We start from the raw sequence: 72089 nt of genomic DNA on the forward strand, positions 1-72089 counted from the left end.
GAGATTCTTCGAGAACATCACACAGACATGCCTATTACATAAAGATTCAAAAATTCAATCAAAATGTACTAGCCTCTGCAATCATACTAATTTTGAAGATGGTCAGTTCCCCAAACATGGCATGCATCAACATGGGAAACAGCAATCAGCATATCCATCAAAAGACACAGATATCTTTCAAGTACCAGAAGAGAAGGAATTGCTAAAATCCTTTACGGCACTATCTTATCAGACTCAGGATATAATAATCAATAGAATATCGGTATTGAAAGATACTCTCATTCACCTCCAAGGTTCTGATAATGACATGTCAATGATGGATGGATCTTTGCAGGGTAGAAACAGCCAAGGAACAGTAGAGAAGCAGAAAAAGGAAAAGATCTGCCCCCTTTTAAATAAAGGAAGCAGTTCAGTCTACAACAATTCACCTTCTAAGAATTGCCAGTCCAACACAACTACCAAACAACCCACTTTGGATGTTCCACCGGGTAATGTACATTCAAATGATCTTAACCAAGTTCAACAAACCATCAAATACTGTACACCTGCAAGTATGTCACTTAAACCACAACAGGATTTAATTTTACAAGAATGCCCAGACCTAACCAGTGGGGACAAAATAATATCTACTGACAAAGCCATGGCCAAAGCTAGCTCTCCTAGCCTCTCACAATTGGAAGTGACTGAGATAATCCATGTACCTATGCCTGAGTTTATATTCAATAGCAATATAGAAGTACCCCATGAGAGTTTAAATGCACCTTCAACAGTATCTAATACACTCTCAACAACCTGCATTGTTTCAAGACCGAAGATGTTTGGGACTTTTAAAACTATTGAAGCAAATAATGATGCAGAAAAAGCAGCTAGGCCAGTTATCCAAAAAAATAAATGAGGACTGGCTAGGCCTACAGGTCTTACAACCTCATGAATTTGGTTCACCTCCTACTTATAAAACATCCTCTAGGGCCCAAAACATCTGTCCTGCCACAATAAAAAATGGCAGCATCTTTCTGGACCAAGAGGGTATACTAGAAAAACTTAAAATCATAAAATGTCCATTTTTCCCATCCACCAAAACATCTATTTTGGAACATAGCAGGCTGGACAAAGGCAAATCAGGGAGGACGTCCAGATAGAGAGAGAGTTCCACTAATCCCCCTCTTGGTAAGAAAATGCCTATTACTGACTGGGCATCAATTCTTCAACAAAATTCTTAGTTGACACATTTCTTGGAACATCGTGGGTTGGCAAGGCAAGCTCCTGGACCCCTTTTTTCAACACTTCATTAGGGGATATGATATAGTATGCCTCCAAGAGACTTGGGAGACAAAAGACCTAGAGCTAGATGGTTTTACAAATTATACATTGAAATCCTAGCCATGTTCCAGGGGAGGTCGAGCCAAAGGAGGCCTTGGGATGTTAGTTTCTACAAGCTTCAAGCCACCAAAAGTAGCTTAGCCTCATTACCTAATATGGCAATGTCTCTGGTTATTAAGCTTCAATATTTTACCCTGTTCTTAAGTAATGTGTATCTTCCTCCACTCCAGCATAAACAACAAAATAAGGATAGATGGGCAGACCAGCAAACTTTATTAGCAGACATGTTTACACCCCAAGGCATCTGTAATACTGACAGGAGACTTTAATGCCGGAATTGGTCTAAATGATGAAGTCCTTTACCATCATGGTTGTTGTGTGTTTTTCGGGCTCTTTGGCCATGTTCTGAAGTCCTTTACCATCACTTTGGTGAACACACTCCTGAAATGGAGATGGGACATCCAGTCCCTGTTAGACAGTCCAAAGATCGGATTTGTAACTATTCTGGTCTATGTCTTTTACGGATGATAAACAGCTTGCTATTAAATGGAGGAATGGAAGGGGATAAATCTGGGGACTATACCTTCCTGAGAGGATGTGGTGCTTCAGTTATTGATTACTCTATCATTTCCTATGACCTGTTAAATCTGGTACTCAGTTTCAAAGTTGGTACACACAGAGAGAGTGACCATCCCCCTGATTATAATACTATCTGGTGAGAACCAGAATGTTCGTGCAGATTACGAACCACAACTCAGTACAGAGGCAGAAACTGAAGTATGTTGAGTGAGATGATTAGCCAAGGCAGAGTATGTTACAACTGCATTCCTGCATTCAGAAAGCTGTCTCAGAGTGTGGGCGTCCCTTTTGAAAGCAGGTTACCCTAAAAAGGCTCTTAATCTATATCAAGAAATATTCACAGCACTACAAGAATGTTTGATTCATAAAAAATCCATAAGATAGGACGTCTGTTTTTGTAGAACCCATAGATCCAAACCATGGTTCAATCAGGAATGTCTGGAAATGAAGTATCTACTATTATCTACTATTAGAAATTTGTAAGAGATATAGGGAATCAAACCTGCCATCCCTACCACTTGATTGGTTTTGGTTAAAGAAAAAAAACCAAAAAGCTAATCAAGGACAAAAAGAATTTGGCATTGAGGATGAGTTGACAGAAATTAATTGTACAAGGGGGTGCTGATAAATATTGAGCCTTTCCCAGAAAAAAAAGAGCTAGGAAGCTGTAACTGCCACACTATTCTACATATTCCCCCAGGCCGTCAATGCACTTGCAACATCTGTCCTGCACCTTCTTAAGTCCCTGCAAATAAAATTCTTCCGACTGCTGGTGTAACCACTCATTTGCAGCATTAGTTGCCTCCAGAACATTCCCAGATCATTGTCCCTTTAGGTGTTTCTTAAGTTTGGGGAACAGATAATAGTCAGAAGGAGCCAGGTCGGGAGAATAGGGTGGATGGGGCATCACTTGAAAGCCTAAGGAGGTCAGTTTTGTCATTGTTTCACTTGCAGTGTGTGACGAGGCATTGTCATGCAACAGGATGACACCTTTGGAGAGCTTTCCTCAACATTTTTCCTTGATGTTTTGCCTCAGCTTTGTCAATAAAGCACAGCAATATTTTGCATTGATGGTTGAACCCTGTTGGAGGTAGTCCACCAGCAAAACTCCCTTCTTATCGCAAAAAAACTGTTGCCATTTGCTTCTGCACCGACCTTTGTACTTGGAACTTCTTTGGCCTGGGGCAACTATGGTGCCTCCATTCCTTAGACTGTTCCTTTGTCTCAGGATCATAACAGTAGATCCATGTCTCATCACCAGTTACCAGTTTGCCCCAGGAAATCTGACTCATTTCTTGCAAAATGTTCCAAAACAACCACCAATGACTCCACACATTTCCTCTTTTGTTCTGTTGTCAAAAGTTTGGGGATCCACTTTGCTGCCAGCTTTCTCATTTCCAAGTCAATGTGGATAATGGCACCAACTCTCTCACGTGATATTCTCAGCTATATAGCAATACTTTTGCCTGATATTTGGCGGTATCCATGATCATATCATGGATGGCTTTCACATTTGCAGGCACAGAGACAGAAACAGGCCTTCCACTGGGTTTCTCACTTTCCACACCGAAATGCCATTTTAAAAATTGACAATCCAAAGTTTAACTGTTGCATATGAAGGACCACTGCCACCCATGGTTTGTGACATTTCATCATGAATCTGCTCTGCACCTTTTCTTTGGAGAAACAAGAACTTGGTTATGGTCCTATGCTCTTCCACATTGAACTTTTCTGGAGATCCTGCCATGTTCAATTTTGAGCTGAAAATGAAAGATAAATTAAAATCATAGGTAGTTGATTTTTGCAGCTTTGAATATAGGCAAATTGGCCAACACACCCTGCAATTTATAGCTTCCTAGCTCAATTTTTTTCTGGGAAAGGCTCAATATTCATCAGCACCCCTTCGTAGCATCAAGGTCACATGACTCTGTTACTTTCTAGGAGATAGTCTCGAGAGGGTTAGATAGTCAAGCAGGTTCAGCAAATTCATACATACCTGTTAAGACCTGGGAACTATATTTTACTAGTCTATATGCTGCAAAACAATCCAGACACTTGACTCCACAAACCGCATCCCATGATCTCCCTGACTGGCCCCCAGTTTCAGTCTCTGAAATTACCAGACGTATTGCTAAGCTTAAAGTAGCCAAAGCACCTGGGAGTGGTAACATTCCTCCTGAGATTCTTAAAGCCAATATTAATTGGTGGGCCCCAGTATTAGCAACACTATTTACATGCATTTACATGTATACCAGAGGACTGGGGACTTGCTATTATCATTCCAATTTATAAAAAGGGGGAAAGATCTGACCCTGCAAATTATAGGCCAATCAGTTTGCTAAGTGTTATCAGTAAACTGTATGCCCACTATGTTCTTGAGAATTACATAGTTGGATGAAAGAGGAAAATCTTCTAGATGATGAGCAAGCAGGATTCATATCAGGACATTCTACAGGAGATCATGGTATAGTTTTACAACATCTGGTGGATAAATATTCATTTAAGACCAAAGGAACACTATATACAGCCTTTATTGATTTCAAGTCTGCATTTGATATGATCCCACAAGACAGGCTTTGGCAGAAGTTGAAAACAATCAACATTGATAGATGGCTGCTGTTCCTGATTCGCTGCCTCTATGCAAAAACCAGGTTGAAAGTGAGATGTAACAGGGTAGGTCACCTCACCAAGGCCATTCCCATATATACTGGTGTCAAACAAGGCTGTGTATTGGCTCCCACTTTGTTCAATATCTATATTAACTCTTTGGTTAGGAATTTATCTGGAATCAACTTTCATCCCCCCAATCTAGCAGACAGACCGCTATCTACTATCTTATATGCAGATGATGTTGTACTTCTCTCATTAACCTGTGTTGGCTTATGGAAGTTATTAAGAGCCCTGGGCAACTATTGTAAAACTGAGGAATTAGTAATTAATTATGTTCAATGAAAAGTCTTTGTGTTTACCAGGAAATGGATCACATATATATGGCAAATAAATGACCACCCAATTGAGCAAGTCAAATCTTATAAATATCTGGGTGTGATCTTTCAGTCCTTAAGTTCTTGGAAGGCTCAATTATCAAACACTATTGCAAATGCTCAGAGAAGTATTAAGTCACTCATACATTTTTTTTCTTTGCAAAAGGAGGTCAGCATATGCCATCAGCCATACAGGTCTTCAATGCCAAGGTGTTAGCACAGATGTTATATGGTGCACAGTGGTGTAGATACAGAACTTTTACTGCAATTGAGTCAACTCAAATGAAATTTCTGAGAACTATTCTTGGACTCCTGAGTTGTGTGCCAAATGTACTTTTATGATTAGAAACAGGCCAGATGTTGATAGAGTCTTGGGCATGGATACTTAAGTTAAATTTTTGGTTTAAAATGTTCTTCATCCCTGTAAGGTTGGCTCCCTTAGTGCTAACTGATAAGTTTCAGTCCAGATGGGGAAGCTCTATGGATGCGAAATTAAATAATCTGGGCCTCTCAAGAAGTGCTATTTTGTTAATGGGCTATACAAAAGCAAAACAGGAACTACACCAGCGCATCACAGACAATGAGCTGCAACACCATGTCCGCATAGCTATGGTCCATCCTTGCTTTAGAGATTATGGTCAGGCATTTTTACCTGCAAGCTATTTGAATATTCTGACCCTTCCAAAATATAGAAAAGCTTTTACTTAGCAAAGCTTAATGTACTTCCTTCCGTCCTGCTGGAAGACAGATTCAAGAATATTCCCTATGAAGGGCGCTTATGTCTGCATGAGGCTGGTGTGGTGGAGATGGTTGGCCATGTTCTGTTGTATTGCTGTTTCTACACTGGTTTCTGTGACACTTTTATTCATCCAATTTTGCAAATCAGTAATGATTAAAGTGGCCAGTTTTTGTGCAGCAGCACTAGTCTGCAGGCGAGAAATGGTGCTTTAATCCTCTAGATATATACATGTATGGATGCATATATGAATAAGTATGCATTGGGGGTGGGGTTATGCTCCTAACAATTCTTTATGGAATTTGTCTCCCTAAGAGTCTGCCACACATAATGTATATTATAGTTGTATTGATTCTGTTTATTCTTATGCAGTTGTTCTGTGTTATTCACATCTGATCTGTTGATCGCACAAATAAAATTTAATTTAATGATTTGTCCCACCCACTTTTTTAAAAAAACAATCCAGGTTACAGAGGTGAAATAGTCATCCTCAAGAACACATTTTTCAAAAGACAAATACAACCAGTTTGTGGTAAGCCTGAGCAGGTGTGTAACAGGCTTACTGGCAAGAGTATTGTAAAACAGATAGATTGTTGTAGCTTCATGGACCAGGAAAAGAGATGTTTTGAGGGCAATGAAAAAAGAGGCTTACTTTAAAGAAAATAATGGAGTGACAGTACTCCAGAAAGGCACATTTTGCCATGTACCTCTAGGGAAATACCATACAATTTTGTAAGCCATATTCAAAGTATTTTTGCCTTACAAAAGCACAGATCAGTAATGTTTGTCCCAGCCCTGCTTGCTTTCAGTAAACATTCTCTCAGACTTTCTACAAGGACTCAATTAGCTGATTCTCAGTTTTAATTCCTTCCTGGCCAAACAGACAGACAATTACCATTTTACAAGTACGAACAATATTCTTTCCCCAGTGCTGAGAGATCCAGCAACATAGATACCTATCCAGTTCCTGACATAGGTTATCTACCAAGGTGACCAAAGCTGCCTCAGTCCTATAACCAGGCTTGAAGCCAAATTGAAATGGATGTAAATAATCTGACTCACTCAGAAACCTCTGGAGCTGAGAGGCCATAACCCGCTCTAGCATCTTCCTCAAGAAATATAAGATACTGATCAGTAATTATTCAGTATTATGGGGTCCAAAGAAGGCTTATTTAACAATGGTCTTACTATCGCCTCCTTTAAGCATGATGGGATCCTACCTTGATGAAGGGAGGCATTCACCACTCCTATTGACCTGTCCCTTTCTGGCAGCTTTTATGAGCCAGGAAGGGCAAGGATACAGCAGACACATGTTAGCCCTCAGCTCCCCAAGGGTCCTGACCACATCATCAGGCTGTAGAAAATGAAATTCATCTATTAACATAGGGCAAGCGGGGACCAGAGTTTCATTCACAGGACCTGAAATAACTACAGCATCCAAGTCAGAGTGGATCTGAGCAATTTTGCCTGCGAAGTGTTGCATAAATTCTTCACAGTGAGCTACCGTGTGTCTGTATTTTCTTCCTAGGGACTAGAATCCAATAGGCCCTTGACCATTTGACAAAACTCTACTGAGTGATCCCATGCAGATGCAATGGTAGCAGAGAAGAATTACTTTTTTTGCCACTTCCACTGCCATGGAATAGGCCTTCTAATGGCCCTTGCTGGTTTTTGATCAGATTCACTCTGAGTTTTCTGCCATCATTGCTCAAATCTACTGCCCACTTGTTTCACCTTCACAAGTTCCCCAGTAAACCACTCTACTTTAAGGGAAGAGATGCTAAGGAGCCATCATGTCAATGGCATTTGCCATTTCTACATTCCAGAGATCAACCAGGGATTCAACAGAATCACCTGTCCAGGTGACAGGAAACTCCCCAAGGGCAGCCTTGAAACAACTCTGCTGAGTGGACAGCTGAAGATGAAATAGTGTAGGCAGAATAGGATAATTTTTTTGCCCTTCCGGACTCCAGTATAGGGGGAAAAAAAAAACCTTAGGAAGGATTTTAAATGCCTTTCTCTCACCTGGTACATTGAACCCCCAGCATCATACTTCCCTTTCCCCAACACAGCACTAAATACTACTCCTTTTCCCAACCCCTGCTGATTTCCACATTGACCAATGCACACCAGAGGGATAATGTCTAGTAAGGCCAATGGCAAGGTGTAAAGTATAGCAGAACAGAATAAAAATATTCCTCAAAGGGATAATATTGAGTCATTGAAATCTCTGAAATGCTTATGTGCTACAGCAAGAAGAGTCTGACTGCACTAAGTAACCAGCACTTAGGGGTGCTATTTTGAAGGATATTCAACCAATCTCACCCTTTTCAATCTGTGCTCACCTCCCATGATTTCCCCCTCTGAATCCTGCCTCTCAGCCAGGGACTCTGAAGCAATTTCCAAGAAACAGAACCCACACTCCTCCTTTCAGGAACTTGTTTCTTACATATGATCTGTGTCTCTAGTTGCTTCACCATAAATGAAGGAAGTAGAACTCATACCTTTGTGGTTCCCGAAAAGAGATGATCCCCTTTAATTTGGCCAATGGTATGTTGTATGCTTAATATCAGTGGTGTCCAATCTTGGCCCTCCAGATGTTCTTGGATATATGCTCAACCACCAAAAAAAAAGTAAATATGATGGGATTGGTTGGAAGAACAGCTAGTCCGTACCTGTGATGTTTCAAAGCAGCCAGCTTGGCCTCAATTCAGTGGGGAAGTAAAAAATCTCCATGGGATTAGAGGCAAGGTAGGAAGAAAATGTCTTTCCCCTCTAATTGTCCTAACTGTCAGCATGTACTCAACCTAGAAATAATGGCATGACATATAGGCTATGGAGTACCGGAAGAAGACAGAGTTTACACCAAAGAATAGACTCAGCAAATGAATATTATGGGGCAAGGAGGCTGTGTGGCATAGTTCAAAGGGATTACAAATACTGTGGAAAGCTTAGTAGCACTACAAAAGAGATAGTTAAGTTCAGGGTGGATGTGCCAGAGGGGTGCCTGCAAGCACCTGGGAAGTGTGCAACTCATCACTCAAGTGGTAGCGAGAAGGGACACCTCCCTGAGTATATTGCACTCCCCTCCTGCTTCAACTGATAGAACTAGTTCTGCCAGTGGAACAATGCTGTTTGATACAATCAAGTGTCATCTTTATGAAAAACTTCAGTCAATCCCAAAAGCAGTCCCAAGTGTCTTGCTTAACAGTATTAAATGTTTTTTAATTCAATCCAATTACCCAATGATCACTCTGTGTGGGTGATGAACCGTTTAAAGGGCTCTTAGTGACTAAACAGAGTTGGTGGCTGAAGCCTTCAGAAGAGTTTCTGGAGAAAAAGAAAAAGGTGAGGCATGAAGATAGGCATTGGGTGGCAATGGCAAAGGGGATGCCAGGGCAATGTCAGTGTTACCTTGGAACTGGGGTTGAATCTTTTTCTCCTTTTCTTTCATTTGAGATGGTGCATAACACTATTACAACACTACTTATAATGTTTCTAATACTTCCATCAGTGGTTTCATATCAGGGCATTTTTGGTACAGAAATGGGTCAGGAGAGGTAGTTCTGGCTCCTCTCCACTTGTAAATGTGGAATTTTAAATTGTACCCCCTTTCTCACGTGCAAATTTTCTAAACAACCAGTGCAAATTCTTGGAGGTGCTACATAGAAACAGGTAGCTTAATAATAGCTGTGTACTGTCAGATCAATTCTGACTTATGGAGACCCCGTTCAGGGTTTTCTAGGGAGAGAGCACTCAAAAATGGTTTACCATTCCATGTATTTGCAAAGGCTTTTACGGCCGGGATCTAATGGTTGTTGTGGGTATAACAACTGTTTTTTATCCTCCTTTCCCCCCCCCCCCTATCTGTTTTGGCTCTGTATCAGTGTCTAGTATCAGTAATGGACTGGATGAGGCTGAATGAACTGAAACTTAATGCAGACAAGACAGAGATGCTCCTGGTCTGTTGAAAGGCAGTTCAAGGAACAGGGATGTAGCCAGTGCTGGATGGGGTTATAATCGTTCTGAAACCTCAGGTGCACAATTTGGGGATGCTCCTGGAGTCATATCTGAGTTTGGATGCCCAGGTCTTGATGGTGGCCAGTACTGCATCTTCACAATTAAAACTAGTTCACCAGTTGTGCATGTGCTTGGAGAAATCTGTTTGGGTCACAGTGCAACACCTGGTTTAGTTACACCCTGGCTGGATTACTGTAATGCACTCTAAGTGGGGCTGCCTACGGAGTGTGTAAGGAAACTTCAGCAGGTCCAAAACACAGCAGTCAGATTGATAATGGGGCCTAGTTACAGGAAGCACATTACTCTCCTTTTACAGCAGATCTTTTTACAGCAGATCCTTTTCCAAGGTGAATTCAAGGTGTTGGTGCTAACCAATAAAGCCTTAAATGGCTTGGGTCCAAAGCTCTCTAAAGAACCATCTCACGCTTTATTAGCCCACCTAGGTGTTAAGATCTTCAGGAGAGGCCTTTTTCAGTTCAACTACCCTTACAGGTATGTTCAATGGGGACACAGGAGAGAGCTTACTCCATAGCTGGCCCCAGACTTTGGAACTTCCTCTGACAAGAGGCTAAACTGGCCCCATCTTTACTATCCTTCCACAAGACAGTGGCTCTCTCGCTGGGCATTTTTAAGAGCAAACTTAAGACCTGGCTCTTCAGGCAGGTGTTTACTCCTGTCATTACCTAATTTAATTTTGCCATCTTGAATCATACTATGTTGTTGTTTTATTTTATACTGTTATTGTTTTATAATGTGTTGTTAGCCACCTAGAGTAGACATTGCTCTAGATGGGTAGGGTATAAATAAATAAATAAATAAATAAATAAATAAATAAATAAATAAATAAATAAATAAATAAATAAATGTATATGCAAAGGGAATGCTGCTTGCTCAACTTGATAAATTATGTATTTTGTTTTTCCAGATTAAAAGTGGATGGAAATAAAGAAGAAACCATGGCCTGGTCTACTCATGTGCCGATAACCTGGATTGGTTTTATATACAGGGACGAGCATCTGAATTATATGAATATATTTTTGCTATTGTTTCTTCTGTTTCTGATCTCGTCCTATTTAGGGATAATGATTCTGACATTTCTATCCTATGTAATTGTCGTTGTTGTCTACATATACAAGAAAATGCATGATGTACCAGAAGATATACTAAGCAATTCATGGCATGAACTAAGGCACTTTATTGCAACTTATTTGGTTAAATTGGGAAATATGATGCATGGTAAGGAAATGTTTTCTTCCTAATTATGTACAAAGCCCTCAGCATCTAGAATCGTAATGCTTATGGGAAGGTACTTGGAATGATGCCTTAGGACTGGAATTCCTGATGAACAACTAGATCTGCTAAGATTAGGGGAAACAGTGTCTCTCTTTGCCATTTTCTCTTTTGTAAAGGTAAGGGCTTAAACCCTCTGTTTTCTGTAGAACAAGGTCTGCAAGCACAGTAATGATTCCCAAGCTTCCAATGCTACTTTTGTTTCTCCAATGTACACACTGTGCTACTAATATAGCATGAGACTGAACAATAAGACAACATTGGAATGCTCAATTGCTCTCAGAAAGAAGGAGATCGGTTTGTCATCTGAATCTGTCTGGCACAGAACAGCCTCTAGAAGTAGGTAAGTTTGAACCTGATCAATAGGGAGTTCATGAGGTATGCCATCTAGAGATGGGGTTATTCGTATTCTTATATGAATACAAATATCACCCCACAGGTGGAAATAATGAGACTTATTTCCCCATTGCTACTCCTGGTAGGAGGAGGGATGACAAGCCTCTCTGCCAGGTCACAGATGGCTAATCCATTGTAGACAATGGCACAATAGGAAGGCTCCATCGAGCTCACGTCAGCAGCAGAATGGTGGGTGGACAGTCTAACCTCATGGGGCCGGACCCTTGTTATTTCCACCTGTGGAGGGATATTTGTATTCGTATATGAATACCACCATCTCTGATTTCATCATATATGTCCCCCTGTAATGCCTTCCTAGTCACTGCTGAGACCTCCATATTTCTGCTTCCTTAGCCTAAAAAGAACAGAAGTGGGCTCTCTTTTTTAATATTTATTAAAAAGAATTTTAAAATTAATTTCAATATTTCTGTTAGCAGGAGGCAGACATCAGTATCCTTAGGAGTCAGAAGTTTCTTAGGAGTAAACAAACATTTGAAGACCAGGAAATATTTAGATTTGGTTCAAATACTTGCTTTGGGTGGGACAGGAAGAGCCATGTATTTAAATCTTTGGGCTTTTTTAACTCACAAAACCCAGTTTGGTGTAACTCAGCTGCCTGGTGCATCTTGCCTTATTGAATGAATGTTTCACTTTCTCAGGTGTGGGATTGCTGAAGGAGCATCCTTAGGAATAAAAAGAAGTATTTCACTACAAAAATCCATAGACAGAAGGCAAAACATGTAGTTCTTATTCCACTCAATTGTTTTGCAGGAAAAAAAAGCTTCCTGCTGTTTTATGTATATTTAGGCAGTGCCTGAAGTCTTAGCTGAAAAATTATTAAAATGTGGTGTCATATTTTGGGGACTTATAGATCTAAAGATGTAGAGTGACCCATCTATTTCAGCATTGTGGAATATATACACCATATGCAGCCATACTAAATGGAACTATTACTACCTGTAAGAGTGTCAGGCCACAACCATCAATGTTATATATGTCCAGACTAGAGATGGGGATATTTGTATACAAATATGAATATCTCTGTACAGATGGTGTTAATGAGGCTCCAGCCCCATGGGGCCGATTGGTCCACTCACCGATCTGCTGTGGATGCAGATGACACGATTCTACCAATGGCTAGGCAGTGCACGATCCAATAGCCACTCCCGGCAGGAGGTGAGAGGACAAGTCTCATTGCAAGGTCGAAGAGTGGCAAGTGGATTGTGTGCCGCAGAGCCATTGGCAGAATTGTACCATCCACGTCCATGTCAGATTGGTCAGTGGACCATCTGGTCCCATGGGGCTGGACCCTCATTAACGCCACCTGTGTGGGGATATTCGTATTCGTATACGAATACCCCCATCTCTAATCCATACCTATGTTGTTTAACATCAAGCTGATTTTTTTTAATTGAGGGGACCTAGTGGCCATTAAAGAATACTGTGTCCATCTTCATACATTAATACAACAAATACATTTAAGATTCCCGAGGAAAAAGTGTCAACCTCTACAGATACCTATATACAATCAAAATAAAGGTCAGTGTTAGAGCACTAACTTTACACAATGAAACTGGACTACACTTTCCAGTGTCACAGATAGGAGGGCCATCAGCCCTGTATTTTATAACTGCCCCTTGCATTTTACCTTCATTGAATGTGACAAGTTAAAGACATTATCTTCCCTCCCCGCCCATGCATGTGCTGAGAGAGGAGAGAGAGAGAGAGAGAGAGAGAGAGAGAGAGATGAGACCAAAGGGCTCTTTAAAAGTTCTTTCAGGTAAAATTCCACCCATTTTTTCTTTACATAGAAGTAAAATTTTGGATTCAATGGACAGAATCCTCTTCCAGAGCTCTGTATGCACAATGGTGATGATGGCGCCAGTAGCAGCTAACTGCCATTGGAGGTTTCAGGATGTACATGATTTTGTCAATTTATGTAGGAGTCATTCATACCTGAGAATCACCTTGATTAACAGCAATTGACCACTGACAATAACATAATCATATGGAGACACACAACAGGATTATAGCCAATGAAATTTAAACTTATATATGTGTATGTGTTTCTATAGTTAAGAGAATTAAAATGAAAGCATCTTAATGTCAAACATGGGAACTTGTCTCTACACGTTCAGAAACAATTAATTCTCAGGTCCATATGTGAAAACAGAAGTATTGTTCCTTCTGTATTAGTAAAATAACCTAGAGAGACATTTTTGATTTTCTGACATCTTCATTATAATATAGAACTTTTTCTACTAATAATGTGGGTAGTAGTGCTAGAAGTTGTTTTCTTAGTGAAAATTTCTTGTATTAGCTCATTTATCCTTACCACAGATATAGGCAACATGCAGGGATTGGGAGAGCACACAACCATCCTGCTGATGGTATCTGGTAAAAAAAAAGAGCTTCTAGGATTTTTTATTATTATTCTTTTAGTTCACAGATGATAAAACAGAAAACAACAGAGAAATGGGGAGAGATCAGCCCAGTCTCATCAAGACCCTCCCCGTTTTTCCACACAAACACATACAAAAATATCTAAATTAAATTTAATTATTTTTGTACAGAAGCAGATTTGGTTCATGAAGCAGCCAGTCTCTGTTGACATCCGCTCGAACACCACAGAGGAATCTCTCAAGGACTCTTTCAAGTTACCAAATCCACAGTTCTTATGTATCGATCCATAGTTTGATTGGCTTTTCTTTACATGCAAAAGGCCATGAAAGACTTCGAGAATACAAAAGACTTACATTTTCTTTGTGCCATGGCTTGACTCAAGTGTCACTGAAGGAAGTAATAAGGATTTTAAGAACATTTTTAGTAGCTTGATTGCACTTCTAGTTAGCAGAGTATATGGCAGAGAAACACAGAAACATTGAATGCTCCATCCAGTCTCACCAAACCCTCCCTGGTCTGCACACAAAACTAACCATTGATTATACATGTTTCCACAAGTATAGCTGTCAGAGGAAGCTCTTCCATAATCCAAAACTACCACAAATATTGATCTGCTCCTACTATATTGTGATGGGACCTTGATCAGGGCTTTGTTTTTTGACCTTAGCTCCCCCAATTAATAAACACATCCTGCTTAACTAACTTTTGAATATTTATGACCTGTCTGATGGACTTTTTATATTTTCTAGATCATGAGATTATAGGGATGGAACATCTACCAGAAGGACCAGGGATTATTGTTTTTTATCATGGAACTTTTGATGTTGACTATTTAATGTTGTTCTGTAAATTGTATGTACAACAAAGAAGAATTTGCATTACAGTAACAGAAAAGGGACTGTTCTACGTACCAGGTATTGCATTTTAAATGCAACATTTGCAATTAGAATAATAGAGCATTGCTTTAACCTTATGATGCCATAAAAAGTAGCATTCAGCTAGCTTTGAAACAACAACTTCTGGTTTATCAAATTGTCCACAAGCATGTTCCAACCCAGTATGACAATGTCAAGACAGTGAGACCAGAAAACAGACGTAAGACCAGCTCTGGACAACTGGTATTCTCCAGGTATAAAGACGGACAGGTCAGTTGGCCAAATATGGCCTGGACAGTTTTCCAATCCAGTCTGCACTCCTGTTGTTTTCCATGGGTGAGGGACAAGGAGGAAGTGGGCAATGAAAAAGATTACATTTTAAATGTTTCTTACTGAATTCAGCAGTTGTTTACAAGTGGAAAATTCTTGTTCAGGTGGGAAGACCAGAAATCTGAAAAAGAGCATTTAATAAATTCCACAAAGGCCAGGATCCTGCATTTTCCCTCTGCCCCACACACTCTTGCAAAACCCTGGGAAGTAAGTGAATGAGGTTTCGTGTTACTGCTGCAGGATCAGAGGGTTGGAGCAGTTGCAAAAAAAAAAACACTGCTGCCTCTTCCACTTCTCTTATTCCCAAAGACACATCCTTAGGTATATTCCAAAGCTCTCTGGGGAAAAGGACTTCCAAATGTATCTTTGTCTTTCTATTTTGTGACCACTTCCTCTTGCACTGCCCATCTTGCCAATGGCTGGAAATAGGCTATCTAAAAGTTCTATACAATGGGGTCTTGACTTGAGAACTTAATCCATATTGGAAGGCGGTTCTCAAGTCAAAAAGTCTGTAAGTCAAGTCTCCATTGACCTACAGTGCATTGAAAACCGATTAATCCCGTAACAGGCCGTTTTTGTTCCATATTGGTTTTTTTCTGGTCTGTAAGTCAATTCTCAGGCTGCAAGTCAAACCTAAATTTTGCGGCCAGAGAAGTCTGTAACTCAAAAAGTCTGTAAGTCAAGCCGTCTGTAAGTCACGGGTCCACTGTACAATGTTATCTGCAAAGTATAAGAGGGTGGCACACCACTTGCCAAGGCTGTTATTTGCAAATTTAAAAAAAGATATCCCTGCTTGCAACATGTCTTTATAACAGGAATGAAGTATCTTTTTCAACTGGGTGCTTGCATACCTGGTAGCAAAGCTGAATGTGTAGAAATGCTGAAGAAAGGCTGTTTACTTGGGATTGCACCTGGTGGATCAAGAGAAGCATTATTCAGCGATGAATACTACAATCTCCTCTGGTGTAAACGCAAAGGTTTTGCTCAAGTAGCCTTGGAAGCCAAAGTGGTGAGTGGTCACTATGTCTTACTTTTTTTCCCTATAGGTCTATGCAAGACATCATGCCATGCATGTGCATACAAACGCTCTTAGGTTGTGACTACACTGTAAAATACTTCAAAGTGTGTGTCGTAGCTGGCAAGGTTGAAATTGGTTCATTTCTTGGCAACTATACAACATAAAGCTTTTCATGTGGAAGCCAGCACTTTTTTTAGTGCCATTCGTGTGTTTTTCTTCAGACTTCAGGTGGTTGGTTATTTAGTATGGATTTGTTTTCTTCCTAATTATGTACAAAGCCCTCAGCATCTAGAATCGTAATGCTTATGGGAAGGTACTTGGAATGATGCATTAGGACTGGAATTCCTGATGAACAACTAGATCTGCTAAGATTAGGGGAAACAGTGTCTCTCTTTGCCATTTTCCCTTTTGTAAAGGTAAGGGCTTAAGCCCTCTGTTTTCTGTAGAACAAGGTCTGCAAGCACAGTAATGATTCCCAAGCTTCCAATGCTACTTTTGTTTCTCCAATGTACACACTGTGCTACTAATATAGCATGAGACTGGACAATAAGACAGCACTGGAAAAGTCAAATGCAGCAATCCCCGCTTCCCCCCTCTCTGTTTTACATTTTCTAGCATGTGTGATCACCTAGCTTAGTCCAGAGATGAATGTGGGCATATCCCATGGTGATGCTGTTAAAGGTGTCTCCAGTGGGGCACACTATGCCATTAACATAGGATAATCCCCATCAAGGAAACATCAGTTTTCTCTCTTCCAAATTAATTTCTGTTCTTTTAATAGGCCTGTCAAGTGTAGCCCTGTGCCATACAAGGACTGCGTGGCCATATTTTATCTGTGTCAGAGAAGTGCTGTAGTGCTGATTTTACTGACTGTAGTAGTCATACCTGGTCTTTCATTGGGAGAATTGGTCCAGTTACAATAGTTACCTTTTAGTGCCACAGCCTGCACTCTACACTAGACTGAAAAGCTTTAGTGCTATGTTACTGACAAGAAGAAGTGGGGGGAAACAGCCCAAACTGCAAGGATACAATTGTTATCTCTGTGTCCATGAGCCACTGCTCGGATGTATAACTACTCATCTATCTGTCTATCTATCTATCTATCTATCTATCTATCTATCTATCTATCTATCTATCTATCTATCTATCTATCTATCTATCTATCTATCTATCTATCTATCTATCTATCTATCTATCTATCTATCTATCTATCTATCTATCTATCTATCTATCTATCTATCTATCTATCTGTCTGTCTGTCTGTCTGTCTGTCTGTCTGTCTGTCTGTCCGTCTATCTGCCTGCCTGCCTGCCTGCCTCTTACATTTATATTCTGCCCCATTAGTACAATGCACTACTCAGGATTGTTAGAGGAAGACATGGAGGCGAAGTGCTCTTGCTGTTTCTTGCTGTGCTTGCCCCATGCATGATTTTTCAGTCAGAATCCCAGTCTCAGGTCAGCTCACTTTTCTGTACCCATTCCTCCCCCTGCCCATGCTTCTAGACAACCAGGGAGTTGCCAAATATTCTTCAAGTCCCCCTCCATGCCCCTTCTCTTTGCTTCTCAACCTTAAGGGTGGAAGAGAGGTGCAGCAAAGGTAGGCTGAACATGGAAAAAGTCTGATTTGGTTAGTCTCTAAGGCAGGTGGGGGCAGAAAGAAATAAATACATCTTCCTTCCTTATTTCATTCCTCTCTCTCTCTCTCTCTCTCTCTCTCTCTCTCTCTCTCTCTCTCCCTCTCTCTCTCCCTCTCTCTCTCTCCCTCCCTCCCTCCCTCTTTCTCTCTCTCCCTCTCTCTGTCTCTCTCAACTGCCCTCAACCCTTCCTCCCTTCCATAGTTAAGGCAAACAAAGAACTAGAAAGTGCTCATGTGACTTGCAGGTAAAGTCTCATGCCTTTGATTTACCACTGCTTTGCTGGGCATCACAGCTGGCAAGCTACTGGGAATGGCCAATAGCATGAGAATGGCCAAATAATTTTCTGTCTAGGGAGTTTCCTGGCAGGAGATGCATGCTCCTTGCCTCCATCGTTCACCAGCTGACCATGTGTGTTTGTTGACTGTGTGATTTTGAGTTACTTTTCATTACTGTTAATTCTGATTCTAAATTTCCCTACAGCTTGTGCAGCTGCTTCAGCAAGTTTCCTAACTAGAGCAAGAGACGCAGTCAGAACTGCCAGAATGTCACTTCAAAAACGGAAGGAGAAAACTGTCCAAACTAAGGGAATGCGAGTGTTATGCTTCCACATAAAGGGGAAGGATGAAGGGAAGAAGTGGGGAAGAGTATAGTATTAATAGGATGAGGTTGTGACCACAATGAAAATTGTGGTGATTTGGTGTGGTCTTTATAACCAAGGTAATTAATCATATCCATCTGGATACTATTTTCAGCAGTGGAAACTACACTCGGAAGTCCCTGATCAGTTTAGAAAACTTTGAGACCAATGGTATTTTGCAGCGTAGTCACATCTTTTGATTAGAAAAAAGGATAGTTAAATTTAAAGAGAATAAACTGAAATGCATTCCAGGACTATTAGCTATTGGTTCATTAAGGATGAATATGAACATAATTCAGTTTTAAATAAGAGGAAAAATACTGTAATATAAAATTGTCATTTTTTAAATCTTCAAATCTGTTAGAAATGTAATTTCTTTCTTTTTTTTATTACGTGATCATAGATCCAAGTTAAAATGATACACCAACAGGATAGCAAATAATTATAAAAACATGCACATATGTAGAAAAAGTAGTCAGTTAGATTAATAAGGCCTTTTTATGAGATGTTACAGCAGAAAACAAGAACTTAACTACTGACTCTGTGACTATTTGGTTTATATCTGCCGTTAAAAACTCCAAATACCACATGAATGGCCTTCCAGGACATTTCCTCATAATAGGACAGAGAAGTCATCTCTGTGGAGGCTACATTCAAACAAGACATGGGTCAAAGTTTCAACTACTCCATCTCCACAGGAACACAATTGATCCTCATATGGGGTGCTGCAGTAGTGCCCTTCCAATATTGCTGAATGGAGACAGTTGAATGTGATTTCAGTTCTAGTATAATCTAAAAATTAAAGTATCCTAAGAAAGACATGGTCACGATTAGACATGGGGATGAATAAAAAAATGGATTGCAATATTCATTTAAAAATCACTGATTCGTTAAATATTCATCCCTTCATATTTGTCAGTTCTAGAGACCCCAACAAATACGAAAGATTAATATTGCCCCGTTTTTATTCATCCCCCCATAGGAAGAGAGGGAAGGCTAGCCTTCCCTTTCTTCCTATGGCATTCCCATTCTGCCTATGGGCCTGCCAATCAGCTGATCAGTGGGCCGATAGGCAGCCACCCACCCCCACAGCCTATCCCCATCCCCTTCCTCTCCCTACCTTAGCCACTGCCACCATCCGGCGGCACCGTAATCCATCACCGCTCACTGCAGTGCCTCCGCCACTATAGCCTGCAATAAGGGACACTGGTTGCCCTTTGCAAAGATGGCGGCTGTGGCTTCATTAGGTTAGGGAAGTTGCAGCTGCCATCTTTTCAAAGGGCAGCCTGGATTCCCTTACTGCAGGCCATAGTGGTGGAGACCAGCTGAAGACCACCACTGTGGGGGTGCTGGAAGTGGCGGCGATGGCAGCAACAGCAGTAAGGAGGCAGGGTTGTGGGTGATTATGGAGATGGCAGTGGTGCGGTGGGGTGGCAGGAGGGGGCATGGGCAGGGACAGCAGGAGCAGTGGGGCAGTGGCGGGTCATCAAGGTTTTTTTAGACAGCCTCTGGCCAGCCTCTGGCTGTCTAACCTCTCCCCCAATCAAAACTGCTTTGTCAGTTCATGGGGGGTAGCTTTGGACTTCATCATTTGTCAACTTTGATGGATCACAAAGCAGGATGAATCACCAAAATGGCTATTTGTCCCCATCTCTAGTCATGATCAACAAATGTAACTTGGCTGAAAGGACCAAGAAGCCCATTTGTCCTTTCTTTAAAATCTCTGTAGTTGTCTGGATAGAATACATGTCTTAAACTAGGGTCCTTTAATTTGCTGTTGAGTTCCAAATACTTGAGTCATTGGTGTAAGGTCATTGGTGTAAGGACTATTTGTGACTATTTGAATACTTCTCAGTTCTCTCTCTCTTTCCTATTAGCCCATTATCCCCATGTTTACACAAAATATTCAAGAAGTATGCAGAGGAGCTGGAAGAAAAGGTAAGTGGTATTTTGTTGTTGTTTTTAAGCAAATTCGTTCCTGTTTTTAACAAATGGGTTCCGTGATGTTGCACTGTCGTTGATGGTTTGCTTTGTAGGCAAGGGTCCCCCAGACCAATTTACAAGGGTTCTGTTTGCAGCAGGGCAATCCAGAGTCAGGGCAGCAACATGCCATTGTCTTCTGTGCATGTCAGTCATCTCTCCTGGGCTGTGGGAGCTTTCAGCTTGCTTCAGGCAAAACAAGGTGGATTGGGTGCACAAAGGGAGAAGCCAAGCCTGACAGACCCAAGTGCTTCAATTTTCACTTCATTATGCCACCCGCGTACTTAAAGGCTTCACCAGCTCTTATTTTATAGTTAGAGAAATGAACCAATTTTGCACACAGGAGCAAATCCACCATGAGGGGAACCAGAGATCCAGACCCCTAACACCGGCAGGGATACCCTTGGGGGTCTTGAAGTCTGAACCTGTGGTGGTGAGCCTGGCTAGGAAGACCTGCCTCAGTCCTATATATCAAATGGAAATGGCTGCCCTTAGTGAATGTCAGCCAATTTCCTTTGACATCCTCAGGCTTCCCAGCAGTCACCTGGATTGGCAGGTGGGACACCTAATATCCACTCCTCATGCTACACCACTGGTATTCTCCTATAACTTTGTTCTCAATTAATAAACTTTTTCATAAACAGTCAAGTAGTGTGTTTCGCAATGACCAGATAGGCGGGGTATAAATGGAATTATTATTATTATTATTATTATTATTATTATTATTATTATTATTATTATTATTATTATTATTATTATTATTATTATTATTATTATTATTATTATTATTATTATTATTATTATTATTATTATTATTATTTCTGAGTTATGGAGGATGAGGGCAGCACACCTGGCTGGCCAGTCTGCATCCACAATTCTCCTGAGTTGGCAGTGTATCTTTTCATGTGCATACAAAGTGTCTACAAATTTATTGCCTGTTTGTTGAACAGAGCATTCATCTGTGGTTGAGGCTGACCATGAAATATGATTCAGGTCTGAAGTCTGCCCTGGATGTTACTTATTCCAGAGCTCACCACAAAAATCCTTTGTGAATCAAAGTGCACAGTGGCTAAGCTACGGTTTCTGTGTGGGGAACAATTAGGAAATCGATTGAGTTTCTATGGAGGTGTTGTTTTCCTGGTTGTATCTCTCCAGATATAATAAATGTTCTGCTTAACTAAAAGAATGGAAAAACAGCAGAAAGCTGCAGTGTTGGTGGACATAAACATCAGAAAGCCAACAAGACGCAGCTATTGTGTAACTCAATTGATGTTTATGGTACACCCAGAGTAGACTTCGGTCTAGATGGGCGGGGTATAAATTTCATAAATAAAATAAATTCTGTTTCACAACGAGGCTTGGAAGGTGTCAAACTGTACTCTTGTAAGGAATGTTAATTCCAAGTTTACCCAATTAAAAGGACATGATATTTGTAATTATATGCTGGATACATAATCCTATTGCTAGTACTCATTGTCTTCACTGGATTGTTGCAATCAGGAACATTCATATCCACAATTTTTTTCAGTTTGTATTAGGCTGCATTATCTAAAATAGAAATATTATTTCATTTTCTATATAGGGCTATTGAGATGGTTATATGAGAAAACTCGATTTACATGTATTCCGATCTATGGATATTTTCCTGTTAAATTACGCACATATCTTGGAGAACCCATCCCATATGATCCAAATATTACTGCTGAGAAACTAGCTGAAAAAGTAAGTTAGTTCTTTTAATGGTAATATAAACTGGAATTAATGTTTACTTTTTTAAAAATTAAGCATTTCATTCTTTGCTCTTTTTTGGATACTTATCTCTTCATTTAATTGTCAGACCAAGATAGATGAGCAGATGAAAAAAAGGACAGGCTTTAGTATCTTTCAAAGATCTGTGGAGGTGGAAATTGAAACAGGTACAGGTTCTATTAAAACCAGCCCCTGCCAAAATATCTTCTTTTAAGTAACTATTAAAAGTGCAGGAACCTGCTGTTCTTTTCATTTGGTTTCCTGAAGATAAAACAGTCATTTTGTAGAAATTCATATAAGTACTTATAACAGGAGAGAAAATCCATACATTTGTCCTTCCTTCCTTCCTAAAATATACTAAAACTAAAATATACAGGTAAAGGTAAAGGTTCCCCTTGACAATTTTTGTCCAGTCATGTTCGACTTTAGGGGGCAGTGCTCATCCCCGTTTCCAAGCCATAGAGCCAGTGTTTTGTCCGAAAACAATCTTTCGTGGTCACATAGCCAGTGCGACTTAGACACGGAACGCTGTTACCTTCCCACCGAGGTGGTCCCTATTTATCTACTTGCATTTGCATGCTTTCGAACCGCTAGGTTGGTGGGAAAAAATATACAACTTGTCCCTTAAAATGGCCAAAGTGCCAGAGGATCGGAGGATAGCACATGCCACACCGATGTCTAAAAAAGGGAAGGAGGGGGGACCCAGGAAACTACAGGCTAGTTAGCTTAACGTCTGTTCAAGGGAAGATGGTGGAAAACCTCATCCAAAATAAAATCTTAAAACACATAGAAGAACAAGCCTTGCTGTTCCTGTTGTACATTTGAACTTATTAAAAGGCAGGGATGGGGTAATACAATTGTAACCCAGTAGTGGGGAAACTCCACAATCAACATTTGGAAGCTGTTCTACACACATAAGACATTTGGGGGTGAACTGAGAAATCAACTGTAATCACTCCTTCTACATAAGGATTAATGGCCTCATGACTTTGTGTAAGACTGCTCTCCACTTTTGATTTGTTTTTATTCTTTATTTTTGTTTTGGTTTTGCTTTTAAATAAATAACTCTAAGATGTGCTTTCCCCCACTTTTTTGTTTTGACAGACGAAGGTTGCAATTGAAAATCTTCGTGATCAATACCAAAAAATACCAGGAAATGTATTAAGAGCTTTATCAGAACGATTTAATAAACATCATAAGGATGACTAGTCTTTTTCTATCATACTATTAATCTTCCATCCTATTGATAGGTCTAGTTAAAATGTTCATAACTTTATAATTAATACAGGCTTAAAACATTGACTAATGTACCCTTATCTTATATTTGGAGTTTAACAAAAATTTACACCAAATAATGACACATTATTTTCTTTAATTTGTTGTCTGTTCAAAATTGAAAACTCTAATAATAAAATTATGACTCATTTTCTTTGTCATTGTGATGACCCTCTTTAATTGATGTGATGCTGTAAATGAAGCAAAGTATTGTTATTTTTGTTTTTGTTTTTGTTGTTGCTGCTGTTGAAAGGGAAATAGCTTGCAGTATGATCTTTCCTACTTTAAAATCTTGGCCACCTGGCAGTTTTTTGAACTGTCTGTGACATCTCCATGTTCTCCATTGCTTTAGGGTTGGTGTGATAATTGCAGGTGGAATGTTGCTAATTACTGCTGGCAGGACCTCCCGTAATCCACAGCAGGTCCATATGCACTGGACATACAAGCAGTCCTTACTGCCCTGGAGAGCACTGGGGAAGACTCATCAGCTAGGAAGAGTCTGGTAAAGTAGGTGTAGACCATAGAACTGTTGGCCCCTACTTGCTCATTCATAGTTGCCAGTCCATTCCGCAGTTCCACTCTCCCCTTCTTAAGCCTCCATTGAATACTCTTTCTCTACTTCTTTCCTCGCCTCTCTCTCTTTGCCAGGTTATGTCTCCATGTTCCTCACAGTGTTCCCCTGCTGTACAGTAAATTCCTTGTTCATAATCTCGCTGGGTGGGGAGCTTCTTCTGTGGGAATTTTTCTACCCTTTCCATTCTTCTGCCTTCCTGTGCTCTTTGTTTGAACAGCTGGGTGAAATGTCACTCCTGAGGAAGGAAACCATTCATAGCCTTCCATTTGCCTTCAGCTGGGACCCTCAAGTGGCAGGGAAGATGGTGAGGTTGATTCCTGCCGTAGGCTAGTATATATGCATACACAGGGCTCCTCTGCAGAAAGGATCTCCTCATCATCATATTCCATGGACCAGGATCTCTGATGAAAAAAAAATCAACATTAACATGACACAAATATATCTGGAGTGTACAGGTTTGCAGAGGTACCATTGAGTTAACCTAGTGTTGATATCTTTCGTTTGAGTTAACCACTTTAAATGGGATACTGCTCTTGTTCTGTACCAGGTTTTGGGTTTGTTTGTTTTTTTTGACAAAGAGTTTTCAAGTCGTGATTTTTTTAAATGCTGAATTTTTTATCTGCTTCCCTCATTTAGAATGCTTGCTTGCTTTCTGCATATCGTAATATTTCACAATTTAAATTATGGACGTATATCAAATATAGATAATGTTCAAACAAATTCAAAATGTTAAAATGATCAAGTTATTTTTGAGCTGATGTGGCCTACTTCAATAACATAATCTCAGCCATTTACTAGAATTTTGGTGGTGCTGAAATTGCATGCACATAAATGCTGCATTAATTGAATTTGTCCACAGTAGAAGAAAATTTATCCTGTATTCAAGTAGCCCCATTTGATTTGATTTGACATCTATTAAATTATTTCCAGATGCTCCAGCCAGAATCCCGGCCTGGTTGGAGATATTCTTCAGCATTCATCCATTCAGCAAGGTGTGTTGTTTTTGCTCTGCCTAGATTTAGCCTATCCCTTTCAGGTTTAATATTTAGAGCTTAAGAGTGTGCAGAGAACATTCCCTCAACTGTAGCTGTCATCTAAGGGATTTCTGCCCACAAACTGGATGGATTTGTTGCTGTGTTACCTTATTTCACTCTTTACTTGCAACTTTTCATCAGACTCCTAGAGAGGCAATGACAACCAAATATTAGCCATTTTGAGTAGATAGTAGATCTCATAAAGCCAATAATACCCCTGAATGATTCATTAAGATCTACATGTTTGCCATGTGCTGATTTACATCACATGGCACTAGCATTTTCTCAGACAGCACTTATGCTTCCAAGTTCTTGCTTTTATACACATTTTGTTGGTGGGTATTCACCCCGGTCTGACCCAGTTTCCAAAGTAACTTATTTCTTGCAACAACTTCTGTTTGATGTTTAGACAATTTTAGACAATGAACCCAATTAAAAATAGCTCATATAAAAGAACAAAATTGCTTACTTCGTAAGAGAATTGCTGGCTCCAGCCAGTTTTTTATTATTTGGAAGGAATCCAATCTGTAGGGGCTAAATATAGTTCCTTAGAAAAGATATTTCAAATTGGATAAACAATGTTCTTGTTCTGATACTGGGCAAGCATGGAATAAGCTTGCTAGGAAGAGGTTCACAAAACACACAATGTATTGTTGCAAAGAACTATAGGACAACAAAAGATCACATCTGTTATGAAAGGAGGAAAAAAAGATTTCCTTTAAAGAAAATAATGGAGTGATAGTCCTCTAGAAAGGGGAAGATTTTGATAAGTATCTGTAGAAAATTAGCATTTTGTCAATCATGATCCAATTAGCTGATTGGATTCTTAGCTAACTTTTTAACTCCTTCCTGGCCAAACTGGATTAAGGGATTCATGCTTGGCTGTTTTTTGTTTGTTTGTTTGTTTGTTTGTTTTTCTATCTGGTTGTAAAAATGCAGATACAAAAAGAGTATTAAAATTTTAAAACATGGCACAAATTAAAAATATTTATAAAATATATTTTAAAAGAATATAGAGCAAATATTCAGAAGTGTACCTGTTTGAGCTGTGAAACTACTATATTTTTCTTTGTGGCTGGGCATATTCTTACTTGATGTTAGTAGAGCTCTAGTGCCCATATCCTGGTACAGTAGTCTCCATTCCACCCATCTTGTCACTATACAATTGTGTGGTACTTAGAAAAGAAAAACTCCAAAGACGTTATGTGTTGGCTACATGAATTATTGACCTCCAGAATGTTATATCATTAACAGCTTTGGTCAAATCTAACAAATTAAAAGTATCTCATATCTGGTTGGTTTCTCTTTCTGGGATCCTATGGCATGTAGCATGTAATTATACATGATGGCTGTCAGAAATTGTTGATGGAGTTTGTATACTGAAACCTCCATTTCTAAAATGCTGGAAATTCAATTTATGAATATGCGATATTGTGCTTCTCTATCAACAATTGAAAACACCAAGAAATGACCAGATTCTGCTGCAGGAAAAAGGATACCAAACTTTACATAGCAAAGGGCAGCTTGAATGTTGATGACACCAATGCCAGCAATAGATATAAGCACTTCATATTCATATCCCTGGGGACATGAATATGTAGCACAGCAGCACAGGAGCCACAGAAGTCTGTTCCCACCCCACCCCAAACCAGCCAGTCCACTCAACGGTCACTGTGAGACAAGTGTGTCCATCATCATTGACATTGCACCAATTGAGCTGACCACTCAATAGCTCAGCAGGAAGACTCCTCACCCCACCTCCTTGCTGGAGTGGTTGGCTGTGTGGGGAAAAGAAGCACCAACTGGGCTACTTCCATGATTGGTATGTTGCCAGTGGTATGTCTATCAATGATGATGGACACATGCACCACACAGTGACCAGCTGGTTCCGAGGGGAGGGAACAGATCTCCGTGGCACCTCTGGTGCTGCACCTTGTATTTGTATCCCCAGGGGTACAAATACAAAGCGGCCAAGTCAAGTCAGGATTCAAGATGGTCAAAAGATACCCTCTGCTACTCACTACCATTCACAAAGTGATTCCAAGTTGGGGGGGGGGATCCCAGGAATTGAGTCTTTTTTAATGTTAACCACTTCACCAGTTCTGCTATTGAAAACAAGCAGGCAGAACACAGAGCAGCACAGGGGCAAAACACAGACCAGTAGATCATAGACTCTTCATAGATTTAAACAGGCAAATGGTAATAAACCTAATAAATTTCTCATGTGTCTGGATATGCCAAAGGCAATAATCAATTGTTCAAAGTTATAGTGCTTAAAGTGGCAACTTTATTAAATATAATTTTAATCTCTGCTTTTTGTTATTTTATAATTATACCTTTAAGGCTATATGCCCCTGTATTTTTCGACTGTAATATGATTTATGTTCTAGTTTGTAACTTTTATACCAAGAATCATAAAACTGGATTGGTTTTTCTGAGTAAAATATTTGCCTGCAATTTAAGTTTAATCTTCCTATATATTAAGCATTTCTACCCTCAACTTTTTTTCTCTATGATGATATCAAAATACTGTGAAATATTCTGCTGCAGGTTCTAGTTCTCAGAGCCATAAACTCAGAAGCCAAGTAGGGGTGCAAGGGAGAGAGACAGGACATGCTCGCCACTGGCATCTGGTGTCAAAGGCGAGGTATGTGAAATGGTAATTTTGAAACAAAAATTACATCCTGTCAAGAGGTAAAGAAACAACTCCCCAGTGAGCACTGAGGTGGCTTAGTGGTTTCCAGGAGCCAGGGAAGATTTGGTGTCATTTGCAAAGGAAAAGTGAAGAATAGGAAAAGGAATCATGTATGATCTGTTTGAGCTGCTTTCCAAGAGAAGGATGTGGCTGGCAAGCAGGAGCTATGTTTAAGAGCACTCGATGATGATGATGATGATGGTGGTGGTGTGTGGAAGAGTTCGTTGCAGGTTCTCATTCCCCTCAGACCATAAGATCAGAAGCCAGCAAGAGACATTTTGAAGTTTTCCACAGCACTGCTTAAGATTATTTAAAAATGCTACTGTGCACTGGTGGTGTTTTAAAAATGGTTAAGATAGTTTAAGCTCTCGTCTTTGCCAGCACATAATCAAACAGATTGGACCAGCCTTCTAAGCTCCTGCAGAATCTTATTACCAAGAGTAGAGTGCTACTTGACTTCTTTTTTGGAGCAGCCTCTGGATGCTGTGGGCCATGTTCTTGATTACTCCATGCAGCAAATTTTCAAATCATTTTTGCCATGCCTTTCTTTTAACAAATGCTGAACTACTAGGGCTGTGGTCTGCATTTCCTCAGACAGCACTTATGCTTCCAAGTTCTTGGAACTTGGAAGCTGATGGCTGTGATGTACAAATAATCATGTATCACACAATTTTAGTATTTTTGGTATAAAAGTGATTTTTACTTTTTAAAATCACCAACAGTATTTACAAAATGCTTCTCCATTATGCATAGAGGGCAAGTGCCACAATACCTGCTGTAGAACTGCCCTGATTTATCCCTGTCTACTACACCATACCAATAGTGTGGAGTATTTTGCTTCTTTTTATTTTATTTTATCCTCTTACTTCTTCCATGCACCTTAAATGTGGCTGCCCTTAATACCTTCACGGGATACCCATGAGTTTTCAGGTGATTACTATTAATAAATTCTTGGATATCATTGCAATTCCTTCAAAGTCTCATGATGTGGCAGTAGAGTACTCTTTTGAAAATACTTCTTTTAAAAAGAAGTCCATTCCACAATGAGAGCTCTAGGTCCAAAAAGTTAATCTTGAATATATTATAATACAGTTCAAATTTCATTGAACAATGCAAACTACTACTATCTGGAAAAAAGTACAAAAGAGCAAGCTGGAGACCTGTCCAAAGTACAACAGGAATAAAATAGTCATCTAGGTCAGTGGTTCTTAACCTTTGTTACTCGGATGTTTTGGAACTGCAACTCCCAGAAACCCCAGCCAGCACAGTTGGTGGTGAAGGCTTCTGGGAGTTGCAGTCCAAAACTCCTGAGTAACCCAAGGTTAAGAACCAGTGATCTAGGTATTTCATGTATAGAACTAAAAATGTTGAAATCTCTTCACTTCCTGTAAAATATGTATATTCATATAAAGATTACTAGGTTTGGATTAAAATTTCCCAGAATTATTAACATACCCCACTAGACAAGCCTTGTGCACTAGTTGTACTGTTTCGCTTCTCTGCAATGAAGGTAATGGTGTTCGGAATTATTTAATTATCTTTATGCTCATGAAAGATAATCAGAGACACTAATTGCTAGTTCACTGGCCATATAACGACTGCATAAACAGAGTTGAAGATCCCTGTAATTGTCACATATTCACTCAAAGCTGATAGAACTATCATTGCTCTGTAAATCACATACAATCAGTCACAATAATGTAATCACATTTCAACAAAGTTTATTACGCTATGTCAGAGAACAAAGAAAAGAAGAGTGTTCCAGAATAGAAAGACTATCTAACCATTAACATACATTTCCTCTTTGTCCTACAGTTTTGCTGTTACGCATCACTCAACTGAGGGCTTATCTACATTCACATTAGAAATGGGATTTGAACCAGGTCCAGCAAATTTTAAATCTTTTTTTAAAAATGTGTCTCCATGACCTATAAGAAAACTCATTTTCGCCCCTCGACATGTGTTTCCCACTGCAAGCGAGACCTTCCAATCCTGGTAACAACCCAGGAGCAAAGGAGAGGCATTTTATGTCTTTATTTCTCATCTTCCTCTGCCTCTCCTTTCTTCCTTTTCCCTGCCTTATTCAGCCCCGCTTTTCTTTCCCATATAGTCTCCTTTTTTTGGAACAAAGTTTAAAACAGGCAGAGAGAATGCAGGAAAAACCAGTGGGGCTGCTTGGAAAACTGGGCAGCTGACAGCAACCCTTAAATGTCATGTCCTTCCGTGTGAGGGGAGAGAGAGCTTGTTCTATCTTGATGGAGAAAAAGGGGAAAGCCTTAGGTGCAGGGTTGGCAGAGCAAAGAGTTGTTTTTGAACAAAAAAAAAATGGATCTGAGCCACAGGTCCTCATGGATCCACATGACTTTTATGTAGGATCATCACCAAACCACTCTTAATCATAGGCACCATCTCTGCTCACAGTTTGGTCAGTGGCTGGGGCAGATCCCATGTTAAAATTGTGTGGATTCATGAGTATGCATGCCTGCATCCCTCTTTCTCTTCTTCCTCAAACATGTTCCTTGTTGCAGAAGAGCAGATCAGTATTTGACAAGGCAATTCTTGAAATGGAATTAGTCCATATAAAAAATTATAATCTTGAAACTGGACTTCAAATCAGCACCAAATTTGGCAACCACATAACAGACAGTCGGCTTTTGATCTGTGCCAAATTTGAGGAGGTTTGAGCAACAGGGTTTTGAGTTTGAAAATTAAAAATATTTTCCCCCTGTGCAGAAACAAGGGGACCCTAAACATCCCCAGATTTAAAATAGTTATACAAATTTAAAAGACTAGTCTTGCCTATCTTGAACGAGAATGGTTTATTTGGCCCACTTTTTTTATTTAGAAAGAATCTAGACTGCCGGGACTGAAATATTGATAGTCAAAAAAGGTCTTTCAAAAAAGGAAAAATAACCACTCTGTTATAAACTGAGCATGTGTGGACCAGGCTTACCAGAAAGAGCATTGCTAAATAAATACATTGTTGCAGCTTCATGGGCCAGGAAGGGAATTGTTTGAAGGGCAATGTTAGATCACAGAAATAGTCAAAAGACAGCTTTTCTTTCAAGACAAAAAAAGGCATGCTTTAAAGAAAGCAATGGAGTGACATCCCTCTAGAAAGGGACATTTTGCCATCTATCTCCAGGGAATTACCATACAATTTTGTAAGGCATATTCAAAGTATTTCTGCCTTACAAAAAGCACACAGCGGTGGTGTCTGTCCCAGCCCTGAGTGCTTTCAGTAAACATTCTCTCAAGATTTTTGAGACCAGCCTCCTTCAAAGGGGAAATCAACTCTAGCTTTAGACAACCTGAACTTTTGACCCTGTTAGTCAGGACCAAATTAGCTGGCTCTTGGTTGGAGAAATTTTTAATTCCTTCCTGATCAAACAGATATTGGTGCTGCAGAAAGGACTTTCTATCTGGTTGTAAAAATATTTTAAAAGTTATTTCAAAAAGAGTAGATAACAAATATTCAGAAACTCATACATTTCAGATGTGAAAATACTACTATTTTTTTGCTTTGTGGCTGGGGATGGTATTACTCAATGTTAGCAGAATTGAATGCCTATGTTCTGTCATAGTTTCAACCATTCTAGCCATTATATCACCATACAATTGTCTGGTAATTAAGGAAAAAACTCCAAAGATATTATGTACCATCAAGTAGTTTCTGATGTCTGTTAACTATATGAGTTAATAACCTCCAACATGTCATATTATTAACAGCTCTGCTCCTGGAAACCAACAGCATCTCATATTAGCAATATGATCCCTTCTAGTAAGTTCTGCTCAAGTCTTGCAAACTAACATCTGTGGCTTCCTTTATTGAGATAATCTGTCTCATGTTCGTTCTTCCAATAGCCCAACTGCCCCCTTTCCCTTGCAATATTGTCTTTTCTGGCCAGTTCTGTAATTTCTATGTATGGTACAATAACCTCTGTTTACTCATTTTTGCTCTAGTGAGAGTTCAGGCTTAACTTGATTGATCACTTCCCTTTTTCCTTTTTTGGTGGTCTGTAGTTTCTATAAGGCTGTGTTCCAACATCAAATTCACAGACCTTTGTTCCGATATAGGTTTTCTTCATTAGCCCAAGGAAAGTGTTTCTAAATTGGAACAGAGCTTTCTAGTCTGCATTCTGAGGCGTAAATATATCAACATTAGTTTGTTGTTACGTGCTGTGAGTCACATCCAAATTATGGCAACCCTATGAATGAGCAATCCCCAAATGTCCTCAACTACCTGGTTCTGATCTTGCAGACTGAAGCCTGTGGTCTCCTTTAGGAAGTCAGTGCATTTTGTATATGATCTTCCTCTTTTCCTGCTGCCTTCCACCTTTCCCACATTATTGTCTTTTCCAGAGAATCTTCCCCTATGATGTGATCGAAGCAGGACTTCTTTAGTTTCAACATTTTCCCCTCCAGAGATAGTTCAGACTTGATTTGATCTAGGACCCAATTGTTTGTCTTTCTGGCCATTCAGGGTATCTACAAGGCTCTGCTCCAGCAACTCATTTCAAAATGCTCATTGCAGTAGTTCTCTTTGTTTCTGTGTGACAGTCGCTGAGAAACTGCATTCAGGGCTCTGATCCTACTTCTGTCACCTTTTACTTTTGCTTCTTGTCTGTCCTTTGCAATTATAAGTATCTGTTCCATCATCCATCTAGATTTTTGTGTGCACTTTAGATTCATCAGAAATGTTGTTTAGATTATATTTTGCTGCTATTATTCTTTTTGGTTTATTTTCAGCTTAGCTCTAATGTTGGATATTAACACTTCATGATCAGTACCACAGTCTGTTCCTGATCTTGTTTTGGAAGAGAGAATACAGTTTTGCCATCTCCTGCTGCCAATGAAATGACACTAACTGACAATGTCCACATATCCAGTCATCTATTTGGTTGCATATATTTGCAATAAAAGACTGTTGGCTTCACAGAATTCTCTGAATCATTCTCCCACTTCTTTTCTGTCCCCTAGGCCAAGTTTTCCAACATTTGGTTCTGTCTTGTTCCCTACTTTTGCATTCCATTCACCCATGATTATAAGCATGTCTTTATTTCAATGTGTGATGAGTTTCCTCTTAGACACTTGTGTAAAAGCTTTTGATTTCATCTTCTTCAGCATTAGTAGTTAGAGCATAGACTTGAATGATGGTTACGTTGATAGGTTTTCCACAGAGTCTAATTGACATTACTCAGTCAGACCTTGCATTAAAGTCTGTGTTATATCTTGTCTCGGTATTAAAACAACTCAATTTCTCCTGAGTTTTTCATTTTCAGAGTAGAACACTTTGTAGTTGTCTGACTGAAAGTATCCCATTCCAGCCCACTTTAGTTCTTTGACACCAGGCACTGCAGTGTTTATATGTTCCATTTCTTGCTTTATGTTTCCAGTTTACCTTGATTCATACTTCCCCCATTCCATGTTCAAACTGTATATGTTTCACAGCTTCAAACTTCCCTAGTAGTTCTTTCCAAGAGTCCTATTGCTTGTTTCATTTTGGCGTGTCTCATCGTATAGTTTTCATGGAAATGTGTCTCATCATATGGTTTTCATGGAAATGAAAGTTCAGCAGGAGTCAATATTAGTTTAACTAAGAGGTTAAAGGGTATGCATGTTTCTCCATTGAACGTGTTGCATTTGACACCCTGCTTCACCATTTCATTAAATCCAAAAACAGTCCTTCAAAATATTTTGCCACAGAGGGGCTACAGTCACACTCCAGCTGTTCCTGCTTCTATCATCTCTCAGTAGCTATAGTAGAAATAATCTACTCAACATCTGGGATAGTCTAGCATTGGGTAATTCTACATGAGGGAAGTTTTTGTTGGAACTTGTGTGTAGTATATGTATCCTTAAAACTTCCATTTTAAGAAAAACTTTCAAAAAACTTTCTGCTTATAAATGTGGGATACTGTGCTTCTGTATCCATTATACAAAACACCAGGAAATGGCCCAATATTCCTTCATTGCTAGCAGGAAAAATGATGCCAAGCTTCACATAGCAAACAGCAGCCTGACTGTTGATAGTACTAACAGCAGCAGTCAATATGGTTGCCAGGATTCCTCTTGTACTCACATCCATTCACAAACTGACACTAAGGAAGGGAAAATCCCAGAAACTGACTCCTTTTTTCATCACTGACCACTTCTCAAACAAACACAAATTAATTGTCAGGACACTTTTTAAACAAGTGAGAATGTCAGTGAGCACAGGAAGGTATCCACTTCAGGGTAAATCCCAAATTGAAATGAGGCAAAAATGAATCCATATGATCTGTTTCCTTCAAGAAGATCTGAAGGTGCTCAGCCACCATGTCCTCCAGCATCTTGCCCAGGAAGGGGATAATTGTGATAGTGTGGTAGTTCTCACCAACCTTTGGTTCCAGAGAAGTCTTCTTTAGCATACAATGCACTACAGTCTCTTTCAGGGAACTGGGCACTACTTGAGATAATGAGGCATATACCAACACCTAATCCATCCATCTCCACTTGATCTTCAACTTTACTGAACTTATTGTTCCTAAGAAGTCCCACTAGACGAAACATGGGAATCCCACCATCTCCAGATACTGTGGTAACTGTGGAGTCATGTTATAAGTGAATACAAGGATTTTTCTTTTTGGAGTGCCTAGCAAGTTTATTGCAATGAGTAACTGAGGGTTCCACTCCTGGCCTCTTTGGTCCCAGTTCTTCATCACTTGAAACAACTTTACTAAGTGGCAAGTTGAAGAAGAAAAAGTATAGGCAAAATGAGACCTTTGCTTTCTTGACTGGAGCATAGTAGGCACAACAAAGAGGCCTCATTCTAGCCTTTATCTGGCTCTTTTCAGCACCTGTAGCTCTTCTGTAGACCAATGGGAATTATGGGCTCTGAGGGGAGACCATTTTAATGGGTTCCCAACCCCATAAGGCAATTCTGCTGCCTTCAAACCTCACAAGGAAATGGACCGGCTGTGACAAAGGAGTTATTGAAAATCCCCCCCAGAAACTGATCACCATTCATCTGCTGGACAGCAGAAATCAGCTTATAATCAATGGCAAGCTGTAAAGTACAGCAGAACAAAATAAAAACTTCCTCAAAGAGATAATATTAAATCATTGAAATCTTTGAAACTCTATGTGCTATAACAAGAAGAGTTTGACTGCACTATGTAACCAGCATTTAGTGATGTTATTTTGCAGGTTATTCAACCAATCTCACCTTCTATCTTTCAATCAAAGTGCTCAGCTCTCACTTGGACACCTCACACTATTTATCCCTCTGAACCCTGCTTCCCACACAGGGACTCTGAAGCATCTTTCAATAAACTCAACCCACACGCCGATTGTGAGGAATATGTCTCTTATGCAAGATCTATTTCTCCAGTTGTTCTAGGTGGAGCCCCTGCCTCTGTGGTTCCCAAAGGTGGTGACCCACTTTGGTGGTGCCAGAAGGATGCTGTGGCCTTTATCCTCAACTATTGAAAGAAGTAAAGATCATGCAATGGGAGAAACAGCTGGTCCTTATCAGCAAAATCAGGCTGTGATGTTTCACAGCAGCCAGACAGATCCCAACTCAGTAAGGAAGCAAACTGGAGTAGAGGTCAGGTAGGAAGAAAGCCTCTTTCTTTTTCTTCTAGTTGTCCCAGCTGCCAGTACGCAATCATCCTAGAAACAGAGACTGTTATATCCTCACCATGCAGGCTACGCAGTACCAGAAGACAGCCTTTACATCAAAGAGACTTTTTCATTCAGCCACCAAATATGATATACATACCAGCTAAGGCAAGGCGGCTGGATGGCATGGTTAAAAGGGCAACCCCAAGTACAGTACTTCAAAAAGATCTTAGGTTTAACAGCAAATCTAGTAGCATTTAGAAGGAGGTTGTTAAATTTAGGTTCAAAGTGCCAGAGGAGGGCCTGCAAACACCTGGGGAGTGTGTAACTCACCACTGGGGCAGTAGTGAGAAGGGACATCTCCCTGGGTGCATCGCACTGCCCTCCTGGTTTAACTGATGCAACTGGTTCTGTTAGAGGACCAACCCTATCTGATACCATCAAATAGCTTCTTGTTTATGAAAAATTGAGATCTGTCCCAAAGGCAATCCACATGCCTTACTTAACATGATAAAAATGTATTGCATCTGATTACCCAGTGATCACTCTCTCCTGTGTGTGGGTGATGACCAATTTAAAGGACTCTTGGTGAGACTCCAGTAAACAGAGTTCCTGGCTGAAGCCTTCAGAAGAGCTTCTGTAGAAAAAGAAAGGTAAGGCATGAAGAATGGCACGGGGCGGATGGAAGCAAAGGAGATGGCCAGGGCAATGCCAGTGTTTTGTGGGAACTGGGGTTGAATCTTTTCCTCATTTTGTTTTTCTTTCGTTTGAGATGAATCATAGAATAATTCTCCATGTTTCTAATATTTTCTTCAATGGTTTCATATCATTTTGATCAGCGCATTTTGGTTAGAAATGGGGCAGGAGAGGTAGGTCTGACTCTTCTCCACTTGCAAATGCCACATTCTAAATTGTGCCACCTTTAACACATACCAGCTTTCTAAACGACCACTGTGAATTCTTGGAGGTGCTATGTAGATAGCTTAACAATAATTGTGTTCCATCAAGTCAGTTCTGACTTTTCAGGGTTTTCTAAGGGGAGAGCACTCAGAAATGGTTTACCATCAATTCCCTTCTTCTGAGGGCATCCTGGGACTGTGCACCTTGCCCAAGGCCAGACCGGCTGGCTCTCCTGGGATGCTCAGTGGGGAATTGAACTCCACAGCCAAATACATAACTTAGTGAGCTACCCAGCCAGCTGCACAGATAGCTTAATTTATAGGAAATCAATAACTATACTTTCAAATAATGCCTAAAGAAATAAATTGAGGAAAATATCGATGAAAGATAGAGCTTACATAGAGGGAACCAATCGTCCAGCTTCCTTCCTTGAGATGTAAAACGCCTGTTTTTAATTCTCCTTTTTTCTATACCTGAATGAAATGCAGATTTGAATTTTGAATCTTTCTTCTGTTCTTTCTTTCAAAAAAGAAGAAAGGATTCAAAATGAAAGAAAGCTAACACCAGTATCATAATTGCTGCTATATAACATTTCATAGTAATTCCAGAGCTTTAAAAATGAGCTCTCAATATGTATTCTCTATTTTATTATCTTTCAAAGTATTTTTACGCCAGAAAGAGGATCTCTTTTAATGTCAGTTCAGCTAAGAAAAAGTTTAAAATGGTTCTTCCTGAGACTCATTTAATTTGTTCCTGACCAGCAGGTTTAGAAATTCAAACCTTCCTTTCTGCTTCTCAAGATAAAACACGGTTTGTATATTTAAATTACCAAATTGTAAGATAATCAGACATTTTACCCTTTGAAGGTGTTTTTCTCAGGGTCAGTATTAAGCCTGGATTCTTTCCAAATTAAGAAAAAAGCAGCTGGGACTAACCATTCTCTGTCAAGATAAGCAAATTTAGTCTTTTCAATGTATTCGATATGTTTTAAATCTGCAGGAAAATAGAGGTAGTTGGTTTCTGTATTGGAATTTTAAAAAATGATAATGTGGAAACCATTTGCCCAAACTTTACTAAATTTGGCACAGAGGAAGGGAAGATAGTCCGCTACATCTGTGACAAATATAGTGGAGATCTGAAGTTTCAATAGTATAGGTTTTGGATTGGGGTTTCCTCATTTTTAGAATTATCTTATGGAGTGCTGATTTGCTCTGTTTCACAATGTCTATTGCTCTACCATGCAGCAACAATGTAAAAGTCAATGAAATAAAATGTCAATAAATTGTGTATTTTATTTTTCCAGATGAAAGGTGGATGGAAATAAAACAGGAAACCATGACATGGTTTGCTTATGTGCCAATAAACTGGATTGGTTTTACAAACCTGGATGAATACCTGAGTTATATGACTCTCATTTTGCAATTTTTCCTTCTGCTTTTCCTCTTGTCCTATTCAGTTGCATTTTTTCTGGCATTTCTAAGTTATTCTATTGCCTTTATTGCCTACATATACAAGAAAATGAATAATGTACCAGAAGACACGCTGAGCAATTCATGGCACAAACTAAGACATTTTCTTGCACGTTGTGTGATTAAAATAGGAAATATACTATATGGTAAGCAAATGTTTTCTTCCTTATTTATCTAAGGAGCCATCATAACCTAGAATGCCAGTGTTTATGGGAGTGTCCTTGGAACAATGCATTATGACAGGAATTCCCAAACCACATCTGGAGCTTCTAAGATTAAGGGAGACTGTCTATACCATTGTCAATTTTCTTTTTCTAAATGTAAGCCTCTAAGCCCCCTGTTTATTGTAAAGCAACAAATCAACTATTAATGCTTCCCAAGTATCCAAAGCTACTTTAGTTTCTCCAGGACATACCATTGTGCTACTAATATTTTGCTATTGTTCAGTCGTTACTCTTGCTGACCCCATGGAACAGAGCACGCCAGGCCCTCCTGTCTTCCACTGCCACCCAGAGTTGGGTAAAATTCATGTTGGTAGCTCCGGTGACACTGTCCAACCATCTCATCCTCTGTCGTCCCCTTCTCCTCTTGCCGTCACACTTTCCCAACATCAGGGTATTTTCCAGGGAGTCTTCTCTTCTCATGAGATGGCCAAAGTATTGGAGCCTCAGCTTCAGGATCTGTCCTTCCAGGGAGCACTTAGGGTTGATTTCTTTCAAAATGGATAGGTTTGTTCTCTTTATCAGTCCAGGGGATTCTCAAGAGTCTCCTCCAGCACCACAGTTCAAAAGCATCAATTCTTTGGTGGTCAGCCTTCTTTATGGTCCAACTCTCACTTCCATACATTGCTACTGGAAAAAACTATAGCTTTAACTATGCAGACCTTTGTCAGCAAGGTGATGTCTCTGCTTTTTAAGACACTGTCTAGGTTTGTCATCGCTTTCCTCCCAAGAAGCAAGCGTCTTTTAATTTCATGGCTGCTGTCACCATCTGCAGTGATCATAGAGCCCAAGAAAGTAAAATCTGTCACTGCCTCCATATCTTCCCCTTTTATTTCCCAGGACGTGATTATACCAGTAGCCATGATCTTAGTTGTTGTTTTTTAAAGTTGAGCTTCAGACCGTTTTTTGCACTCTCCTCTTTCACCCTCATTAAGAGGTTCTTTAATTCCTCCTTACTTTCTGCCATCAGAGTGGTATCATCTGCATATCGGAGGTTGTTGATATTTCTTCCAGCAGTCTTAATTCTGGCTTGGGATTCATCCAGTCTGGCCTTTTGCATGATGTATTCTGCATATAAGCTGAATAAGCAGGGAGACAATATACAGCCTCATCATACTCCTTTCCCAATTTTGAACCAATCAGTTGTTCCGTATCCAGTTCTGACTGTTGCTTCCTGTCCCACATATAGATTTCTCAGGAGATGGATAAGGTGGTCAGGCACTCCCATTTCTTTAAGGACTTTCCATAGTTTGCTGTGGTCCACACAGTCAAAGGTTTTTACGTAGTCAATGAAGCAGAAGTTGTTTTTTTTTTTAATGGAACTGGTGAAAAACTATTATAACAACTTAAAAACTAACAGATCTCTTTCAGAATGAGTTGTTGTGGATCAGATACCAATACTTCAGATACTCTAAAGTACATACTAAGGACCCTGAAAGTGTGCGCCTTTTTAAAAAATGATTTTGAAATTAATTTCAATTGTTTTACTTCAGCTAGTAGGAAGCAGATATGAGGACCCTTAGCGGTTAGAGGTGTCTTAGGAGTAAACAGATATTTGAAGAGCAGGAAGTCTCAAGATTTGGTTCAAATGCTTGCTTTGAGTGGGATAGTAAGAACCATTAATTTTAGTCTTTACTTCAGACTTTTTAAGCTCCTCCAGCATTGCAAATCCCACAACTGAATGGCTACAATCATCTAGTTTTTCTTTCTTTCTTTCTTTCTTTCTTTCTTTCTTTCTTTCTTTCTTTCTTTCTTTCTCTCTCTCTCTCTCTCTCTCTCTCTCTCTCTCTCTCTCTCTTTCTTTCTTTTTTTGAAGTCTTGTCTGTCGCCTGCAAAAAAGAGGTGGAAAAGGTGAGTGCAGCTGGAAGACAAAGTGTGAATGAGAAGGTGTGCATGGATCTACAGCAGAGGGTTAAGGGTTTTTATTTTATTTTACGCCAACACAGAGATGCTTTTAGAGAGGTCTCCCTATCCTTTTCAAATCTCTTTTGTGCCTTCAAAGCAATCCCTGTCCTCCTCCTCCCCCCCCCTTCCCTCCCTCTCTCTCTGCAATACAAGACACAAAATGAGGGGAACCCTTTCTTTTGTCTCCAATAGTGAGATCACTGGGAGATGATGCATCCCCTTCTCTCATGTCATATTCCTTTCTCTCTTCCCCTCCTCCCCATCTCCAAACTCTGGTAACCAAAGGGGAAGCAAAGGATAGATGGGTGCCTGTCTACTTTTGGATTGTAATTGGCTCCTTTCCCCTCCCTTTATATCCCCATGTGTAGCTTGCCTCCATCCCTTTCGCTGTCTGTGCTGCCTGTCATTCCCAGCTATACATGAACCTACCCCCTTTCCTTTCTCCTAAACTCCAGCTTTGCACAAACATGCCACTTCAGGATACCAGAAATAGGTTCACTTGAGGTCAATACACTATTTGGATGCGAGGATCATTCCATATAGCATATCGCTCATCCCCACAAACTCAACTGACCTTATTTAGACTGCATCAGCTCACACCAAAAGGTCCAGTCTGTACATGCCTGAGGTGAAACCAACTCTAGAACAAATGCCCTGTTTGGCCAACCTGACTTATCAGACCCAGGCTCCATTGCAGTTTTCACACGGAGCTCTTTTGTATCCCTCCCCCCCCCAATCATTTGTGAGGGAAATGGCTCCTCTTTTGAGCCCGGCTTGTTAATATTCTATACCTTCATATGAAAAGCATGTAATTCACCTTCTTTGACAGCATTTTCAGATTTAAAGGCTCAGAAATTTAGACATTTTTGTCCAGAGGCAGATTTCCTTAAGGAAGAAGCTATCCTTTGAGGACATCAGGTCTAACATCACAGAGGAAGCAAACAGGATATCTTTCAAGTGACCGAATCCACAGTTCTTATTCAACTTTCTTAATTTAGACACATATTAATCCATAGTTTACTTTGCTTTTTGCTTGCAGGCAAAAGACTTACACCCCACTTGTGACAGTGTGTATGAGATTCCCCTTGCACAAGCATCATCGAAGGAAGTGTTGGGGATTTTTGGGAAAAAGCTTTCTAGAAGTTGGTTGTTCCTTTAGTTAGCTGAGACACTTTTGGTTAGCAGAAAAACGTTGAGCAATCTACCCAGTCTCACCAACCTTTCATTGTTCTGCACACAAAACTAACACTTCCTATGTTTTTTTAATCATTCTAGAAACTTTACTTACAGTTATCATTTGTGGTTACAGTCAGAAAAAAGAGAGGCTCCAGCACACAGGGACCCAAATTGCTTTTTAAAATTCCTTTATCATCCAGAATTTAACCTAATACATAAAATGTACTGAAATATATTTTGGTTGTTGTCACATAGCACGTGTTAAAGCATGCAGTACTGCTATTATGCCAACAGAGGAAAATTCTGCTAGATTTCTGTGAGGAGGGTTAAGCACTGTGAAATAGAGCTAAATTGAAAGCTTCCAACCAAAAATGTTTAACCAAGCTTTTCAGCCACCATTGCTCAGCAACAGGATACAACCATGAACTACTAAAATGTTTGATGGGTGAAAACTGGTTCTGCATGTTCCCACAAGCACAACTGTCGTGCAGAACCAATTTCTATATGGATTATGGAAGCTCTTCCATAATTCAAAACTAGTACAAAAACCTGCTCCTACTGAATTGTGATTGGGGCTGTGGTTTTTTACCTTAGTTCTTCTTCACTTTCCTTTGTTTTCACTTGATAAATAAGTGGCATATCCCATTTAACTAACTTTTTAAATGCATGTGACTTGTTAATGCATATAAGTCTCATGGCGCAGTGGCACAAAACTGTGCTCACGACCTGGGGTTCAATCCCAAGTAGCAGCTCAAGGTTGACTCAGCCTTCTATCCTTCCGAGGTCGGTAAAATGAGTACCCAGCTTACTGGGGGGAGGGATGTGTAGCCTGCATAATTAACTTGTAAACCGCCCAGAGAGTGCTTGATGCACTATGGGGCAGTATATAAGCAGCATGCTTTGCTGAACTTTTTATGTTTTCCAGATCATGAGATTATAGGGATGGAACATCTACCAGAAGGACCAGCAATTATTGTTTTCTATCATGGAACTTTCGACATAGACTATGTATTATTATTCTGTAAACTGTATGTACAGAAAGGGAAAAAATGTATTACAGTAACTTTGAAGAATTTGTTCAGCATACCAGGTACTGCACCTTTATCTCTACATTTAGAATTAAAATATTGCTGAATAGTTCAGGTGTTGCAAAGTGTTTGGGGGGGTCACAGGTCACCACATATATGTTGTAGCCCTTGTTCAATAATTTGTTTCTTGACCTTTCAGAGCAGGATATTGAAGTTAGTGTGTATCTGTATGTATGAGAAACAGGTGCTTTGGGGGAGAAAAAGCCTCTACTTTCTGAGAAGGGATGATTTTATCCTATTAAAGTGCCATTTTATGCAAATATGGTGGGGGGATTTCACGTTACTTGGCTATTATAAAAGGAGGTCCTGACTCAAAAAAGGGTGGGAACCACTGAGCCAGAGGGAAGGTGACAGATTGGATTTGTCTATTATTATTATTATTATTATTATTATTATTATTATTATTATTATTATTATTATTATTATTATTATTATTATTATTATTATTATTATTATTATTATTATTATTATTATTATTATTATTATTATTATTAATATTAATATTAATAATAATATTAATATTAATATTAATATTAATGTTGTTGTTGTTGTTGTTGTTGTTTTGTTTGTTTGTTTGTTTGTTTGTTTGTTTGTTTGTTTATTTATTTATTTATTTATTTATTTATTTATTTATTTATTTATTTTATATGCCACCCACTCTACCCAGAGGTCTCTGGGCGGCTTACAATAATTGAAATGCACTGCACTTTAAATGTTTGTTGCTGAATTCGGCATCCACTTTCAAGGGGGGAGAACTCTTGCTCAGGGGAAGGTGAGAAAACTAGAAATCTGAAAGGGAGTATTTAATAAATCCCAGAAAGGTCAGGATCCTGCAATTTTCTTCTGCTCCACCTTCTCTGGGAAGGAAGTGGATGAGATTTCATGTTACTGCAGCAGGACCAGAGGTTTGGGAGCAGATGCACTTAAAAAAATGCACCCCTACCTCTTCTCTTGTCTCCAAAGCCACATCCTTCAGTATATTCCAAAGCACTGCGAAAGGGGGCTTCTCCAGATGTATCTTTGCCCCACCTCGCATCTTGTGACCATGTCTTTATAGTCTGACCATTCTGCAAATGGTTAAAAATATTCTATACAGCGTTATCTACAAAGTATAAGAAGGTGGAATACCATTTGCCAAGGAAAGAGCACATACTGGTTGTTGCTCGGCAAATTAAATAAAAGATATCCCTGCTTTCAACAATTTGTAAAACATGCCTTTATAACAGGATTGAAGCCTCTTTTTCAACTGGTTGGTTGCATACCTGGTAGCAAAGCTGAATGTGTAGAAATGCTGAAGAAAGGCCATTTACTTGGGATTGCACCTGGTGGAGAAAGAGAAGCATTCTTCAGTGATGAGCATTACAATCTCCTCTGGGGTAAACGCACAGGTTTTGCTCAAGTTGCTTTGGAAGCCAAAGTGGTGAGTGGTCACTATGTCCCGTCCCCCCCACACACACACACACACCATAAGCCTATCCAAGATATCCTGCCAGGTACAGTTAAAGAAATGCACTTGGGTGACTATACTGCAAAATACCTCACTGTTTCTGTTAGAGTTGGCATGGTTAACACTAGTTCATTTTCTGCTGAGTAAACAATGTAAAGCTATTCATGTGAAAGACAGCACTTTTTTAGCAGCATTTGTGTCTTTTTGTTCAGGCTTCAGGTGGTTGGTTGTTTAATACAATTTCGATGGCAATCCTTTTTGTGTGTGTGTGTGTGTGTGTGTGTGTGTGTGTGTGTGTGTGTGTGTGTGTGTGTGTGTGTGTGTGTGTGTGTGTGTGTGTGTGTGTGTGTGTGTGTGTGTGTGTGTGTGTACCATTACCATAGGATAGTCCCCCTCAAAGAAACCCCTCTTTTCAAATTTATTTCAACTTGTAAAATATGCCTGTCAATACAGATAAATGCTGTATTGCTTATTTTGCTTACTGCAAATGGTATGCCCGGTGTTTCCTTTGGAGAATAGGTCTTGTTACAATTTTTAGCATTTAATGAAACAGCCTCACCTCTGCATTAGACTAATTATCTTTTCAGTTTAGTGCTATATTACTGAGAAGGAGGCAGGTGGGGGGAAGAGTCCAAACTGCAAGACAGGTATGTTCCGCCCCTATTAGGATTCACAACCAACTTAGCCTTGTATGCCTTTATTTTGGCCACAGGACGTCTACTGTGGAATTGCCTTATCTTTGGACTTTGGGACTGAGTCTCCCCAGAGAATGAGGTTCCATCCACTTACGATCTCCTGCTCCCCATCTTTAATCATCTCAAGGCTACCTGCTGCCTTCACCTCTCTTGCTGGTCCTGCTTTCCTTACCATACAGTGACAGAGGAGGGAGAGCAAGCATGTTGTGCCCTGCATTGCTCATCCCATGAATGATTCTTCAGTCAGAATCCCACTCTCAGATTGGTGTTTTTGCTCATCTCACTTTCATTCTTTTCTCCCTTTTCCTGATCCTGCCCATGCTTTTACACAAGCAGGGAGTTGCCAAGTGTAGCCAGACATGCATTCTAGACTTTAAGAAGGCCAATTTCAGTGAACTTAGGGAATTACTGGCTGTAATTCCATGGACAAAGATACTGAAAGTTCTTTCCATCAGGATAGATGGGAATTTCTTAAAAGGAAGATACTAAAGACACAATCTAAAACTGTTCCAATAAGAAGGAAAAACGGGAGATGCCTAAAGAAACCAGAATGATTGACTAAAGAACTTTCAGCTCAACTAAGTGTTAAAAAATGTACAAGAAATGGAAAAATGGGAAAAACACCAAAGAGGAATACAAGCAAATAGTATATATAAAGGGAAGGTAAGAAAAGCAAAAGTGCAGAATGAACTCAGGCTTGCCAGACAGATTAAAAACAATAAAAAGAGCCCTTTTTTAGTTATGCTCACAGCAAAAAGGAAAAACAAGGAAACGATAGGGTCGCTGAGTGGAGAAGATGCCCAACTATTAACAAAGGACAGGGAAAAGGTTGAACTTCTCAACACCTTCTTTACCTCAGTTTTCTCCAAGAGGGAAGATAGTGCTTAGGGGTGAAGAACAGGTGATGTAGTGTGGGGAATGCAGCACAGAATAGGTAGAGAAGTAGTACAGGAATATCTGGCTACTCTAAATGAATTCAAGTCTCCAGGGCCAGACAATTTACATCCAGGGATATTAAAAGAATTGGCTGAAGTAATTTCAGAACCATTGGCAATAATATTTGAGAATTCTTGGAGAACGGGAGAAGTCCCCACAGACTGGAGGAGGGCAAATGTTGTCCCTATTTTCAAAAAGGGGAAAAAAGAAGACCCAGATAATTATCACCCAGTCAGCCTGACATCAATTCCTGGAAAAATTCTAGAGCAGATAATTAAACAGACAATTTGTTATTACTTATAAAGCAATGCTGTCATCACTAAAAGTCAACAGGGTTTCTCAAAAACAAGTCATGCCACACTGATCTCTTTTTTTAAATAGAGTTACAGGCCTGGTGGATGAAGAGAACGCTGTGGATGTAAGCACATATTGATTTCAGTAAAGTCTTTGATAAAATTCCCCAAGATATTCTTGCAAGGAAGCTAGTAAAATGTGGGCTAGACAGTGCTACTATTCAGTGGATTTGTAATTGGTTGACTGACCAAACCCAAAGGGTGCTTACCAATGGCTTCTCTTCATCCTGGAGAGAGGTAACTAATGGGGTGCCTCAGGATTCTCTTCTGGGCCCTGTGCTATTCAACATCTTTATCAATGATTTGGATGAAGGACTAGAGAGTATGCTGATTAAATTTACAGATGATACCAAATTGGGAGGGAGTGCTAATTCCCCAGAGGACAGGATTAAAATTCAAAATGACCTTGACAGATTAGAGTCCTGGGCCAAAACTAACAAAATAAATTTCAACGGGGAGAAATGTAAGGTCCTACAACTAGGCAGAAGAAATGAACGGCACTGATATAGGATGGAAGACACCTGGCTAGACAACAGTACCTGTGAAAGGGATCTAGGAGTCTTGCTAGACCACAAACTGAACATGAGTCAGCAGTGTGATGTGGCTGCCAAAAAAAGCAATGCAATTCTTGGTTGCATCAATAGGAGTATAGTGTCTAGATCAAGGGATGTGATAGTACCAGTCTATTCTGCTTTGGTCAGACCTCACCTGGGCACTTCAATTCAAGAAGGATGTTGACAACCTGGAACAGTGTCCAGAGAACAGCGACCAAAATGGTCAAAGGTCTGGAAGCCATGTCCTATGAGGAGCGGCTTAGGGAGCTGGGAAAGTTTAGCCTTACAAAAAGAAGGTTACGAGGGGATATGATAGCCATGTTTAAATATTTCAAGGGGTGTCATGTTGACAAAGGGACAAGTTTGTTTTCCATTGCTCCAGACACTAGAACAAGGAGCAATGGTTTCACACTATAGGAAAAAAAGATTCAACCTCAATCTCAGGAAGAACTTCCTGACAGTCAGAGCTGGTCAGCAGTGGAATATGCTGCCTCTGAATGTGGTGGAGTCTCTTTCTTTGGAGGTTTTTATGCAGAGGCTGGGTGGCCATCTGTCGGGAGTGGGGGTGCTTTGCTGGAGTTCCTGCATGTAAGGGGGTTGGACTCAATGGCCCCTGTGGTCTCTTCCAACTCTGTGACTCTATGAAACAGATCCCTCAAGTTTTCTTCCATAAATTCCTCCCTTTCTCTCTCTCAATCTCTCTGTGTGTCTTCCTGCTCCTCAAGAGAAGGAGAAAGAGGGAAAGACGCAGCAATGATAGACTTAATATGCAAAAGGGCTAATTTGGCTAATCTCTGTGGTAAAAAAAGTTAGGGCAGTCAGAAAGAGAGAGACTCTTCCTTCCTTCCTCTTTCTCTCTTCACCCTCATTACTTCCTCCCTACAGCAATTGTGACTAAGCCAAATTCTATCTCCTAACCAGATAATGTCCATGTGACTTTGAGGTAAAGGAACATGCCATGGGTTTTGCTGCTGCCTTGCTAGGTACTGCAAAAGGTGAGTTACTGGGCAGCTTTCTCCTCACCTCTTGCTACAATAGCTACAGAAGCAGGAGAAAAAGAAGCCCCAGCCACCCACATGCATGTCTGACATACCATGAGAATGACCAGGTAATTTTCTAGCTAGGGAGGGCCTTATCAAAAGATGCATGTTCACCTCCATGTCTGCCAACTGTGTAAATATAAATCACTTTTAATAGCATTAATTCTGTAACTCTAAACTTCCCCACAGCTAGTGCAGCTGCTAACTAAATAAGAAGAGCAGGAGAATTAAGAGAAGCAGTCAGAACTACTGCTATGTCACTTCGAAAAAGGAGCGGGAAAACATCCTAACTGAATGTTATGTTTCCACATAAAGAGGCAGAATAAAGAGAAGAAGTAGAGAAGATAGTGGTGCTAATAGGATGAGGCTGTGAACCCACTGAAAATTGTACAAAATGGGAAATATGATGTGGACTCTTGAACCTAAGTAATTAATCTTATGGATGAGTATAATACAGGTATTTTCAGCTGCGAAAACTATTGCTGGTAGTCCCTGACCAGTTAAGAAAACTTTGACACAAGCTGCATGGTATTCTGCAGTGCAATCACACCCTTTGATGAGGAAAAAAATAGTAAGTTTCAAGATAATAAACAGAAGCACACTCTAGGACTATTACCTTCTAGTTCACTAAATATAACTATGAATATAATTCAGTCATTTTTACCTGGCAGGAAAAAATAGGATAAAATAAAGCAAAGTGCCTTTTTTAAAAGAATAGTCTTCAACCCTTATAGGAATGTAACTTCAGTTCTAGTCTAACCTAAATATTAGACGTGGGAAAGATGATACCTTTGTTTCATTTTTAGTGGTCTAAATAAAGTTATCACCTCTCCTACATTGGTATTGTCTAAAGCAGGTGCCTCCAAACTACAGCCCAAGCCCTTGCTGTTTTATCCAGCCCATTTCCTTCATGATGTGCCTGTGTGGAGGGGCCTGCAGGGGTATAGGCAGGTGGGTGTCCATGCATATGTGCAGAGGCAGGCGTGGGGGGGGAGGCGTGGGGGGCCTCCATGCGGGCAAGCAGGTGGGCATCTGTGCAGGCAGGCGTCCCGGCGGGCATCTGTCCATGCATGAGGGGTGTGTGCATGCCTGCAGCCATGCACACACATGCACATTCCTTTGGCCCACAATAATGTTGAAAATATACGATGTGGCCCTCACGCTCAAATGTTTGGAGGCCCCATGATCACTATAACAAATTTAATATGAGTGAAAGGAAGAAGAAACCCATTTGTGACTATTTCAAGGGGAAATTTGTTTAAATTGTGGTATTCCATTCTTTAAAGTCCCTGTAGTTCTCTCGAAAGAATACATTTTTAAATCTAGGGTCCTTTGCTGTTCAGTTACTTAATACTTGGATCATTCATGGGAGGGCTATTTGTGACAACGGAAATATTTCTCAGCTCTTTCTCTCTCTACTTCTTTGTCTTTCTTTTTAGCCCATTATCCCCATGTTTACACAAAATATTCAAGAAGTGTGCAGAGGATTTGGAAGAATACGTAAGTGATTTTTTTTCTTGCACTGTCACTATTTCATGGTTAGTGAAATTAACTGGTTTTTGCACATAGAAGCAAATCTATTGTGAGGAGAAGAAGGCATCCAGACCCTGTGATTTGGTTTGGATCAGTGATGGCGGATCTGGCTTGTGAGGCCTGCCTCAGTCCTATATATCAAATGGTAGTGGCTGACTTTAGTTGAAACCCAGGGTGTATCCAGCTTCACCTGATGCTTGACGACACTCCTCATGCTGCACCATTGGTGTTCTCCTGTAGCTAATAAAGTTGTGGCCTTTGTTCTCCATTAATAAGCTGTTTAAACAGTCAATTTGTGTTTCCCTGGCCAGTCTGCATCCACAGTTCCACAGGTTAGCAGTGTACCTTTTCATGGAAAACATGTGCATACTCATGTACTGTATATCTCAATTGATGTTTATGGAACTTCCACGGAGGGGTGTGTTCTCTCTCCCATTGAGTTTTAGGAGGTGTGAAACTGTACTTTTGTGAGGAATTTTAACTGCAGCGTTACTCAATTAACAGGACATGTAATTTTTAATTATTTGTGGTATATGTAATCCTATTACTAGCACTCATGGCTTCAACTGGATTATTGCAATCATGAACATTCAGGATATCGACTATTTTCAAGGTTTGTATCAGATGACTTTGTCTAAAATGAACATTTTATTTTCTATACAGAACTGATGAGACGGCTATATGAAAAAACCCGATGTATACCTATTCCGATCTATGGAGGTTTTCCTGTTAAATTACGCACATTTCTAGGAGAACCCATCCCATATGATCCAAATATTACTGCTGTGGAACTTGCTGAAAAAGTAAGTTATTTTTTCCCATGGAAATGTAAACTGGAATCAATTTTCACAAGTTTTTAATAAATTAAATAGACAATATTGTAAGGATAAACTGGTCCAGGAGAAATGAGAAAAAAATCAAGTTCAAAGATGAGTGATTATTTTTAACTGTTACTGTAATTTAACTGTAAGAGTAGGTAGGATGAGCAGATGAAAAAAGGACAGGATTCTTGTACCTTTCCTACATATCTGGAGGCAGAATGTTAGGCAGGTTCAGGTTCCATTAAAATGTGCCCTTGAAAAAATGGCCTCTTTTAAGCAACTATTATGAGCCCAGGAACCCTCTTGTCTCTTTCATCTGGTTTCTCTAAGAGCAAGTAGTTATTCAGTAGAAATTCAAATAAGGAATTATAATGGGAGACAGGACCAGTACAGACTTCATAGGGGAGTTGTCAATCTGAGCAATGGCCCATTAAAAACACAACAGTACAATAATTACACCCAGCCCCTCTTTTGAAGGAAAGGACACTACAGTGGAGTCTTGACTTACAGATGGCTGTACTTACCTACTTTTCGACCTACGTACTTCTCCGGCCACGAAGTTTCACTTCAACTTGCAGCCGGAGAATCGACCTACGGACCAGAAGGGGGAGGCAGGGAAAGCATCAAATTCATATTTGGCGCTTTCCCCGCCTCCCCCTTCCAGTCCGTAGGCCGCAGGTCATGCCTCCGGATGCCTTCCAGAGCTTCTGTGCCACCATGGGAGGCATCTCGGAGCTCCACCACCACCACCGATAGTGCCTCCAAAGCACTATCGGTGTGGGGGGGACCTCCAAGATGCCTCCCATGGCGGCGGGGAAGGCCTCCGGAGGTTCCCCCCCCCCACCGATGCAGCCTTTCCCAGGGTGGACCGGGCCTACCAGGGGAGGGCTTCCCCCGGTAGGCCCGGTCTACTCCCCGAGGAGTAGACCGGGCCTACTGGGGGAAGCCCTCCCCTGGCAGGCCCAGTACACCCTGGGAAAGTCTGCGTCGGCGGGGGCGGGGGACCTCCAAGAGGCCTCCGGCAGCAGTGGAGAAGCCTTCGGAGGTCTCGGGCAGCAGCGATGGCAGAAGCGGGAGACCCCTGGAAGGCCTCAGAAAGGTAAGTTTGATCTTTTTTGGGGGGGGGGATTCTTGGGCCGGTTATGGATTAAATGGTTTTCAATGCATTTCTAGGGGAAATGCATTTTTGACCTGCAGACTTTTTGACTTACGGACCCCATTCCAATGCGGATTAATTCTGTAGGTCAAAAACCCACTGTACTTTATTGGTCCCAGCAGCAGTTTTTGTAGCCCAGCATTGAGAATGGATCCACTGCATGAACAGTCTTGCATTCCTTAGCAATCAACATTTGTCTGTCCATCCATCTGTCTGTCCATCTGTCCGTCCGTCCGTCCATCCGTCCTTCGTTCGTTCGTTCGTTCGTTCGTTCGTTCCTTCCTTCCTTCCTTCCTTCCTTCCTTCCTTCCTTCCTTCCTTCCTTCCTTCCTTCCTTCCTTCCTTCCTTCCTTCCTTCCTTCCTTCCTTCCTTCCTTCCTTCCTTCCTTCCTTCCTGTCTGTTGCACATCTGACCACAGTTAACTAAGGCAGAGATGGGATGATATAATAGTGGGAAAAGTCCACAATAAACATTTGTACTCTCTCTTACCCTCAGAACACATCTGGTGCTGATCAAAGAAATCAAATATAAGAAGTCTTTCTACATAAGGATTGATTGCTTTACGCTTTTGTGTGGGATTCCTCTCCACTTTTGGTTTTATTTGATTATTTTTTTAGTTTATTTTAAATAAAGAATTCTAATGTGCTTTCCTTTTTTGGTTTTGGTTTTCATTTTGTTTTAACAGACAAAGATTGCAGTCGAAGATCTTCGTGATCGATACCAAAAAAAACCAGGAAATATCTTAAGAGCTCTATCAGAACGATTTGAAAAACATCATAAGGATGACTAGTATTTTTCTATCTTATTAACTGATCTTATATCCTATTGATAGGTCTAATTAAAATATTCATAACTGTATAAATAATACATTCTTAAAACATTGACTTATGTACTCTTCTCATGTATTTGGAATTTATAAAAGTGTGTAAGTAATAACCGTTCATGATGTTTTCAAGTTTATTGTCTGTCAAAACTGAAAACTAACAATAAAATTATGACTTTTTTTTTATGTCATTCATGTGATATTGCAAGCAAAGCAAAGTGCTATTCTATCACCATCATCACCTTAGATCTGCATAACTAGAAGGGACTCTGTGGATCATTAAACTTCCTAGAGGTTGGGAGTTCAGTTCCTTACTGTGCACCCCAGAAGAGTCAGCCAGCTATAAATGTTGCATTCATTGAATTTGTCCACGTTCACAGAAAATGTGTCCTGTGTGCAAGTAGCCCTATTTTACTAGATAATTCTTTGTTTTTCCTACTTTCCTTTGAGATCCATTAAGTCAGTTTCAGATGGCCCTGCAGAATCTTGTCCTGTTGGGAAACACTCGGTTTAGCATTCATCCATTTGGCAAGGTGTGTTGTTTTTGCTCTGCATAGATTTAGGCTAACCATTTCTAGTTTAATATTTAGAGCTTGAGTAGGTGCAGAAAACCTTTCATCAATTGTAATTGTTTTCTAGAGGGTTAGTGTCCATTAGTGTTCATTCATTACTTACAAAAAATAACAACATACCTCTGGAGGGGCAATGCCAGCCAAATAGTAGCTGTTTTCAGTGTGGATATGTTTCTGGCAGCCTGCAATATGTATGACTCATTAAGAGCTACATTCATTTGTTTAGTATGTGCTGATTTATACCATATGGCAATAGCTTAGTTTGCTATGGACAAAGCTTTTGTTCTTATTGTTTGTGGATGCTCACCCCAGTTTGACCCAGCCAGTTTCCTAAGCATGTTATTTTTGGTGTCAATTTCTTTTTGGTGTTTAGACAATGTTTTTTGTAGATCAGGATTCAGAAATAAGAAAAGCCAAATGAACCCAGGTTTAAAACAGTTTATATTGACTGAAAAGACTAATCTTGCTTACTTTGAAAGAGAATTGTTGGCTCCACTCCCTTTTGAATTTGGAAAGAATCCAGACAGTGTATGCTAAATATTATTCCCCCCAAAAAAAGGTCTTGCAAATTGCAGAAATAGTGTTCTTGTTCTAACAGAGGGTATGCACGGCACAGATTTTCTAGGAAGAACCTCACAAAACAACACATTGTTTTGTAGGTAAGGACTGCATGGCAACAAAAGGTTACAGCTGTTATGAAACAAGTTTTTTAAAAACTCAGTTTCCTTTAAAGAAAGTAATGGAGTGATAATTCTCAAGGAAGGAGAACATTTTGTCATGTATCTTCAGAGAAGGGCATGCAATTTTGTAAGACATATTCAAATATTTCAATACTATATACCTTAGAAAAGCAAATAGCAGTTACATCTTGGTATGCACTTTCAGTAAAAAAAATTCTGAAATTTAACAGTCTCCTGACAGAAGTCTTCCAAGGGGAAATCAGTTCCAGGTCTGAGGCAATCTGAATTTTTGACCCTGTCAATCAAGATTCAAGTAGCTAACTTTAAACTAACAAACAGGCTTATGTGATTCGTGGTTGTCTGATTGTCTTTTGTATCTGGTTGTAAAAATGCAGACACAAAAAGAATATTAAATATTTAAAACATTGCAGACATTTAAAATATTTTTTTAAAAGATACATTAAAATATGTAGAACAAATATTGAGAAACGTACATAGTTAAGCCATGAAACTTTTTTTTTCCTTTTGGTTGGGGATATTCTTAATTGATGTTAGTAGAGCTTTGGTGCCTACCGTATATTCTGCCATAGTCTCCATTCTACCCATGTTGTCATGATATAGTTGGTTAGTAATTTAAAAATAAAACTCCAAAAAATTTTATGCCATCAAGTCACTTCTGGTGTGCAATAACTATCTGAGCCACCTAGAGTGGTCACAAGACCAGATGGGTGGGGTATAAATTAAATAAATAAATAAATAATGTCCTTCACAATTTTCTATTGTTGACAACTTTGCACAGATTTAGCAAACTAACAACATATCATGTTAGGTCGTCCTTTTTTCTCGGTTCTTTTAGCACTGTGCAGTTCTATGTGAGAGGTAAGATCTACGGGATACCTTCTTATCCTGACTACCATTCACAAAGAGACTCCAAGCAGGGGAAAATCTCAGAAACTGACTCCTTTTTTCATCAGCCCAAGCACAAAACAAGTGTCATGGCTATTTTTCAACAAGTCATATTGTTACAAAAAAGAAGAAAAGCAAGCATAAGACACAGCACCACAAAGGCAACACACTGGCAAGCAGATCAGGGACCCTTTATAGATGCAAATGGTATGGATAAGAACCTAAGCATTTTCAGATGTGTCTGTATATGCCAAAGGCTATAATCAATTGTTCAAATCTCTAATGCTTAAATTTATAACTTTTTGAAATATAATTTCTCTCTCTGCTTTTTTGTATTCTCTGATTATGCTTCTTAAGGCTAGGAGCTCTTGTATTTTCTTATTGAAATATGATTTATGTCCCTGATTTAACATACCTAAAATCTTGTGATTTTATTGTTTTTTCTGACTGGAGTATTTCCTTGCAACTTAAGTTTAATCTTCATATTTGTTAAACATTTATACTTATGTGTTTTTTATGGCTGTAAGATTGATTTCTGTCTATCTGTAACTTGTAATGTCTCTGTGCATTGCACTCCTAGTTGGCTTCTGAGCTTATGGTTCAGGGAGAAGTAGAAGCTGCAACAGAATATTTCAGCTCATTTTCATATCATCATAGTGTGCTCTTAACCATAGTTCTTGCCAGACATATCCTTTTCTAGGATAAATTCTAAGGATCTCAAGTAGACCATTAATTTTTTCCTCTTCTGTTTTCCCATTCTCTATTTTTCCTTTCCAAATAACACTGAACCTTTCTTGGCTCCTGGAAGCCACTAAATATCAAGCATGCTCACTGAGGGTTTTTTTCCCATCTTGACAAGATGTATTTTAGTTGGTAAATTATCATCTTCTTGTTAGTGTTGAACAGTGTCCTTTAACATTGGCAGTGGTGAGCATGTGTTACAAATGAGAGGGTTGCTTATTAAACAACTCCAAGTCTCTGAGATTGCTACTGCCAAGAAACAATTAAACAGAAAATAGGGGACCGTTATTTTGGTTGCTCTTTTGAAACATAGGCCTGTTAGTTAATGCCTGGGATGAACAGGCCAAGAGAGGAGGGGGAGAAAGTGCCCATTGATTGGGAAGTAATGCCATCTGGATTTATCACAGTGAGAAGCAATCTCCAAGGTCACCACTTACTCCTTGGTCCAGAGCTAAGAGTAAGACATCCACAACAAAAACCTCCTCCAACTTTCAACAGTCTGGGCAGCAACCAGACGGAAGTCCAAGGAAAACAGGGGAGGATTTTAAGACATTTGCTCTCTCTCTGCAACCCAAGGAAAATCTGTCTAATGGTCTGCCCTTACAAAGGAAAAGAAATAATCTGGTCTACGAGGAACCAGGTAGCAAGACATCTAAACTTTTTTCTGAAGACTCCTCTCTTATTAAATGACCTAATTTCAGTCGAAACTTTAAACAAATATAATCAGATACAAAAAGTAATGTTACTGTTCCAAACCAAAAAAAACTCCATCTTTGATACTGAGGAAGAGAGTCTTATTAAAGAAATTTAGAATATCCCCAACCAGAGTGTTTCACAACACCAAGATCTATCCCCTCCTCCCAAACCCCATACACAAGTCTCCTGATATAGAGCCAGCAAGAATAGCATTGCCAACACCGAAACCAAGGACAGAGTCTGTTATGGAAGCTGAAGTAATCATGTGGACGGATCCAATGAGCACTGTACATGATAAGGACAGCCATACGATAGATCCGGTGGAGCTAGGGACATCGGCAGCTTTCCCGGGCCAATCAAAGGAAGCACAATCAGAGATGCTGACCAGGTTAAAAGAACTGCGCCTTCGACTCCAGAACTTAGTAAGGCCTGTTAATCCACCAGAGGGTAACACACAGGACATTGTGGGACGAAATGACATTGAGGAGATCTCCCCAATTATGCTGGACCAGCTCCCAGTTAGCAGTGGGAGAGAGTCCCCCATGTTAGCAAGTGGCACCCCACGGGGGCTGGATCTGCCAAATGTAAAGGAGGTTAGGACCCCGCTGATTATACCATCGACATGTGTCCTAGGAGCCACAAATCAAGAGTCATATGGGGAAACAGCCAGTATGATATCTCCTTTACCACCTTCGGCATCAAAAAACGGAGCCTCCTTTAATCGCAATGGATGTGTATTCAATGACACTGATAACATCTTGGATAATATAGATAAAACAGAATGACAAATATTCCTTTGCACAAAATACTCTCATGGAATGTTGCAGGGTGGTTTCGATGTTTAACAAATTCACATGACAATCCCTTCCATCACCAGAAATTTGATATTATAGCAGTCCAAGAGACTTGGACCAATCAGGAAATCATCCTGCAAGGTTACAATAATTATTGGGTGAAAGCCAAAAGGGGAGAGGGCCAAGGAAGATTGAAAGGTGGGTTGGCACTTTTAATTTCAGATACTCTAAATTTTAAATGCATAGAGAAACCTCCTATGGACTCAAGGGCTATGGCAGTAGTCCTGAAAAGTGGGGAAGACAGTCTAATTTTAATAAATGTATATATTCCCCCACTCACATTAAAACAACAAATAACCGAAGCCTGGAATTCTCTAGAGACATATGTAGCAAACCTATTAGTAGAGCACCCAAAAGCAAAGGTGATACTTCTAGGAGATTTTAATGCACGTCTTGGCTCTGATGATACCAGCCTTGAATTAAAGTACAGTGGTGCCCCGCATAGCGACGTTAATCCGTTCCAGGATTAACATCGCTATCCTGAAACATCGCTGTACGGAACAAAAAAGCCCATAAGAATGCATTAAACCCTGTTTAATGCGTTCTTATTGGGCAAAAACTTACCGTTCAGCGAGGATCCTCCATAGGGGTGGCCATTTTCGCCACCTCGGTAAGGGAGGAATCCCTCCAGAAAAGAACTGGAGCCCTCTTCCCGGCTCCAGCCCCTCCCCCTCCCCGCCTTACAGCTGACGGGCGGGAAGCTGCGGCTGCTCTTAGAAGCTTGCCTAGCAGCTAAATAGGAAGTGTAAAAGCACTGCCAAAGCCTCTGAAAGCGGGGCTTTGCCGGGGTGGGTAGGTGGGTGTCAGGGACAGGCCCACCCACCCCCCGCCACCGCCCGGCATCCGCCCTCGCGCCACCCCCATGGCAAAGCACCGCTTTCAGAGGTGCATTTTTACTGCTTAAATAGCCCCAGGGGGCTTCTGAAAGTGGGGCTTTGCCAGGGTGAGGGGTTGTCAGGGACAGGCCCACCACCACCCCGCCCCCCCCCCCACCACCCTCACACCGCTTTCGGAAGCCCCCTGGGGCTATTTAAGCAGTAAAAATGCACCTCTGAAAGCGGTGCTTTGCCATGGGGGTGGCGCGAGGGGGGGTGCGGGGGGGGTGGCGGGGGGTGGGTGGGCCTGTCCCTGACACCCACCCACCCACCCCGGCAAAGCCCCGCTTTCAGAGGCTTCGGCAGTGCTTTTACACTGCCTATTTAGCTGCTAGGCAAGCTTCTAAGAGCAGCCGCAGCTTCCCGCCCGTCAGCTGTAAGGCGGGGAGGGGGAGGGGCTGGAGCTGGGTAGAGGGCTCCAGTTCTTTTCTGGGATAAGGGATTCCCCCCTCATCGCAAGCTCTGCAAAAACGGAGCATTTGCGATGATGGGGGGGGAGCCATCATCGTAATGCGATTTTTTCCTATAGGAAAAATCGCAATACGATGCAAAAAGCGATGGAAAAATCTTCATCGCTATGTGGATTCTTCGCTAAACGGGGCACCCGTTAAGCGAGGCACCACTGTACAAGGAACTTTTTAATGATCCGGATAACTCTTATAAAGTTCTCCCTTTCCCAAGGCTTTTTAAAGACTCAACCTCAAACCTTGCAGGATTGTATCTGGCCAAAGTAGCCACCAAACTGGATCTGTACCTTTTGAATGGAACCTTTCCGGAGGATCATCCGGCAGAGTTCACCTATATGTCAGGCCAAGGATCTAGTACTATTGATTACATGCTAGTTTGTGCTTCTCTAATCCCACTCATAACCAGCTTCCAGGTGTTACCCTACTTAGAGAGTGACCATTTCCCCCTACTGCTTCAGGCTAAATTCTTATTTACAACCCAAATTATGACTGATCAGCCTTCTTATGAAGGCCCGCAAGTATTAAGTCATAGAGTGAGATGGTCCGCACAAATTCAGTCCAGGTTTAGAGAAATAACAGAGGTAAAAGATCACAATATTCATAAATTTGAAGAACGAGATCACAATATACAGATTGACCCCACTAAGATCTATAATAGTTTAATACAGGAATTAAAAATAAATTTAACTGAACCTAAAGACCACCCATTAACATCCATTAGGAAGTCCAAACCCTGGTTTGATAAAGATTGTCAAGGAGCAAGAAAAGCCCTTATAGCCATCTATTACCTGTTTAAAAAATCAAACAACAAACAAAGACAGGAAATCCAACAGAAGCTTGGGATTCAAAAAGCAGCATACAAACATCTAATTTATCAAAAGAAAAAAGAATACACTCATTCCCTATGGGCGGAAATAATTTTAGCTGCAAAACAGAAAAACTCTTCTAAGTTCTGGTGACTGGCTAGGGACAAGAAACAAAATCTCCCCCGCCAAATTGATCCTCCAATTTCCCATTGTAAATGGGTTGCCTATTTTAATAAACTTTATAAAGACCTTCCACCAACACCAGTTCCAGCTGGTGAATTCAAAGATCTACCAGTCTGGCCCCCAGTTTCCCAGGAGGAAATTAAATCCCATATTGCCCGACTGAAAACAGGCAAAGCACCAGGATCGGATGGCTTGCCTCCGGAACTTTTCAAAGAAAATATTGACTGGTGGGCACCTTTTTAAGCAGCATTATTCACCTATATCGACTCTATGGGTCTCTTTCCTGTAGAATGGAATACAGCTATAGTAGTACCTTTATTCAAAAAAGGATTAAGAGATGAGCCGGCAAACTATCGCCCTATTAGTCTCCTAAATATATGCAGCAAACTATATGCTAGGCATCTGCAGGACAAATTTGAGACCTGGTTGATCGAAGAAAATAGGGTTGCTGTAGAGCAAGCCGGTTTTAGAGAGTGTAGATCCACTATGGACCAATATCTTATTATTCAACATCTCATAGAGAAATATGGGGCGAAAGGCCCTACCTCATTATATGCTGCATTCATCGATCTGAAAATGGCTTTTGATTCAATCTCGAGACAGCAACTATGGGCCAGTTTAGAAGCCACCTCAATAGATAAACAATTACTTATATTGTTGCGTGTGCTACACAATAATACCAACCTCAAGGTTAGGCTCAATAGGAAAGGGAATTTAACAGAACCGATTAACACCTATAGAGGAGTCAGACAGGGCTGCTTACTGGCCCCCTCGTTGTTTAATTTATATATAAACGACATAGTAGAACATCTGAATTCTCCTAGTCTTCATTTTCCAAAATTACACTAAAGACATATTTCTATCCTTCTCTATGCGGATGATGCTGTGCTTCTAGCAAGAACACTAGTTGGCCTAAAGAGAGCCCTTAAGAAATTTGCAGACTTCTGCAGAAAGAAGGAATTAGAAATAAATTATAAAAAGACAAAAATTATGGCCTTTGGTAGAAGACAAAGGAAAAGATCTTGGATTATAAATGGGCAATCTCTTGAACAGGTCTCCTGTTTTAAATACCTAGGTATGGCCCTGCAATCCACTGGGGACAGGAATGCCCATATAAAATATGCAGCCACCCAAGGGGAAAAAACAGCAAACTCCATCCTAAAGTTCTACCATTCAAAAGGGGGTCGTTATATTCCAGCAGCCCAAAAACTCTTTCAAGCAAAGGTGGTCAGTCAGATGCTCTATGGCACATTTATGGGGCCTTCACCCAGTAGTTTTGACCCGATAGAGCGGGTTCAGTCAAAATTCCTTAGAACAATACTTGAAGTCCCAAGATGCGTAACAAATGCACAAATCCGATTAGAGACCGGCACACTAAAAATGGTAGCCAAAATTGAACTAGCCTCCCTTCAGTACTGGCTTAAAATAAACTTTCAATCACAAGGATTAACACACCTACTCCTAGACGACAACTTCCAATCAAGCTGGTTAAAAGCGGTCCTAAATAAATTGCAAGTAATGGGCTTCTCTCCTCAAACAATATTAAGCATGCAATGGGATGAAGCAAAATCAGCCCTTAAACAGAGATTAATGGATATGGAGAGACAGATAGATCTCAGTAGATGCCCCAATTTTAGAGCAACAGACATGCATAAATATCGTCCGCTCCCTATGGCCTACCTATCACAGTTGGAAATGTACAAGTTTAGGAAAGCCTTTACTCTGGCTAGATGCGAGGCTTTCCCTTCTGCGGTGTTGGAAGGCAGATTTAAGAAAATCCCAAGGGAACAGAGATTCTGCCCTTGTGGCTCTGGCGAGATAGACTCTATCGAGCACATGATGCTCAGGTGTAACAGGCATAATAAGATCCGAGGAAAATATATTATACCGCTCATAAAAGATATGGCAGGCCAATTGGACTCAGACTACTGTAATCAATTGTTAACCGACCAAAATCGGACTACTACAGAACTGGTAGCGAAATTTTGGGCAGCATGCTATAGCAGACAGACTAGACAGCTAAACCCTTAGACCTTGGTCCTACATTATTATATTTGCTGTTTCAGATATTTATTTATTTATTTATTTATTTATTTATTTATTTATTTATTTATTTATTTATTTATTTATTTATTTATTTATTTATTTATTTATACCCCGCCTATCTGGTCAGTGAGGACCACTCTAGGCGGCTAACAACGAAAAACAATACAATAAAAATACAAATAAACGATTCTAAATGATAAAAGCGCTACATTACATTACTCGGGAAGCAAAACAGAAACAGAAGAAGAGGAAAGATATTTTACTTTTTGTATGTCTGGTATGGCTCTTTGTAGTGCAAACCAGTCATTGAAGTTTTGTATTCAATTCTGTATGGCTTGATGCCGTAACAATAAAGTATGTATGTATATTCTGTGTGTATTCTAGAATTATGCTGACATGTTGTCTATGGGTAAGTATTAGCTTAGGATAGCTAGCTTTCTTGGGTTTTTTGTGAGAACTGTTCTGAAACCGTTCTTCCCTCAATTCTTAAATGTTTTTTTGAAGGCTTAATAGCTCCATGGATTTTTGAATGTTTTATGATTTTTGGAACTGTTTGGAAACCTTACTTTCTGTCTTTTCCCTCCAACATTTTAAATACAATATAAAATTTCACAACAGCTTAATTATTTTTTTAAAGAGATTGAGAATGTACAGATAATGTAACAGGCCTTAGGTAAAGAACAGGTCAAATAGTTTCCCGAAGATTACAGGGTGGGTTGATCTTTATCTGTATATTTTTATTCAGTTGGATAAGGTGTAACAGCAAAGCTGGGTACTATATTCCACACACAGCTCTTTATGAAAATGATGAAATGTACAATTGGAAATAGTACACAAAGATGAAGTATTCAGTGACCTTTGAACACCAGATGCACACTAGTCTTGATATTGATACATCATATCCACCTGATGAAGAGGTGGGGAGGCAATCCACTTTGGTTCATTCCCAGTGATCACACATGCTAGAAGTGAGCAAAAACAAAGTGATCCTACACATACTAAGAAAGCAGTAGACTCTTCCAAAGAGCCAAAAAGGTGCAGGTTTACAGGAGTGTGGGTCTTGATCCTCAATTACCAGAACATCATGTGGGCACAAGAAAATAGAGTGAAGCAGCCTGATTTTAGAGCAGTCCAAAGCAAGATAAGCCCATTTAACTGCACCCTCTCTTGTTTACCACATAATCTTCAGAGGGTTATGTTGTTGTTGTTGTTGTTTTTAAAGCCACTCTGCATGTGGCAATTATGCATTGTTGCAACTGTGGAGAGTGGGAGAAGAATGGCATGTGGACCCAAACAGAACACCAACATTTGCAAATGTTGATGAGGCCATTCCAGTGTTGCTCCTATGGCTAGTCCAGATCTGTATGCTTTCTCTGGGTGAGAAAATTTCAGTCTTCCATGCTCTGTACAAGTTATTTGACTTAATGTAGCCATGGTCTGAGAAGACCCTGTGTAGCCCACCCAAATGTAGCACAAGAGAAGCTCTAGGTTCCCTTAGCCACATCTGGGATGATCATGTAGACTTGTTCACACTCCATACATCCTTATATTTTCTGCAAGCACAGATTGTCCAGCCAGTTTGAGTCCCATGTGGATTGGTGGAAGATGACCTTTCCCAAGCAACTACAGTCGTGCCCCGCTTAATGATTACCCTGCATTACGACGAATCCACTTCACGATGATGTTTCTGCGATCACAATTGTGATCGCAAAACGATGGTCTAAATGGGTTTTGTTTTTTGTGGGGTTTTTTTGCTTTGTGAAGATCACTTCCCTGCTTCGGGAACCGATTCTTCGCATTATGACAATCAAAGCAGCTGATCATCGGGTTTTCAAAATGGCCACCGGGTGCGCAAAATGGCTCCCCGCTGTGCTTAGGGATGGATTCCTCGCTATACAGGCACCGAAAATGGCCGCCGTATAGAGGATCTTTGCTGGATGGTGAGTTTTTAGCCCATTGGAATGCATTAACCGGGTTTTAATGCGTTTCAATGGGTTTTTTATTTTTGCTTTATGACGTTTTCGCTCTACAGCGATTTCGCTGGAACAAATTAACGTTGCTAAGCGAGGCACCACTGTATCTCCTATTTTTAATACAGTAGACTGAGCAGAGACATCTAGTTCTTCACCTTGCCCAATGAAACTTAGTTACCTTCAGCCTGTGACACCAGATATGGTGGAGAAAGTGCTTGATCGCTGTCGAGCCACCACCTCTTCTCTTGACCCTTACCCGTCATGGCTAACCAAAGTAGCCAGGCCTGTAATAACCGAATGGGCCACTGCAATAATTAATCAGTCTCTCCAGGAGGGCAAGGTTCCCTTCACCCTCAAGAAGACATTCATTAGGCCCATTAGGCAGAAGGATGGCAGATGACATTGGCAATTATTGGCCCATCACCAATGTTTATTGCAAGAGATAAGATTTCATTGGGAGATGTCATCATTTCACATGGGTGAGTGCCCCCTGGGCCATTACTGAAAAGCAGTTGACATATGCATCCCGTGTGACACTCTGCCCCCTAGGTTGTGTCCATTCTTACAAATAAATTATTGTTGTTGCATTCTTAAAAATAAGAAAAACCAGGTGTTTAGTCAAAATTTACAGTTTGATAATATGAAGGTTAGAAACAAATTACAGTAAGAGTATGAGAACTTTTGTTTTCACCTTTCTATGATAGGGCAATAATGTTCCTCTGAGTGGGCACCCACCAGAGACAGCAGGGCACCAAACCACAGAATACCCGTTTAGCCACCATCCAAACTTGCGTAAACCACTGAAATGGTGGTTTGTGCCCATCTCTACTAAGCAGCATGGCAGGCTTCACCCAATGTGGGTACAAAACTACCTGCACAGGAGGCCTGAAACACAGTGCCATGCCGTGCCTTTTCCCTTGGTATGTGCAACTGTGTGTGTGTGCAGATTTAGTGGTGGACCCTCCAATTCCATTTGCAAGATCTGCCCCTTCACTAAATCCACCCAGGGACACTGAAGCCAAATTCACTGGGACCAAGGGCAGTCTCTTGCTTGTTCAAAGCCTGCCCAGTATTCAGCAGCAGTTCACCACACCTCTCCTAAAGACGCTTCCCGCTTCTCATCACCACTGTTTTCCATCCCCTCAGCTCCTACTACCTCCATGGGATTGTTAACATACCCTACTAGACAAGCACCAATTGTACTGCTTCTCTTCTCACCTGTGCAGTGAAGGTAATGGTGCTACATTTGATTGTATACTTATGAAATTTAAACAAATATATGACTAATTACTAGTGCACTCCGCATTAAATTTAAAAAACTTTTAATAAGATTGAAAGACTACAAAAGAGAGAGAAACTTTCTTGCAATTTGGGGAAAGGGCAGTGTTCTTTGGGGAGCTGTGTAGTGCCCTAATTGTGTCACATACTCACTCGAAGCTCTTACAGCAATTATTCTTCAGTCACATACATTCAGTAGCAATAATGCAATCATATTTCAGTAAAGTTTAATATACTATTTACTTCTTTAAAATGTTTTTACTTCACCTTTCTCCTTAAGAAGGACCCAAGGTGGTTTACATCATTAAAAGACAATATTAGACGCGAAAAACAGTAAGTACACAATTTAAAAAGTCAAGCAAATGCACTAAAAATGATAAACAAAATCAACACCAAAGCACATTCAAAGTAGTAAAGTGCAACCATCCATTAAAAAACCCCAGTCAGGCAGCCAGTCACTGAGGGAAAGCTTTTCTGAAGAGAGAACAAATAAAAGAATAAAATTCAAATAAAATGCAAACAGTATTCAAATAAAAATATACGTACATTTTCTTTACATTTTCATTATACATTACTCAAGTGAGAGCATGCTTATACAAGGAAAAAACTATTTAAATCAAATTTGGCAAATTAATTTTGCCTAGAAAGTGAGTTATTTTAAACAGCCAGTTGCTTATTTTAACTTGATAGTGACTCTGATTTATTTTTAATCTTTTGCATGTGTGAATGCCTGTGTCAGAGTATTAATTGTGTTTCGGGGTTCTGCTGAAGGAAGTGCCAAGTCCAATGGATGGGAGTGAAAACAAATTGTGCGTATTAGTTCTCTTTTACTCCTCTTTTTTTCCCAGGCAAGAATGCAAACCGGAAACTGGCAAGGTGGAAGAAGGGGAGACACAAAGAAAGCTGCTCCATGAGGTAAAATGGTTAAGCAGAAAGAAAGGGGAAGGTGGAAATTCAGGAAGCATCATGCAGGAAGGCAGGCACACACAAGTGCGCACTGGTCTACTGGAACATACAAGTGAGGAGGAGAAAGACCTGGTGACTCGCAGGTACTGGTTGGCTTGCAGGCATCTCCAGTCCAGGCTGCTTGCCTTTACTTAATCATCTACAACCTGCCACCACAGCTGCAGAAGGCAATGAGGCAAGGCCATCCTTAGGCCAGCCAAGCAAAAGAGGAGACAGCTTAGCTTTTTCCAAGCCAACCAGCTCTTCTTGCTGCTTGAGCTCAAATACAGCTCTTGATGCTGCTGCTGCCATAGCTATGGGTGACCATGTGGATGCACACATTGGAACAAACAAAATGTGACTCAATTTATAATACCCCGAACTAGATCTTGATTTAGTTCATTAGGGTCACCAAGCCCTGAGTTGTCGGAAGTGGAGGAAGATTTCTATCAGTAGAAGAAAGCAAGACCAGAAGGCAAACACTATGGCCCAGCTGGCAGCCCTCGCTCATTGGGTCAGAAGAGGAGGGCTGTACTGCTGGGGCATGCGGTAGAGATCCTATTTGCCTCAAGGAGGAACCTCAGCTCTACTTTTGAAGCAGAGACATAAACAATGTTCCAAGGTCGTACAGGCACCTGATGACTAATTCAAGACAGTTGACTAACTGGGAGTGGCATACTTAAAGATAAAAGAGAAAGAGAAGAACTGACAGATGAGAGACAAGAGTAAGAAACCTGCATGCCTTTTCTAGGACAAGGCATCCAAACTGCCCATTTGCCTCTATTCAGGGCCGATTCAAGGCTGCGGTGGGCCCTGGCCAAAAAAATATAATAGTGGGGGACAGGGCTCCCTCCCTCATCCCTCTCCCTCACCTCCCACATAAATAGGTTACACAACATGAACAATGTAATATAGCATAATTGATACTGGCTCACTAAGGTAATCTTGGTAGCAATAAATAAGGGAACAATGCTTAGGTAAACAAACAAACAACATAACAATGAAAAGAAAATCTAGCTTATGACCATAAGCAAGTCTTCAGTACTAGAAAATAAAAAGCATATCCAAAGAGGAACCTGCAATAGTAATAAGAGTCTTGGTGCCAAAGAGCTATAGTCCTATTACAGTGTCAAAAAACAAAAAGCAAAACAAACAAACAAAACCAATTTGGATATGTCAATTTGCTGCTCAAAATGTAATTGGGGATCCAACGGGGATATAGTGCTTCAGACAGGTCTTGACAAATATTTGGAGGGGGAAAATATATATTTCCCCTGTTTGTGTGGACCCCTACAGAACATGGGCCCTGGGCAAATGCCCACTTTGCCTTCTGAATACTGTAAAGTGGTCCTGCCTCCATTCCTTCAGGATCCTACGCTATGTTCCCTGAGCCTCCTCTAAGCACATTGGGCCTTTCTCAGGGTAAGGTATTCTTGTTTAAACTTCAGTCCAGGCTATTTCATCTTCTCCCTTCCCTTCCCTTCTTTTGTTTTTGGCATGGTTGGGAAGCTATCAGTTCTACCCCAGCAATTTTCTATTTCCACCTCCCCAACATTTTTTTCATGCTGTTTTTTCCTCCTTTCACCTCAATATCACATCCCTATTATTCACTTCCTTTCTTTCAGTCTCACCGCCTTCACCAGTACATTTGGAGGGGACACAGGAGGAGGCCTTCTCTATGCTACTCCCAGGCTCTAGAGCTCCCTCCCATAGAGGCTGGGCGAGCCCCAATGTTGCAGTCTTTCTGCAAACAGACTTTTCCGTTCAGATTGGCTTTTCCTTAGTGATTGGCTATCTGGGAAGAGTTTGAAACTGTTTTTGTCATTGATTTTATTTACCAGTTTTAGTGTGGTATTTGATTCTTTTTTCATTTCTGTACTTACTGTTTTTAACTATTGTGTTTTAATTATATAAGCCACCTCTTTAAGGAGAAAGGCAGGATAAAAAAAAATATTATAAATAAATAAATAAATAAACTTCACATACTTTAGAAAAGTGGTCTGTTCCCAGTGCTACTATGTTTGGTGTTAAACCCAAACATAAAAACACTAGGAAATAAGTGGCTTTTAGGGCAGTAAAGCCTGTAAATACTTGGGCAGTGTGTAATTCACCATTAATTACTTCACCTATTAAGTGGCTTCTTTTTTATGAACAATTGCAGTCAGTCCCAATGTGCCTTGCCTAACATTATAAAAATGTATTGCATCTAATTACCCCTTTGTCATTCTCTCCTGTGTGGGTGAAGACCAATTTAAAGGGCTCTTGGTGAGACTCCAGTAGACACAGTTCCTGGTTGAAGCCTTCAGAAGAGCTTCTGTAGAAAAAGAAAGGTAAGGCATGAAGAATGGCATGGGCCAGGTGGAAGCAAAGGAGGTGGCCAGGGCAATGCCATTGTTATGCTGGGATTGAAGCTGAATCTTTTATTTCTTTTCTTTCATCTGAGATGAATCATAAAATTATTAGAATAATAATATTTCTAATATTTCTAATAATGTTTCTATTATTAGAATAATGTTTCTAATATTTCCTTCAGTGGTTTCATATCATTTTGATCAGAGCATTTTGGGTAGAAATGGGTTATGAGAGGTATGTTTGTCTCCCCTCTGCTGGAAAATGCTACATTTAAAATTGCACCACCTTTCACATATACAAACTTCCTAAACAACCAGTTTGCATTCTCAGAGGTGCTATACAGGTAGCTTAATAATAATAATTGTGCGCCATCGTCAATTCTGACTTATGCAGACCCTTTTCACAATTTTCTAGGGAGGGAGTACTCAGAAATGGTTTACTATTCCCTTCTTCTGAGGGCATCCTGGGACTCTGCAATGTGTCCAAGGCCACACAGGATAGCTATTCTGGGATGCACAGTGGGGAACTAACCTTCCAGTCTCTGGCTCCACAGGCCAGGTGGATCTCTACAGGTATCCATGAAGCCACTGCCAAGAAGGGCCGATTTCTAGTCTTTTCCCACAGGGCCTTTCTTGGCGTTAGGCCTCTCAGCTGCCCGGCCTGACTGGAGTGGGTGATACGGGTAGAACTGGACAGAAAAAGGCACTCTGCCAGGTATTGAGGGCCTAAACCATTAAGGGACTTGTATGTACCGGTTATCACCTTGAAATCAATGCAGGAGCAGATAAGTAGCCAGTGTAAGGTGGCCAAAGTGGGGGAAATATGGTGAATTTTTTCACCCCTGTTAATAGCCTGGCTGCCATGTTCTGGACCATCTGGAGCTTCCGCATCAGTCTCAAAGGAAGCCCCACGTAGCAAGTGTTACAGTCGTCTATTTTTGAGCCTACAAGTGCATGGACAAGTGGAGTGAGCTCCCCCATGTCTAGATAGGGACGCAGCTGGGCAATCTGCCAAAAAGGTAAATGGGCATTTACAATGCTTCTGCATTGATTTCAAGACTAGAAACCGGCCATTCTTGGCAGTGGCCCCATGCCTCCATTATACGTTTGTTTAATAAAGATGAGTAAGGACCAAAGAACCAGAGTAAAGTGAAATAGAATGAAATAAAATAGAGTAAAAATAAAATAAAAATATAAAATATAAAACCAAGAGCATACACTCAGGTCCTGTCCAATCACAATTTGGCTGTAGATCTTATCTTTTCCATGGAGGCTGTTAGAATTAAATTAATGGGATCAGTGACTGCAAGCGAATCTTGGTCTGATGATAAAAAGGTGGAATAAAGGTAGCAGGAGATTTGATAGAAAATACATGCTGGTGTTGCCATTCTCCATGGCGGGAGGTCGGATGGAAAACCCTCACAAAGCATACCAGGTGAAGAGGCAAGGGAGAGTGGATTCTACAGCTACTGCCGATGATGGAACCACAGAACTCACAAAGTAAAATGTCCCAGAGACTTACTGAGTGGGTAATGACAGTGCCACCACCTCTGCTCACTCTGCCTCCACCATCGCCAATGCCGTTTGGAGCTGTTAACAGAACAGCTGGCAGAGCTTTCCAATGACGGGCTCCAACAAGCCTCTCAACTCCAAGGTTCCGCCAAGCCTGGGCTCACTAAGCTTTGTGGGGTTGAGTTCTTCCAAGCCTCGCAGCACTGGGCTCTGCCTCTCAGCCTTTCAGTGCCGGGTTCACCAAGCTTCACAGAGTCAGGTTCTTCTGAGCCTCTCAGCGCCAGGCTCCGCCTCACAGCATTAGTCCCCCCAAGCAAGCTGTCTTCCTCGTCCTCCAAAACAGCCTCCAGAACAGCTCAGCAACCACTAGGACACTTACCAGATGAAGGAGAACAGTTCAAAGGAGTAAATGAAGCAAAGCAACCAAAAGAAAAGAAAACAGAGCAAAGCAGAGAGAGAAACACTCCCATCCGACTATAAGGACACCATCTTGGACTCTCTCTATATATATTTAGGAAACTATGAAATTTATGAAACTATAATATTTATGAAACTATAACTGGTTCCACTGTTCTTGCTGCTCTAACAGTTTTTTCCGGATATTCAACTGAAATCTGGCTTCCTGCTTGTCCTGCACTCTGGAATGATCGAGGACAGATCCTGCCCTTCCTCTGTATCACAGCTGTTCACTGTTCTCTAATAAACCATAGATCTAATACTTGAATGTTCCAATGTCTGATCCCAGAACTCTTTTAATTAGCTTCTACAGTGGAACCTCGACTTGCGAACGTCCCTACCTACGAACATTTTGACTTATGAACTTCTCCGTTTGCAAAAATTTGCATCGACTTGCGAACAAAGCCTCGACCTACAAACAAAAACAAGGCAGGGGAAAAGGGCGTGAAATTCAAATTTCCCCTGCCTTTTTTTCATTCCATTCAAACTGTTGGTGGTGAAGAGGCTGCTCTTTCGCCCCAACGGTTAGGAAAAGGGACCCCCAGGAGGTCTCCGATGGCAGCGGAGGACCCCGGGATACCTCCTGGGGTTCCAATCACGGTGGGAAATGGTGGGAAATTTAAAATTGCTCCCCCGCCGCCACGATCGAACCCCTAGGAGGTCTCCTATAGTGGCAATGAAGCCCTGGAAGACCTCCCAGGATCCCCTGCTGCCGCAATCAGAGGCAGCAGTCACCCAGTGCTGGGAGGCTTGAGCTGGCTGGGTTTCTTTGCTGCTTCCCTCCCGGCTCGCCTCCTGCTCGCTCCTCACCACTCTCCGCCATTTGAATTTGCCACCATGGGCCCACGGAGGGTGGCATGGAGCAAGTGGGAGGCGAGCCGGAAGAAAAGCGTCCGAAACCCAGCCAGCTCAAGTCTCCTGGCACTGGGCGACCGCAGCCTCCGCCGCGGCCAGAGGCAAGCAGCCGAAGCGCCCCGGCAAAGCTCAAGCCTCACGGTGGCAGTGGTCACAGCAGCAGCAATCACAGTGGCGGGGGATCCCCAGGAGGCTTTGGACCGGGAAGTATTGTTTTTTTTTTCTTTTTAAAAAGTTGATCTGGGTGGGTTTTGGATGGTAGGTTTGGGCTGGGGGGTATGTTTCTCTGTTGTTTTATTTTTTTGGTGATTTTTTTTTTTAGCAGTCCCAGTGTGGGACTTGCTCCAATGTTTATTTTTGGATTGGGTTTTGTTTTTTGTGTGTGTTTTTTTTTGTTTTGTTTTGCAGTCCCAGTGTGGGACTTGCAGTGCTTTATTTTTAATTTTATTTTTGTTTGTTTGTTTGTTTGTTTTTTCTTCTCCCGGAATGCATTAATCGGTTTTCAGTGCATTCCTATGGGAAATGGTGCCTCGATCTATGAACTTTTTGACTTGCGAACACCGTTCCAATTTGGATTAAGTTCGTAAATCGAGGTGCCACTGTATGTTGTCAGCCAGAACATATAAAGTTAATATAGTCACTAATTTATTTTAATTTTTTTATAACCAGAGATTTTGTTGCAGTCCTTTAAAAGATTCAGTAGATTCTTTGATGACATTTCAAGACTCTGATATGTATAAACTACACTGTCTGCATAAAGTCGTAATCCATGTTCCTATTCTCCAATGTTTAAACCATTGATGCTGCCTGACATCCGGATACTGATTGTTAGTATTTCTATATACAAATGAAACTACAGAGAGGAGAGGGAAGAACTTGGTCTCATTTACCTTTGCAGTCTGAATTTATTTTTACATTTATTTGGGGTTTTTTTTTTTGCTTAATTGTTTACTAATTTTTAGTTTAGCTATAATTGTATTATATATTGAGTGTCCTAGCATCCTAAATATTTGGCCAAATCCAAATTTCATATAACAGCCCTTAATTTTTTTCCCCCAATCTATGCTATCAAAAGTCTTCTTGGCATCTACACAACAAAAGATGGATCTCCAGCTATTGTAGCCACCCTGTATAACTGATTCTGAGGTAGTCTTACCCAGCCAAAGCACCTCCAGATGTTTCCTCCTGCAAATCCAATCAGCTTCCACAAGGGGAACCAAAGTTCAAAGATTTTAGAAAGTGTAGTGGTACATGACAGAAAAAGCTGAGCATTCCTGGCTAAGATCTGACAAGAAATAAATGAAATAACACACTTAAATCATATAGAGTTAAATTGTAGTGGTCTGTATTAAGCAATGTTAGGATAGATTAGATATCTGTAAAGCAAGAAAAATATGTCAAATTCTAGATACCTGTCAGGATTTCCTGCAGAAGGATGCCTTCGGCAGTAATCAGAGTGGCATGTCAGACTGCCTTTATGGGACTGGAATAGGTACTTCTGGACCTGTGGCACAACTTTCACTCAGAAGGACGGCAAGAATTTGGGAGTTAAGCTAAAGGAAGGCATTTCACAACAACACCTGGAACAGCTGTGGTATCTATAGATGGCCCTCTATTATCTGTGATAGCTTGGGTGCATACTTACTTTTTGTTTTTGTTTTTTAAAACATTTTATTAATTTTTCAATCTATCTACATTTAATTGTGCTTGTTACATGGGTTGCTTACAATCATTTGTTCTTTGCATCTTGGTGTCTTCTCAGTTTTCTCTTCAAAATCTATACATTTTTAAAACATTTAAACCAGTGGTTCTTAACCTTTGTTACTCTGATGTTTTTGAACTGCAACTCCCAGAAACCCCAGCCAGCACAGTTGGTGGTGAAGGCTTCTGGGAGTTGCAGTCCAAAACTCCTGAGTAACCCAAGGTTAAGAATCAATGGTTTAAACCATTCATATGTGTGTTTTCATATACAATATTTAGTATACAATATACAAAACTTTTATACAAATTTTCTTCATATAATTGTTTAGCCATTTCTATCTCCACATTTTCTATCATGTCTATATCAACATCATAACCAATATATATTCATTAAGTACTATTTGTTTTGCCCCATCTTTATATCTAACTTCAATTTATTTTAAAAGCGACCATGTTATGCCTTTACCCTGATTAATGATCCCTTATTTCAGATTAATTCCCTTTTTCAATATATAAGATATGCCCCTTTACAATTCCAGAAGTTAAGTATATACATGCTTTCAGCAATGAGGCCACCTTAATATTTTTCCCCTTTTTCATCTTTTCTGAGTGATTCTGTCTCTTATTTGCATTTTCCCAATTCTTGTTTCTATCTCCCTAAATATTCTGTCATCCCTTGTGTAATCTGAAAGCATTTTGTACCATTGATCAATTTCCAATAAATCTTTATGCATTTGATGTATCTCCAATAGATCTTCCAGGCTATTTTTAATTAATGCTGCTGATTTCCACCACCCCCCCCCTATCATTCCTTAACACAGCTGAGAGTCTCCTCAGCTCTCATGAGTTCCCCCCTCTAATTTCCTCCAGTTCTTCTTTTCTTTGACATACATCGTCCTCCACCTTCACATTTCCTTGTTCAATGTTTTCTGTACAGTGG

At 40.4% G+C, this 72089-nt stretch overlaps 2 protein-coding genes across 2 annotated transcripts; both read left to right on the top strand.

Moving 5' to 3' along the window:
• The first annotated feature begins 9807 nt into the window (after positions 1–9807).
• On the top strand, positions 9808–39993 carry LOC110089699 (DGAT1/2-independent enzyme synthesizing storage lipids-like). The gene is made up of 4 exons (XM_020812960.3): positions 9808–15942; positions 20103–20163; positions 21788–21927; positions 23059–39993. Exons 1-4 carry the CDS (start codon positions 15751–15753, stop codon positions 23161–23163), a joined length of 498 nt encoding a protein of 165 aa, XP_020668619.3. The 5' UTR covers positions 9808–15750; the 3' UTR covers positions 23164–39993.
• A 1739-nt stretch (positions 39994–41732) lies between these two features.
• On the top strand, positions 41733–53735 carry LOC110089710 (DGAT1/2-independent enzyme synthesizing storage lipids). The gene is made up of 5 exons (XM_020812980.3): positions 41733–41895; positions 43120–43313; positions 48358–48418; positions 49115–49254; positions 51115–53735. Exons 1-5 carry the CDS (start codon positions 41748–41750, stop codon positions 51217–51219), a joined length of 648 nt encoding a protein of 215 aa, XP_020668639.3. The 5' UTR covers positions 41733–41747; the 3' UTR covers positions 51220–53735.
• Positions 53736–72089: the final 18354 nt, after the last annotated feature.

Source organism: Pogona vitticeps, chromosome 4 (assembly GCF_051106095.1).
Source record: "Pogona vitticeps strain Pit_001003342236 chromosome 4, PviZW2.1, whole genome shotgun sequence".
Classification (NCBI taxonomy): domain Eukaryota; kingdom Metazoa; phylum Chordata; class Lepidosauria; order Squamata; family Agamidae; genus Pogona; species Pogona vitticeps.

Coding starts and splice junctions, on each gene's coding strand:
- LOC110089710 (XM_020812980.3), top strand. CDS start 41,748: ATGGAACATCTACCAGAAGGACCAGCAATTATTGTTTTCTATCATGGA. Junction 41,896..43,119: donor GAATTTGTTCAGCATACCAG/GTACTGCACCTT, acceptor CCTTTATAACAG/GATTGAAGCCTCTTTTTCAA. Junction 48,419..49,114: donor CAGAGGATTTGGAAGAATAC/GTAAGTGATTTT, acceptor TTTTCTATACAG/AACTGATGAGACGGCTATAT.
- LOC110089699 (XM_020812960.3), top strand. CDS start 15,751: ATGAAGTATCTTTTTCAACTGGGTGCTTGCATACCTGGTAGCAAAGCT. Junction 15,943..20,102: donor TAGCCTTGGAAGCCAAAGTG/GTGAGTGGTCAC, acceptor CTTTCCTATTAG/CCCATTATCCCCATGTTTAC. Junction 21,928..23,058: donor CTGAGAAACTAGCTGAAAAA/GTAAGTTAGTTC, acceptor TTGTTTTGACAG/ACGAAGGTTGCAATTGAAAA.